Source organism: Cryptomeria japonica, chromosome 4 (assembly GCF_030272615.1).
Source record: "Cryptomeria japonica chromosome 4, Sugi_1.0, whole genome shotgun sequence".
In the NCBI taxonomy this organism is placed as follows: Eukaryota; Viridiplantae; Streptophyta; class Pinopsida; order Cupressales; family Cupressaceae; genus Cryptomeria; species Cryptomeria japonica.
This window is the reverse complement of record NC_081408.1, coordinates 764,217,237-764,289,325: the sequence shown is the minus strand read 5'-3', so window position 1 is coordinate 764,289,325 and position 72,089 is coordinate 764,217,237. Positions and strand designations below refer to the sequence as shown.

Here is a 72,089-nt window from a genome sequence, read left to right as displayed (position 1 = left end):
CTTCATGCAATCTGCTATCTATTTTCAATAGTATCTTTGGTCCTATGAAGCTCATCTCATCAATAAGGAGGTATTTTATGTGTCTCGTCTATTCTTGAAATGTTAATAGCGATTATCCCCTTACTGGTTGCATTTCTTTTATTGGAATCTAAGGGCAGAATGTATAGTTGAGGCATGTATGTTGAATGCGGCAATTCCTGTAGGAGCAACAACAAGGAGTGGGTAATAATGTTTTGATGTTAAAATCGAAAGTGCATGTGTAATGCAATGTATTAGGTAGGATTTTCCTGTCCCTGTTGTTCCTTGTATGATCATGTGCAAGGGTTGGTTGAAGGAATTTTCATTATAATTGTATGCGGGAAAAGTGGGCGAATAAAACTTAATATGTGAAAATATGTTAGAATACTAGTCCACACACACACACAGGACTTCTTGATGCAAGCTATGGAGTAACGTAGTGTTACTCAGCTTCCCAAGGAGGGTCCCATGGTTCTCTATCTCACAATGTCCCTCAAACCAACATTTTTGCTCTCAGATTACTGAGCAAAATGGTTTAGGGATGGCAAATATGAGAACGAGAGATGCTTTTGATTGATTTTAGTATGAAATAGATATGAAGCTATGTATGATGCTTAAAAATGCAATAAACTAAATGATAAGATGACAAGATTAGTATGAATACTATCCTAACATGATATATTTAATCTATGATTGAGCTAAAATGATAAAGAACTTATTCTAAACATGCATATTTAGTCTAATTTCTGATCTAAAAGAGGCTAAATGATGAGCATATATGAAATGAAAGCTTGAAAGAATTTGAGCATAAGTATAATGCTACAAATTTGAAAGATGATTGTTTTGAATGGAGGAATGAGGGCTCTATTTATAGCACAAACAGGGCAATGGATGGTCAAGATTGAATGGTTTAATCAAGGGCCAGGTTTGAAAGTTGGGGATCCATGTGCACAATTGACACCAATAAAATGATGACAAGTGTCAACATAGGATTGGGTTGAGAGAAGAGGTTGGAGGCATTAAAGGCCTGAGAAGACCTCATGGTTATCTAAAGGCTAAGGGTCAAGTCTAAGTTAGGCTTATCCACTAGATTAGGAGTTAATCCAAGGATAAACCTTTGTGCAAATGATTAAGAGATAATCATGGTCAAAGCATTAATGGCCTGATGAGACCCTTGGGTTGGATAGAGGTTGAGTCAAAACAAATGTTTTAACCATGTGGGAAGGTTTGAATTAACCATTAATGGTTATTGGAGACTTTGGGGATTAAGTGGTTGAAGATTGGAAGCCTTTAATGGTTTTCAAAGACTTTAAGGGTTTTAGTGGTTGAAGGTTGAAAACCTTCAATAGTTATCAAAGACTTTAAGGTTTTTGAGAAGTGACTTCCCTTTGCTTAGGGATGTGACAAAGTTTAGAGGAGGGTTAGGTTAATTAGAAGCGATTAGAAGATTCTAGAAGGGATTAGAAATGGGTTTGGGATTTTGCAAGTGGATGGAGAGATAATAGGATTTAATTGAATTAAATGATTTTCATTCAATTTGGTTACAATTTGGAGAAATTAAATAAATTAGATTTATTCAATTTGGGATAACTTATTTAATTAAATTTGAATTTAATTAAAAGTGGATAGGGGGTATTTAATTGAATAAAATGATTTATTCATTAAATGGATATAGTGAATTTTATTTAAATAATTTGAGTAATTTATTTAATAAAATAGAAGAATGTGGATAATTTAATTAAATTGGATTTAATCAAATAGAAAAATGAACATAAAATATTCATTTAGGAATGTGGTCATTTTTATACGTCTACAATAATGTTCTTTAATAATGGTAAGTGCAAGTTCTTATTTGGATGATAGTGGATATGGTTGATCATTGAATTGTAACGTGGTTTCTTCATCTTGTTCATACATCATGTTTATGCTTATGAAATGTTCAACAATGTCATGTAAATGTGGTGGAATAGAACATTCCCTCCATTTGTTCATATTGTCAAAGTCACATCTACCAAGCATTTCAAGGACATTTTGATTTCCAACACTACCAAGCCCCATTTGTAATAGCAACTCCCATTCATTCATATGTACAATGTTTTCTAGATTTATCTCATTGTCAGTGTCCTCATCTTGTTCATGGTTTTCCTCTATATCAACTATGCAATCGACATGCCACACATAATATTTATTTACATTCATTTGCTTCCAATTTGCAACAATGTCATCTTTGGTCAAACCTATTTCCACTGAAATGTTACAAAAATGCTTGTATAGAAGTAGGTCACTCCAACAAAATGTTTCAAATTGTTCATAATCTTCATTTGGAGTAGAATAAAATTGAGGAAAGACATTGACAATTGCGTTTTCTTTCCTTTCTTTCCATTTGCACCCTTTGCGAGTGGCAGAAAATAAAAATGATCTAGCAGAATCAATCAATGTTGTTGTTTCCATCTCAAGAGGGTGTTGTATGTAGGAGTGTAGATAGTTCAATTGTAATGCAATTTCATGTTGGTTTCTTTTGATTCGATGGAATAGTTTTCTTCCAAAATTTAGTGTCATAAATGAGTGATTGCAAACAACAAGCGGTAGTTTTTAAAGCATATTGCATGTCTCTTGTGCACTTACATCATGATCTGCAATGATTTCAACTATAAATTTGTGATATGCTACTATTGCTTTGTCCTCAATTGCTTGTTTTTTACAAATTCAAGTTAACATATCAATACAAGACTTCGATTTTCTTTCTGCCTTGGATGCATATTTCACAATATATTTAAGAATAAGTGATTTCGATACAACTGGTTGGCAATCCATATTAGCTCTCAATATTGAAATCATTTATGGGCAATGTATATTCAACCTATCATCAGTTCGTGCAGGGGTATTTTTTTTTTTTTCCTGATTCGTCACATGACAGGGAAGAGCTACAACATTCGGTCCAAGGATCTTTGTAACGATGCTTTGTAAGGTGACCTCGCTTGCGTAGGCATGTTGCCTTAGTAAATTTTGTGTGCCTTGAACACGGTTTATCAAGTCTTCATAGTCAATAAGTGTATTTCTAGAGAAGATCTCACTTGTATTTAGCAAACAAGGATTTTCTTTCGAAGATCGATGCCTTGTGTTGTTTCTATCTAATGATGCACAAGGATTGGATGCACTAACATATTTGTCAAAGAATGACTTAGCTATTTCTACAGCTACAGGGTTGTCCCAATCGATTTAGTCCATGTTTGGTGCATTGTCAAGCCAAATAAATCCATGTATATGTGCAGATACTCGGTGTTGCCATTCATATCTAAAACAATAATTTGTTGCACATAGGAGTCTCTCTATTACTTCTTCATGAAATATTGTGAACCGTTGATGCAAATATAGGGATGTTGTATGAGGGTTATTGATGATGTTGTTTGTGCAATCTTTGTTAGTTTGCAATTTGGTCGGCATGCCATTCACAAATAGTCGTTGTAAATTTGGCTATTTTATAGTTGCAGAACTTAATGTGAAGAAGAGAGTAGGGGATCCTATTTGGCTAGTCGTATTTGACAGCTCACCATGACACTTGTTCTAATATGAGCAGGTCCCTCTTAAGGAAGAACCAAAATGCATCAATTCTTCGGCTAGCTGAGTATTGGGCATTTGTTGTAAGTGGAGGTGAAGATTATCAATGGTGTTTGGTATGGAATTCTCTACATTTTGTTTGACAAAGTCCTTGGCTGCGATGTCTCATCATTAGACTGAATACAAAATATCAAAATCTCGGATGGCGTCCAAATCTATTATCATGAAACCTCATCAAGTGCAACACATAGTCATGCATATGAACTTCTATATAGTGTGGTTGCAATTGTAATGCAATACCATTTGGGAAGAGTGTGGGAAAAGCCATGTCTCGAAGGCCCTATGTATTGTATTCATTTATTGGTGAAGGGTCAAGTTGTGGCCAGTGAATAAGGTTGTCATGTTCATCTATAATTTGCATGGTGTCTTTGATGATTTGTAGTTCAAGGTGACTATTTGGTAATTTAGCCATAAATGATGTTGAGTATGTTATTTTATTTTCATGTTGATCCCCAGCAACCATATATTCAGTGTCTGTTGCTACCATTTGTTCATGTTAAAAATCAATAGTATGAAGCATGTTTGAAATGTCTATATTTGTATCTGGTAGTTGTGCTAGAGAGTCAACATCTATTTGAACATCTTTGTAGTACAGGTCATATTTGATCTTATATTGTAATGCAACCCATACTATAGCTCTACTTACATAGCAATCATAATGGTCCCCTTGTGCACACAGTCTGCGAACTATAAGGACATCTAAGTTTGTAATTCTAAGCGGGAGATATTTTTCTATTGTTTTGATATCTTGTGGGAAACTAATTGTATGACCACTATATTTGTATTGTCCTCCATGAGCATGACTTACTTGAATTGTTGTACTTACCTGTGCTATGAGCATCTCTTCAACTTGGGTTAGATTTTTTAACTCGTCTAGTTGTTTGCCTAGGTCTAAATTATTAGATGTCGAGAATCGATGTCTACCTTTCTCAAGGAAACATCTAGTACAAATTGGACCATTGTTTGTTGCATTTGTATGTGTTCCAGGCTAGCATTCACAACATATTGTGCATGTTTGCAAGTCTGATAATGCGTCTATTCTATTGCAAAATCTTGTAGAGGCTATTATAGTCATTGTTTGATTGTGGGTTGGGATGGTTTGTTGTCTTTTTTTCTTTATGTTTCATATGACGACGAATACTTATTTCTTCTTTATGGCTAGCATAGTACTCTTGACTTCTTTTACAAGTTTGCAAATTTTGTTTTTCAATTTTAGAGGATGTAGTTTGAGAATTTTGAGGGGTGCAGTTCATCATCTGTAAATGAAATTGTAAGTGTCATTATCAATGGTAAAAAAAACTAATATGTACAATTACAAATCGTTAATCTAAATGAAAAAAATAGTGTTAATTATATGCATCATGTAGTAAAAAAAAAAATTGAGGAAAGGTAGTAGACACATTATTTTCATGAAAACAACTTAAATTGTAATATATAAATAAATGTGGCATTGTCTTGACACATATTATAACAAAAAATATAAAAATTTAATATATATATATATATATATAGTTTTTAAAATATTCTTGTACATATCATAAGCAATGAAGCTTGATCTACGTATTATTATTGTGCATATCATTGATTTTGGCCAACAAGTAGGTGTTCTCTACAACAAAATCTATCTTCTCAACTTTGGTGATTGTTGTTTTCATTCGACCTTGAACACCAGTTGAATCATCTGCAAATGACATAGTGAAGATAAATTGCTTGAATAAAGATTGCTTATTTATAGCTTCAACATTGATCTCTGCTTCTCGGTTGAATTGTAGCATATATAAATCCTTTGCAGAAATTCCAAGGAGGTAGATGTTTGGTTCTTCAAAAGAAATAGCCCATAGTGTTCCTATATGATCTACTAGCTTTAGTTGAAGTATGTATCTGTAAATGCAATTTACAAATGTAGCCTTGCACTTAGAACAATTTCATGTCTTATCATCATTCTACACAGCTCTTTTTTTACATTGTTTACCATCTATCTCAAGTGGGCAAGATGGATAAAAAATTGAATTTGATTTTATGAATCGTATTGTTGCCTTTACAATGTGTTGAACGGGTTGTTTTGAATGCATAGTTTGTTCTTCAATATCAACAATTGTCTTCCTTGTAATTTGTAAGGGCACATCTATAGTTTCTGTTGATGATGAAATAACATCACCCCCATTTTGTTCAAGCCGTGATTTTAGTTGTTTTGTTTCTTCTATGCTTGGGTCTGTAAAAAGGTGGGTACTAGCCAAAGTGCTTATGACCTTTCCATTATCTTTAGTGACTCGTCCACTTTTAATTGCAAGTGCAACAACATGATGTGAGTGGTACATTTCTTGCAGTTGTGTACCTTCCTTTTGAGTGGTTGGAACCCATAAAGTAACATTAATAGTACATGGAGACATATCCATTAGCTTGATGCTTCTTCTAAGAACTTTTGTGTCATCCCTCCTTCTTATAGTGGAGCTTGGATCTACACAAATGACTATTCCAATAACATCAACAAGATAATTATTGGTCATTTGCATAATTTCATTTAGAGGTTTGAAAGAGAACTGATGTTTTGGAATGGTAAGGTCATCGTCTGATAGAGAAACCTTTGAAGCATCTTGTAGGAAAATTTCAAGTTGGCTATTAAGCTTGTTGTACAACCTATTTGTTGGCTTAACAGTTCCACCTAATATTGTATATATAGCTCCAAGTTGAATATTCATGTAATGAAGGTCTGCAACTTCATTGAAAGAAGTGATACGTATCTCAGTGTTCTCACAATCTATAATATCAAAAGAAAAGACACACCCTTGTCCCTGTGGTTTGTTGAAGTGATGCATTTCTTTTTTTATTGTAACACAACCCTTTATAAGCCACCTTGTTTGAAATAGATTCAAACTTTTAATAGGAGTAATAGTGGAGGGGAGGGATTTTTCCTGTAAGGATGGTGATATTCCAAACAATGGCCTTTGAGGAGGTAGATTTGGTACTTTGTCATCCTCAACAAGTGCTATACATGGAGTGTCTGAACTTGTTGCATGTAGTTGTAGGTCATTGTCTTTGAAAAGGTAGGCAGGTTGACCAATAATATCATGGTGCAAGCAAGTGATTTCTAGTTCTCAGACGACAATCCACCTATATCAATATATAAAAAGAAGTGTTAGAAAGTGGAATATATTCTAAATGATGGGTTTATGATTGTCAAATTTTTTGTAAGCAATTTTTCTTTTTTACTAAGTTAACTAAAGACATTGCCCACCTTGATTTGCAAATAGTTGGGCAACTATAGCCTATGAGCAACACTATAGATCCTTCAAGGATCTATTTTGATGTCATGTATTGATTATATTTTTTTGGAACTATTGCCTTCTATTTACGAACTCCATCAAAAGATCCATTTTGTATCGAGTTGTTGATTTGAGGCTATCCCCAATCTTAGCAATGCGTACGACTTGAAGATGTGGTTGTATTTAAGGGTGCCCATCATTGATTTTTTTTAGTGCATTTCGAGTCAAAGGATGCATTTTCACTTCTTGTGGTAATTTTCCCTATAAAAGTTACATAAAATTCAAAAGTATTATGTTTTGAAAGTAACCTATAATATTCGATCTAATGAAAAATATAAATTGGAAATGTATTTGAAACCACAAATAGATATTGGAGATGAAGTTGAAATGACACTATCAAACTTATTATATATATATATATATATATATATATATATATATATATATATATATATATATATATATATATATATATATATATATATATATATATATATATATATATATACATATAAACATTATACATATGTATATTTATAACAAATATTGAAGGAAAAAATGCAAATATGTGAGAGCTGTGAATATGAAATTTTATTTTGGAAATGTAATAGTATTGGATAAACTACAAAAAAAATATTTATGAAGAATAACGGGTAGTTTGTTTCTTTGGGGCTATTGGAAATAGGTTTTGTCTTGTTGAAATTGCATTGTGGACAATTCTTGTTCAAATTGCACTATGGACAATACAATCCATGAAGAAATATGTAGTGACGATTAGATGAAACCAAAGCAATTAATTTTATATGTAAGATTCATAAAATTTTAAATTAGAAGATGTAAATTAGTAGCATATTAATAAATTGTAATCTCTGTACATGTAGAAGACAACTAACTTCGTGAAAAATTAAGATCAAGAAGAAAGCTTAGCGAGAAATGAAAAAGCATAAGTATAATTGATATTTATGGGTGTAGGTTTACTTAATGCATTTCCAAGTACTTTAAAACATGCATTTAATATGAAATAAAACAAGGCTCTACCAATTTATGTGGACTTGAATTTGATTGAATTAATAGGGTGGAATAATAAAGGTGATGTTTGTAATGTAATGTTGCAGTTTGGTAAATACAAGAAAAAAAAGAAAAAATATTCTCAAACAATAAAGGATAAATATAGTGTATGCATAGGAGATTACAACACTAATCATTTTTACTGTAAACTAAATTTAAGAGATTACAACACTAATCATTTTACTATAGACTAAATTTAAGTAAACAGAGAAAATACATTTCACTTCATATTTATTTAGCAACATATAGTAATTGTGGCAATAAATGAAATCAGAGATCATATTATTTTTAAATCAAAAGGGAGATTAAAATGCATTGATGGGGGCATTGGGTTTACCTTCAAATATGGAAGAAGGATATCGAAGAATAGTAGAATGTGGAGGAGATTGAGAAATTAAATAGGAAATTCTAAGGATTAAGAGGTCACTTCAAATTATTTTTCTTTTGAAGAACCCGCTTATAGAAAACATGGTTTGCAAGGAAAATTTACAAAGTGCTACTACACCAAGTTTTTAAAAAATCAAAGGAACCAAATTCAATTTGCCTACAGTTGTTGCTTCACTCTATTCAAAGGAAACGAAAGGGGGAAGATCAAATCAGACCAAATGAAAAGAAGAACCAAAAATATTGGAGCTTTGATTTGATATGAAAATCTAAATAATAAATACAAGTCACAATATTGCTCACATATATTCCTACATTTAAATGAAAATTTGAAGAAAGACATTGTTCATATGTATGCAGTACAAAATTAGAGTAATTGTATTCTACTTTTAAAACCAATAGAAATGAACAATGCATTCTACACCAGGTTTTTAAAAAATCAAAGGAACCAAATTCAATTTGCCTACAATTATTGCTTCACTCTATTAAAAGGAAACAAAAGGGGGAAGATCAAATTAGACCAAATGAAAAGAAAAACTAAAAATATTGGAGCTTTGATTTGATGTGAAAATCTAAATAATAAATACAAGTCACAATATTGCTCACATATATTCCTACATTTAAATGGAAATTTGAAGAAATAAATTGTTCGTATGTATGCAGTACAAAATTTGAGTATTTGTATTCTACTTTTAAAACCAATATAAATGAACAATGCATTCTGTTCGGAGTAAACAAGAAGAGGTTATTTTATAAACTTATGAAGAGAAGGAGCATAATATATTTTAAAAAGTAAAGTAAATAATGTGTTTTTAAATCAGCGAATAGGTATATAAAATAGTCATCCATAGTTTGCACAACTATGCATAGATCAGAAAGCTAGAAAAGCATTATAGTGATATATATTATATACAAAATTGTGAAGTATATGTTTATTGAATATTATCCAAGTAGTTCAAAAAAGTGAAGCTTAACATGAGGTCCTTTGCTTCCAACATCATTTTAACGAGTGTGCAATAGTCGAGAAAGTTTCAAAAGGATGCATAGTTATTGAGCATCACAATACCATTGTAGTTTTATATACTTTTTACGTATCTAAAAAGTAGATCGATTACATGTTATTCAAGTAGCTCTAGAATGCAAGTTGAAGGTTAGCACCATTGCCTTGAGCATAGTACTCATCAGTGTGCATTTGTTTCAAGAAGGCACAAAAGACTGACAACTTTTCACAAGTCACATGAAATTGATCCAATGGTGCCTGCATCATTACAACAATGTAGTCTTACACATCACATAGAGTTGAACATGTTGCCTTTGCTTCTTGTATTATGTCAAGGCAATTGAATGAAATATTACTTGTAAATGCAAGGATACTATTTGATGGAAATCCATGCCAATTATTTGATGGAGATGATTGACTTGGCAGGTTAGGGAGGCTATTGCAACCTATTATCTAAATAATATTGGGAGGAGTTGCCATTCCTAAACAAAAACATTCAATAAAATATTATACATTATAGTTATATCTACAAATAAAAAATCAAACATGTAACATTGTCTATTTGTATGTTCATGTATAAAATGCTCATTTCCAAGTACCATCCAAAAAACCGATATAAAATAATAGTTTTATATATATATATATATATATAAAAGTTATCTAACTATAAACATTATTGTAACCCAAAAACAATAGAAAACATTACTTATTAAGAAACAACTTACTTTGGTTCATTGTTTTCTCCTTACACCAAGTTAAAAAAATGGACAGTATGTAGGAATAATAATGAAACACTATCACGGCAGGAAAACATCTAAAATGAGAAGAATGAAAACCAATCTCCTATGCTTCAACTTATTCAAAATACATTAGGATTGGATTGAAAAAATATCAGAAATGAAATTTGAAGATCCGACGATAAGTGTTTTTTTTTCAAACTTAAACAAAATATACAGAAAAAAAACTCTCAGGCAACGCTAAAGTATTCCGGCGTGACACAACAGACTTTAGGTAGAGGGTTCTTCACATAGAATAGACTATCTCATCCTATTTGAAAAAATAAAAAGACTATAAACAAAATACTTAAACCAGTAAAAAGACAAACAACATCAAAACTTTAGAAAGTCATGTCCTAAAGATTATTTCTCCATCTTTACTGATAAAAAAAAGATTTAATCTGACTCGCCATTCTTCAAGAAAATTAGATGTTCTATAGCTGAAATGATTTGTGCGCTATCATATTCAAAAATGTTAGTTATTTGTTGACGCAGTTCAAATTAGCATTTGTTTCATATAAAGAGAACTATGTTTAAAATACACTGTCATTCAGCACATAGGATTTTTGTTTTGGTGAATGTCTCGAAAATATTTCAACATACTTCCAGCTCTAGAAACCAACTTACCTGGTGTTTTATAATTACAATTTATGAGAGAAGATCCGTTTTATACAAAGTACATCCCAGGATTTTGCTCCCATTCTCTGATGAACGGGAGGTATATGGGCACTATTCCAACCATTTCACATAACATTTGGGTTACTCGCGCATTGATTCAATCTCACAGAAAGTTCAGTTTTGGCATACCAGTTCTAAGTCGGGAAAAAAATGGAGGTGAAGACACGGACCAGGAGGGGGTGCAAACAAGTTCAAGTAATATGGACGAACTACCAGAAGGCAGAGGGCCCTTTCTGTGTTTATGTCAATATGCACCACCTTCTTGGGCAACCCAACTTGGTTCTATTCCCTCCCATTACTATGTCCTTGGACATGTAAGTCAGTTTTTTTGCATCGAAGGAGGAAATAATTTATGCTCTCATTTTAGTTTGTTAGCATAATTGTGTTCTTGTATTGTTCACTCTACGCACTTGTTTGTTGATGTTAGAAACAGTTTCTAGGAGAACCCAATTATGTATTGTGTAATCCAAATGTTACAACGATTATCATTTTAAAAAATCAAACGGTTTCCTAGAAAGGCCTATCTATGTCTGGATAACCCAAATGGTACAATGAATTTTTGTAATCAAATGGAAGAGTCTGTCATAATGTTGAAAATTGTAAAATTAATACATACAATTTTTTTTATTATAAAAATCAGTGAAGGTAATATGATATATTATTCCTCGTTAACATTGAATCTAGATGTTATCTTTGGATTAGATTTAATGAGAAATTTGAGTGTAAGTTGATTCTTTGCAATATTTATAATTTTAATATTTTAATTTTAATCAAAATGAATTGAATGTAGACATCTACTTCACCTTGGTGCAAAGTAGTGTATTGATAACTACCACGTAGCTATTTCATTTTTTATCTTTAAACCATGACCCAACATGTTAGATCATAGTGGCAAGTCACAATTATTTTATTTATGGGGATACTAAATTAAATTAAATTATGACATCATTTACAGTTACAGATGATGTTGTCCATTTTATATACGGTTTTTAAGTAAAACACGAAACATCAACAAAGACTAAATAGCATGGCAGATTATATGATGTGAACATGAAGATGTGCGGTAGGAGACACTATATCTCATTCTCATTGCTTAGATTCTTGCAAATATATATAATATATTGTTTTTAAAGTAGTGGAGTTGAATACACTTTTTATCTTTTAAAAAAACAAGTGGAATTAATTTACATTTCAAATTTTTAAAGATAGATACCTAACCTTACATAAATGATCATTTTTGTTTTGCTAAAAAAATTAATAGAAGCTTAGGTGGAGTTAATAATAGTTAATCTTAAACCATATAATTGCAAACCTAATTGAATCATAACCCTAAATCAAATTGAAATCTAAACCAAAATGAATTGTAACACTTAACTAATGTGAAACCTAAACTTGAACCAAACCAAATGAAACCTTGACTATAACATTAAACCAAATTTTATAACCGTAACTCTAAATGAAATTTAAACACTAACCTTAAACCAAATTGACCTCTACCCCTAACACTAAGATTAAATAAACCCTAGCTATAAACCCAATTGAATTCCAAGTGCAAACCTAATTAAACCATAAACCAAATTGAAACATAACCCTTACTCTAGATAAAATTGAACCCTACAAGCATAAACCTAATTCTACACTAAACCAATTTGAAATCTACTCCTAACAGTAAAATAAACTACCAATTTGAACCTTGACCATATGCCAAATTGAACTCTAATAATTATTTTTATTAAATCAAAAAATCTCAAACCAAACTCCACCATGACTCTAACACTTAACCAAATTGAACTTTAAACTTAACATTAAAGCAAAATTAAAGCTAACTAAACAAATCATACTGAACCTGACACTAAAGTTATCCTAGAATTAGGGTTACAATTTAACAACAGCTACTATTATATTAGCACTAAAGTTTTGATAAAATTAGGATTACATTTCAATTATAATTTTGAGTTAACTTTATTTTTTATATATATTAAGATATTTCTATTAAATTTAAAATATTTTAATTATAAAACAATTTATTCTTCAAAGTTATTTAAATAATTAATTAAAAATAAATTATTAGACTTATAAATAAATGTTTATTATTTCATTTTATTTATTTGTATGCATGTTGTATCATGTCCGTTCTAATGAAGGGATTTTAACAACATACACGGCAACATCCGTTCTTCAACTCCGCCAAAACTACAAAACCTATGAGTGAAAAAAAAAGGGGGTAAATTTTTTGTTGGATTGCTTGGCTTTAGTTCATTCTAGCTAGCTCATGTTTTCCCTCTGATTGAAATAGCTTTGGTAATTTGATGTTTTCGGGCAGAAACATTACCAACAATAATCTTGATGGTAATATACCTAATTCTATTTTAGGTTTGACTGCACCGAATTCTGTGTAAGTCTAGCTAGATGATTTATCTGATTCCATTGGTTATAGTATATTTGAATTCCGAGGTAAAACAGTACACAACAATATTGGATCTATATAAACACCCACATTCAAATTTATCGAAAAAACACAATTACTAATGAAAGAAAGAAACTCTTAAATTTTTTTGTAATTGAAATTATTGAACGCAAAAAAATGGATATACATATTCTGCACACACAAGAATTTGAAAACAGATCAAAATAGATTAAAAAATAAATGTAAGCAAGAGAAGCATCGACCAAAAGGAAGTTAAAAGATGCATCGAAGGTGAAACAATCAACAACCTAGAGAAGATATTGTGCGTGGCAACTAAGAGAGAGACTTTTTCCTATCGCATTGCATAGGGGCTGCGCATAGAGGATAGGAAGAGGTGCCCAAATAAATGGACAGGGGTTGCGATGAAGAGTTAGAGAGGTGCCAAATTGAAATAAGCTGCAACATAAGGTAAGAAGGTGGGGACTGTGTGAGTGAAAAAGAAAGCCTCACAAGCATAATGAACAGTATAAGAATGAAGAGTTTGCTATACATATTCTGCTACGAAAAGTAGAGAATAGATACATAAGAGTTTGCCTGGTCTAAAAAGGACTTCATGGTCAAAGCTCATGAAAGATGGAAAACAATTACCATTGACTCAATTCTGAATGTAAAAAATGATTTTTTATAGATGAACAAAGTTAAGGAATGATTAAAAGCTCTTTTTTTCGCTTATAGAGAACAATTTAATCCCTTGGTCAAAATAAATATTCAAATAAAAAAAATAGAAATATTTCCTACCATTCATCTTCTAGTATTCTATAATAGAAACATGCTTTGTCATTGCATCTTCTAGTATTCTATAATAGAAACATGCTTTGTCATTGCTTGGAAGAGATGTGATGTTTTGGGGAAGTGATGTGGGAGCCTAAAGACCTCCAAAAAGCATTGCAGCCATAAGAAATAGCGTAGTTTGGTTCATTTTTTTCTCCTTACATTTGGTTCATTTTTTTCTCCTTACACCAAGTTAAAAAAAATGGGTAGTGTAGGAATAATAATGAAACAATGTCAGACAGGAAAACCAATTTCTTGCGCTTCAATTTATTCATAATACATTAAGATTGAATTAAAAAATATCAGAGATTGAGAACAATGAAATTCGAAGATCTGACGTAAGTTTTTTTTGCAGACTTGAACAAAATATTAAATGTATTTTCAAGTAAGCACAACTTTGTGGGATACACAAATTGTACGGAAATCAAGAAAAATCTCAAGCAACGCCAAAGTATTCTGGCGTGAGACAACAGACTTTAGGTAGAGGGTTTTTAACCTAGAATAGACTATCTCATCCTATTTGAAAAAATAAAATGACTATAAACTAATTACTTAAACCAGAAAATAGACAAACACCATCAAAACTTTAGAAAGTCATGTCCTCGTGAGATTCAAGATTATTTATCCATCTTTACTATACAAAAAGATCTGACTTGCCATTCTTAAAAAAAATCTGTTCTATGGTTGAAAGGATCTGTACGCTATCATATTAAACGAAGCCAATAAAAAAAAATGGGTTGTTTAAAGAAATAAACTAAACTAACGGGAAACCTGAAAGAAATACAATAATACCTGTATAACCTATACAGTGGAAGAAAGCTACCTTAACAAATTATAACCTAGCAAAAAATATCAACCACACAAACAATTTAACTGTCCCCTAAAAACTATATGAAAATTTAAAAAGCACAATACTAAATATAATTCTAATCTTAACCCTTTTTTTTTTAAACGTTTCCTAACACGGTACGGTAAGAGTTCGATTTGTTCCTATAGAGAAGAATTCTGAATGCATCATTCTCATTCAATATCAGAAACACTAAATGAAATGCTATTAGCTTACATCATGGCCAAGCATAATTGAAAAAAAAACTCATAATAACTAACTCGATTAAAATGAATGTATTTAAGATTATGATTATATCAAGATATTAAATAAAATTTAATTTAAAAAATATTTCCGTTATATAGAACATCAGTGGGCATGACACATACAAAATTCTCTCCACTATTCCAAAAGTTTTCAATCTTATAGATTTTTTGTTTAGACCTCTATCAAGTACTATTTCTTTTAATTAATTTTAATGAATAACGATGTACGGTTTAGCTGCTTCAAATGTGAAATTGATTGTTCGTAAACAAAAATGTATTTCTTTCAAGAGGTTTTTTTGTTTGTATGGGCTATTGAGATGTTGGTATTCAAGCATCTTATTCGTAATGCAACCAAGGTTATGTTTAGGGTTTTAAATTTGCTTAAGTGGAGAATGTTGTTTAGGGTTTTTTAGAGGACAGTAAGTGAGCAAAATTTAGGGACATAATTCCTAACCTTTATCGATTATACGTTGATCCTATGCAAATTCTGATTCTGGATCGTTTCGTACTTGGAATTGGCCTAATTTTGAAGCAATTCAGTAACATAGGTTTTTTTGGTGTTTCTTTTTGTGGTAAAAATGTATGAAATACTTAAAGAATAACCAGAAAGAATTTATGGGAAAAACTATTCCATTGCTATTTTAAATTTATTCAAAATTTGAACCTAAAGGTGTAATAAAAGAAAAGATGTGCAAGAACTTTATGAAAAACGAATTTGCGAAAAGTTAAGATAAACTAAGTTAGTATGCTAATACAAAGAAAATAATTGTAAAATTAACAATGCTAATATCATTGGACCAGATAACTTTATGCACTTTGTAAAGTTCATTAAGTTTATTCGCAGTAAAAATAGCGATGGATGTCTCCAGCAATGGATTAGGATTAAAAATATTAACATGCCATCATTAACTAAAACAATTATCTCTGACGCAATTCTAAATAGCAACAAATGTCTCCAGCAACGGATTAGGATTAAAAATATTAACATACCATCATTAACTAAAACAATTATCTCTGACGCAATTCTGACCATGGAAAATGAGTTGTAGAGCTGAAAAAAGTGCACAAATGAAAGAAACCTTTCAATAAGGATTTGATAGCTACTCACCTTGAACACCGTTGAATCTATAATGAGGTGCTAATTTGTAGTGGTTTGCATGTAGGCTTGTACAGGTATTTGTAGCATATATGTATACACTATGCAAACTATTTTATAGAGGCTGCAGGCGGTGAAGACAATGACATGGCTAGCAATAAAAACCATCAAAAAATCTATAAAAAATTCAAATATTGTCTGCAATAAATACATTTATTTGCATTTACGGACACCCTACTGGATTCCATACAAAATTAATGAGTATGCTCGCTGAATTCCACACTGTATTCATGACTGGGCTTCGCGATGATTGAAAATCTAAGAAGATTGGATTTATAGTACGTAGGCAGATAAAAACATACATATGGAAGCACCTTGCTATCTTTTCCCACGTTGTTGTCTTTTCCCAATATTTTTTTGCTTTGTTCCATTGGAATTTTCTCAGTAAACTTTAACGAAACCATTCCAACTTTTGTACTCACATGGTTTAGGGAGCACAAAAGCAGTTTGAAGGCGAGAGACGGATTTTGCTGAAAACCCCACGCTATATGCAATACCACCCAACACTTCTAAATTTTCATTAATGATTATTTTGATAAAAATTGCATCCAGCATGCTTGATAGACTTGAAGTTACACAACCATCAGTATATCCTAAGTGAAGGTTATGAATTTCCAGAGTTCGCATTTTCAATTACTTCATAGTGCAGCACATGTCTCTTTCCTTACCGAGTCTTTGCAGCTTCCTTCTTGAACTTGATGTACAATGTTCATAAGGAACTATTGTAAATAAGGTTAGTTGCATATCGTTTCAGTAAATAAAAATTGCAGACATGGTGGACATGAAGAAATACTTGACTGTTCTTGAGTTTTCTCCTTTTCTGGTTCTCTCAAGGTCAAATGTTGTTCGGTTCTCTGTTGTTTGTGTTTTCTTCCTCTCGTTAAAGCTGTGTTCTTTTTTGCTAACGTGCACTTGACAATATAAATCTGAAAACATAAGTACTAATTTTTGCTTATTTGCATCGGGCACTGCAACTTATTCAATCAGACCTTACTGTAAATAAACAAAGTTTGTGTTGATCAATTAATTTATTGAGTACTCATACCAAGTGCAAATATACTGGTCTGACGAGTCTTAGCGGCAAAAGTAGCTGTCTTCTAATTGAACAACTGTCGGATGGTGTGCTAAGAAGCAAAAATGGGGCTAGAAAGATGTCTGATGAGTTTTGATTTGTGAAATTACCAGGCAATATTTAGCATTAGACTTCAAACATCACATGGTTCTTCATTAGTGTATTAAGAAAGATCAGCATCATTACTGAGACTGCAATTTTGTGTGTTGTTGCTATAAATTATGCAACTGTTTGTTTCAATTAATAGCCATAACTGAAGCCTTTACTATGCTTCTTTCACAAATTCCATAGAGCACCAATTGCGCAAAGAATAAATGCAGAGTTACTAACAGTAATACAATAAGCTGACATAGAAGCAGCACACTTCTAAAAATTAATTACCAACAGATCTTTCAACACTCTCTCCATATATGAGGTGTTTATCCATCCTCAAAAATGTCTCAAGGCAAAATGTGTGGTCTTTTGCCAGCAAAAGAAAATACGGACATTAATATCCAAATAGTAGTTAAAATCTTGAAGCTGCTTAAGGTAGGCCTCTTTTTGGTTTCCCCAAGTTTCCAAAGAAGCCCATCTAGACAATTTTTTGTCAAAATTTAATTTCCTTCCCACCTACTTTGATTCATGTAGGAAAATCAAGGCTCCCATTTTCACAAATTATAGAGAATGGAAGTCAGAAATACTTCCACAAAAAGACATCCTACTACAATGCATTAGTGGGACAAAATGCCAGCCTGGAGAAGAAATTGTCATGCTGGAGATCGTTTGAAATTTCAATCTTATCCATGAAAGGAAGGATAAAATTCTGAATCCCAAACAGCAGTGGAAACAGAGTTCAACTTACGTTGGGATGTAATTTGAATATCAAATGCACTTTACCTTAATCCTCGTTTCTACTACCTGTTGTTTGTAATCTCAGAGATTGATCACCATTTACTCTTAAATTAGCAATACCATTCTCAACTTCTGATTCATTGCCCATACTATGCAGTGCAGTTTCAATAGTTTGAATGATCACTGTTCCTTCGTCATCCTGCTCTGGCACATCCACATGAAATGAACCCATTTTGGCAGGTGCAACAGGCTTCGCAATAGATGCTTGCTGCTTTATATAGTCATAAAGTTCCAAATGAAATTGATGATTTGGAGAAAAACAATCTATCATCTGATCATTATTACGTCTGGATGAACCAGACCCCTCCTGCCTTGAGAAATGAGGCAGAACATCATAGTCCATTACCTGCAAAGAACATTCTTGGGCATCAAGAACAATTGCTCAATTGTCATAGAAAATATAACCTCATCTAAAACTATTACAAAGCATACAGAAAAATGGATGCTTAATTTGAGAGTATTAATTCCTACCCAATTTAATTACAGTTTATTTTCCAATTTCCAAAATTTTCGGATTAATATTTATTTTTAGCATTTATTCCATTTCAAATTGTGTTCAAAACAGGCATTCCATCCTGATTTTCAATTCTGTATATAGTCAAATGGTTACCGCATAATTCATATAAATAAAGCTGCAAGCGTGATTGTAACTCCAGCATCAAATGGACTCTGTTCAATTCCAAATCATAAAAGGTACAAGTAATTGATATGTAGAGAGCAGGTAGCAATCATGCAACAATGAATGTTATGCATCAGTATACTCGCCAAAAAAATGTACAACATTATTTGTTATTTCTGGATTTGATTTTGTGCAATTTTAATCATTGTTGAAATGATTAAAATTGCACACAATCAAATCCAAAAATAACAAATAATATATGCATGGATTGTGGAAATCTGATAGCATTAAAATGTATAATTGGTTACCAACATCATAGTGATGCACTAATAAAAATTTATTGACATTCAATCGGTCAAGGAATTCTCAAAGGCGGATGATATGTTCAAATTTCAAAACCAAACAAAAAATATGAACATACTACAAAAATAGAAATCTGTTGAAATGTGAGAATTAAAATGAGACTTGGAGGGCTGCAGTCGCTAGGTGGTGGTGAGAAACGAATGACAGCAAAACAATCTTCTAACCTTAGTTATTTGTCTGCTATGCCAAAATTTCACATTCTCGAGTTGATCATTTTCCCTCCTCAACACTCAACCTAGGAAAGCCTGAGGTTTTATCACACAACTAATTTAGCCATAGTTGGTTCTTGGTTGTATTCTACTTGACTACTCTAACAAAGATAAACAACTTAATTTGTTTGATGCTGGATGGATCGCCTCTATAGAAAAACTAGCAAGAGTTGAAAGAAAATCACATGACAAATAAATAGACAACCAAATAATAGAGTATTTTTAATTTTACAGAAAACATTATCTTTTTTTATTATAACTAGAATTTATCCGTAAAACATTCAAACCATGAACTTAAAACCAGATTCCATCCATAAAGCTTAAACAGAAGGAAATCCTATTAAGTTATCACAACTGACTTATTTAGCCATCATTTGTGACTCCTATATGACTGATCTAAAAAAGACAAACAGCCCTACTTGCTTCATGTTGAGAGGTTGCCCCTATTTATATTTCATAGGCAAACCCAGAAAAAAGATCACAGGCATGCTTGTCAAACAGATAAACAGCCATGTAATACAGTATTTTACAGGAAAACTGTAACAAGGAATTTATCTAGATTCTATAAAACCTAAAACATAGACAATACCAAGTCTCCTAAAAGTGGCATTACAACTGTTCTCATAATTCCACAATTTATAGGCCAAAACATAATACAAAACTCTGTAGTATGTTCAAATCAAGATACCTTCAGTAGCTCATCCCTTCCACAACCTTGCAACACCTGTATTTTCCTCCTCGTCCTTTCTTGTAACAAGGGCTTCACAACCTGTAAATTAGCACATAAATCTAGCATCAGCATTCCGCTGCTTGAGGACAGGCTGCAAGAAATATCTATATTCTACATATCCAGATATAAGGGGCTATTACAGATTTTGATCATTTGGGGCAAATTTCTGGCTACATATTAGGATGAGCAATATAATGAAAGGGATCAATAAACCTGTATAGTCACATGAAAATTTCTCTCTAAAACAAAAAACCTACCAATTGCAGTATAAATCATATAGAAATGCTAAAAAAAAACTGGTATCAGAAGCGTTAAGTTTATGATCAGATTAGGAGAAATCAGATAGAAAATAATTCAAACAAAATTGTACACCATGTACCCTGGGAAAACCCTCCAACATGAGAGAGAAAAACCCAGCTATATATCTCGTATATGTATTGAAGTAAATGAATACAATATGGCTAATACACAGTCAGTTACGAGGCCCCACCAACAAGGCCGATCTGCAACTATAATAATAGTGCTAATTTACTATATATATATATTGGTCTCCTTGATGGAGATAATGAATTCGCCTGTGTCTGAATGTAGTGTGGAGGAGAGCTGTGTATCTTCTACTTTGAACTGCTGTAGACGAGGATCCGATCTGCTGAAGGAGTATGCAGACTGCTTTAGATAATTCGATCTGCTTGATATGTAATTTGATGCCTTGTGGAGAGGGGGAGTCAATCTATATATACCCATACATGGGTGACTCCAAGCAACACGTCTATTCCAAGAGTCGGCTCAATATCAACCAACACGTCTAACACGACTTTCATCAAGGGTGGCGGGTTTAACAAATAGTTATATTTCTTTGACAAAACGTTTTATTTAATTTGCAAATATAAATATGCAAAGTCGGCATCATATGTTTAATAAATTGGCTCATATAAATGACTAAGGTCGATAGGCCACTTAGACATTTATATCAGCTATGTCGGCCTGAAGGAATCTGACCATAGCTACCTAACATTAACAAGAAGTTCTCTTGAATGTAATATATATTTAAACCATGATTAGATAGATTCCAGTTAATCATGCCAGTACATTGCAAAATAAATATTAATAAAGAACATGAAAAGAAATCCAAACTTGTCCAATTACATTATAGTGACAGCATAAGGTTTGCTTCCTCTTCCTTTACTAGTTGTTGATTCTTCCTTGTCAATGTTTTAACCATGGTTTGCAAACTCTGCAAGTACTCTCCGAGTTGCTGAGTACTCTCTATTTTTTTTTCTGGGTGAACTTTTACAAGTTTAACTCATGTTTTTATAGAAATAGGAAAAGCACAGATAAAAATGCATTTTTTACACATTGATTTGCAATAAAAACATGCATCTTCTCTTTCAAGACATCAATTTTTAATTTAATAAATTTGTAATTGAATTTTGCAAAAAAATTCTTTAAGAAATTTTATTTTTTAGTACTTTCTAAGTTGCCAAGTTTTTGCCGGGTCAAAACTTTTGGGCTTTCCAAGTACTCTCCGAGTCTGAGTCTGCAAACTATGGTTTAACTATCCAGTGCTTAATAAACTTCATTTCACTACTTTTAACTCCTAAACATTCAACTTCTTTTCCATGCACTAAATTTTCCTACCATCTGACCGTCCAGTATTTTCTTTCCCTGATAAAAACGCACATCTGCATTCACTCTTTAAAATAAATGGAGAGTCCCCCTGCTGTCCAATGATCTGTCTGTAAACATTCCAAACATCAGAACAAAAATATCAGCCAATTCAACATACAATTGATGTGGCTATTTAGCAAAAATCAAGTGAAATGTGGCATGTGCGCATCTTGGAAAATGTAAAAACAAGGAACACAGACATCACAACTGCCTTCTTATATCTAATCTCAACTTTTCATAGTGCATGGGCAGTATAAAACAGATGCACATACTTCCAAAGTCTTAATGTTTACATGTGCCCCAACTTACATTTGTTGGTGTCAATATATTACTTTGCCCAGGATACTGTCCATCTTAAGAATAATATTGCACCAAGTTATTAAGTTTACTTAGGGTAATAGGAATGTTTAATTATTCACACCTAGGTAGCTAATAATGATGTGTTCACCTTGACTTGAGGTACACAAATGCCATCGCTGCCTCATTTATCCTTGATTGATGGCAATTAGGTGCCACTCTGTCTCAGTTAGATTAACTCAACTCACCTCCTAATTGGGGAATGATTGAGACTTAAATTAATACCTTTTGAACATGTCATCTCTTTGATTCATGGATCCAATGGGCCTGTAAGGAATGATTGAGACTTAAATTAATACCTTTTGGACATGTCATCTCTTTGATTCATGGATCCAATGGGCCTATATATTTGCGTGTTACACTCGTAATTAATGGTTCATAATATTGAATATAGAAATTATTTATTCATTTCCTGATTTTGTTATTAGGTCCTAGATTGATTCTTGTTTATGCAATATGCAAACATGGTATCAGAACCATGATGTCATAGGGCTAGTCATGTTCATAGAAGCCAATAGATCTAGACTGTCAGATAAGCTAAGATCAGCAGCTGACTTGTGTAGATCTGACAAATGGAAGCTTACCAACAGGAACAGAGATTTGCTTCTTTTTTTGCAAGAATTTTGTTTTGGAGCATCCTAGGCAAGTTTTGGCAATGCCATTGTGCTTGAGCTTCAAGAAACTTATTTCGTCTATAAATTTGACTATCTTTGTCTAAGAAAAAAAATCACCCTCCTTTGAGTGTTTGCGGGTACCATACAATGCATAGTTCAAAAGAAATTCAGTGTGCACACAGTGCCTTCTACACAGTGTGTATGTCACATGCTGTCCTGGTAGTAGTCCCAACAAACTCATACTTCACACCTAAGTCACAAGGTTTGAATTTGAATTCGTATTCGACAGCCATGAAATTCGGATGAAATCCGACAAGGGAAAAATTCGAAAATTTTTTTGGATAAAATTCGCCTTCTATGATTTTGTTTATTTTTAAATATATGTATACTTCTAGTAAATTATCACAATAGCGACCCTTGTTGGAGAAAATCCAAGGGCGACCCAGCAGTTGCAGACACCCATGACCCAATAGATACAAAGCATATACAAAGAATACACACGACCAGCTGAGTTGTGTTTAGAGGCGGATAGTAGTGCTTTATAGAGGACATTCGATTAAATTCGATTTTTTTTATAGAAGTTTGAAATTCGATTAAATTCGAACCTCATCCATGAAAATCGGCATATCCTGTGACTTAGCTTCACACTATCAACCACCAATGTACCTTGTCTGCCAACGTTTGTGTTGGATGGGCCTTCATGGTTTTGACTTTTGAGTATCTCTGCTTTGATCTTTGTCTATTTGAAAGTACTTTACAACACCTGCACATGTTGGTGCATGTTCCATATGCAGCAACTCAATTAACCTAGCATCATTTTTACTCTTTCATCGCCAGTGACCACACTAAACTCTGCACATTCATTTATATTTGCATTTCTTATATGGATATCAAGTTAAAGCACTCCCTTATCTATCAAATCAATAAGCAATTCACGGTCCGTATTTATTAAATTGGCATATAAAAATCTGGACATATTCTCTCAACCCACATGAAGTGAAAGGGCAATAATTTTTTATCTTTTTAAATTAACACACTTAACTTTCTTTTAAAAAGAGACCTTTAAAGTGGGCCCTTCCCTTAAGACTTCTAGTTAAAGTGTGTGAAAGGCTTTTTTGTTAAGGTACTAAAGAATTAGCCCTTATGTGTGAATAAGAAGATTTTTTAGCCCCCAAGTCATGTGCACAGCCCCTCAGGGCTTCTTTTGCCTATCCATGACCTCTTGGGAACATGATTACAAAAAAAGGCTTACTTTAGGTGTTAGAAAGATGGTTTTGCCTTCTTATATGTGGTGTAATTTTGTTTCTACATATGGTGTCATTTTTGCATGTTTTGAAATAGATTTCTTGGGACTTTTTTGTGCACCTCTAAATATATTTGTAAACTCAGTTGGGAGGTTTAAGGTAATCATGCATTGTAAACATGCATTGATGATAAAATGCCAAACATTGTAACTATTTGAGAAGTTTATGCGGAAAAAGAGTGATAATGTAATTAATGAACTCAGTTCAAGTTCAATTCTAGGGGATTGAAAACATGTTTTTGGGTATTACATTCGACCATTCCACTTTCAATTTAAATTCAAAAAACTACTCGTCATAGAAAGAAGGGACAAAGAATTATTACCTTTAGAAAGATTTGCTATCCTATCTCAATGGACTTATTCCTAAGCCAAATGACCAAGAACAAAAATTTGCTTAATTAACCTACAACGACATGGTCTATAGACTAACATGTCTTATAGTTTTCGTCGCTCGAGGACATCCTACATCACATAGAGCTCATTGAGTGCCTATCGCTACCGTGTCCATATCTTAAACCTTCAACAAATTGTTAAGTTCCATTAGGAAACATTGCACATGTGGATGAAACTAAAACACTAAAGATTCTCCTCTTGATGCACCATCTCCCTATTTTAGCCTCTATTGTGGACATGTTGTGGAATGTGTAGAAGTCACATGACATTAATTGTGATTCCACCACCTCCTCCTCTTGACATTAAAGAGTTTAGAGTCACTTTTCCAAGTCCACTAATTCTTCACAACAATACATATTATGGGATGTGCAATGGAGTCACATGACATACACTGAGATTCCACCTTCATATGTTGCTTACACAACATTCAAAGTTGCTTCACCAAGGGCTTCTAGTGATTCTTTGCAGCAAGACATCTCATGGGAAGTGCATGGTAGCCACACGACATGCAATGAGATTCCACGTCCATGGCACCTATTGCACATCCATTTCCACATGGTTTTAAGCAATTATCCTCTTTACCTAGGCATGTAAGTCCTAAACTAATCATGGCACCACTAAACAATAACATGGCAACAATTGCATAGCGTCCAAAGATATACAATTTGTGTTTTCTTTCCACATTCCTTTTTTAATTTTACTACGGGAAAAAAATTTGCATTCGTCTTTGGGTTTCCTTCTTCCTAAGGGAAGAAATATTGTTTAACAAGCATGGATTCTCTTTGGCATTCAAAGTTGAGCATCCACCATTGGCACAAAATGCATCAGATCTAAAGGGAGACTACCTAGTCTCTCTCTTCACATTTATCTCTCTTCCAGGGGATTTGCCTCTCCTTTTGGGGGTATATCATTATAGATGGGTACCCAACACGACCTCTTTGCCAAGATCCATTTTTTTCTCCTTCTAAGTTACACTAAAGGGGGGGCAAAGGGGGTTGGTATAAATATTTTAGTTCACCTAGGATAATGTTCATCCTAAATACAGTATTGCACCTGGTTATTTTAGTATTGGTGTAGATATTGAAGAGATATCTGATTCTCAACAAGGGTTTGGTGAGGTCAAGTTTGATCTATGTCTAGGCATGTGGGACAAGTGATTGCTCCTCAGTTGCTTTGGCAGAGCAAATGAATAAATTGAGGTGCTTTTAAGTCAATCCTTGAATTCTGTATAGAAATCAAGTGGCTTGTTCCAGTTCAGAGTTGAATTCAGTCTGTCTATATTGAAATATGGAGACCAGCAATACAAGAAGATGCACGTTTTACACCACCTTGTTACTGTGGATGATTAGAAAAACTGTGTGCCAAATCTTGTAACTTTGCTAATGCTATACTCTTTTTACGTTTCTTTGATGTACTTCAATCGTAATTATCTTCTGGAAAAAGATTGGATTGGATTGACGTTGACTGTATATAGAATTAAATTTAACAACAATTCTAAGAGATCCCACTTGTTAAAAGCCAAGAGAATAGTCTAGTTATCCTTAGGTAATCCTTTGAGACCCACTTTGACTGCTACACCTAAGGATCCTTTGATGTCTATGGATACCGAAGTAACTCTTCCTACCCCATAGGTAGCGAGTGAGCCACATCCAAGATCAAGAATCCTTCCTACTCCTAGAGTGCTTAGTATGTATGTTGTGGTTCCACCTCCAACATCCTATAAAGGACAATGAGGCAAATGCCTGACACCATTTGGAACTCCTCCTATTCCTAGAGAAAAGGAAGAAAATGAATCAGCGTTGAGTGATACCCAACCTCCTACACAAGCATTGGCATAACCATGTGAATATGATGATACCCACCATAATGCTAATGAGCAAAAAGTATTGACATATCAATTAAAATGTGGCATAAATGTGGAAAAGAATGTAGAAGTAACATCAATAATGAGGCCTTAAGATATCATGGACTCTTTATTGTTGTAGTTAAAACTCACTTGACAAACATATCACTCTCATCTAGGTATCTGATAATGATGCCTTCACCTTGACTTAAGGTACACCGGGACCACCATTGGCTCATCAATCATTGATTGATGGTTGTTAGATGCCACCTCTATTTAGTCAAGACCACCTTTGTTTTAGCTGAATTGAGTTAACTCACCTCCTAATTGGGAGTGATTGATTAGAGTTAAACTCATACCTCTTGGACACGTTATCTCTTTGAATCATGGATCTAAGAGGTGTATACTTCCATGTTATTCTTTGTAATTAATGCTTCATAACATTGAATATAGAGATTATTTATTCATTTCCTGACTTTGTGATTAACTCATAGGCATTAGGTCCTAGGTAGAAATCTTGTTCATGCAAAATTCTAACAATATCTAGTATTAACACTCACAAAATATAATAATTCCATTACAGTTGTTGGAAACCAAAGCAAAGCGGGTTCTCCATGTTCAGATTAGAATGACCAACCTTAAAAATGGAGCGGAGATCTCGAGACTGCACAATTCTCTGACAGAGGATATCAAGAATGAAAATTTCAAAGACATTATATCAGTGTACATGAGTGACCATGATAGGTCAATAGAAGTCAAAATTACAATTTTCTTCAATATGGGTTTGAATATCAAGAAAAGCCTTGAAAATCCATTGTTTGTGCATAATACATTCAAACCAAGCTGCAAAGAATTCTTGCACTATTTGGAACCTTGAAATGTCTGCTCTCCAATTGGCTTGAAATGTCCGCTCTCCAATCGGGTAGTAGCATTTGAAGCCTTAGTCAAGTGCATTGTGAGGACTGAGGTGTATTGAACAGGACAGCAATGTGTCAGATTTACATGCGGATGTGTTGTGACCATTTCACACATCGCCCCATTAGAACGGGGACCCCCTCTTTTTTGCTTTTGTTTTGCCCGCTCTTCTCTCTACTTTTTAGGATTTTGAGTGAGTGAGTCGTCTGGACTAGGGTTAAGCCTTGGGGGTTTCTGTTGGATATTTTCAAGCCGAAGTCCAATCAAATTTTGAAAGATTATTAAGCCTCCTCCCGAAGGTTGCAATTTTGAAATAGGATGAGCCTGCCAGGAAGTCAAGTGTGTCTCAGGATGGGTCCAGTCTGGATTTTGAGGGCAAATTCAAGTTAGGTCTAAGTGTTAGCATTTTAATGATTAAATTATACATTTTGCCTGGGCAAACTTTAACCAAATTTTGGAAGCAAAGTAACCGATTCCTGGACTTGAAGACGACCTAAGCCCGCATGATGAAGTGATCTAAAGACCTAAATTTTTGATATTTTGGCTTATAAGGGCAAAATCGCTCCTGTCCCTCTCTCAGGGACCAGGGTGAAAGTGATTTTTGGTACATCTTGGTTATTGACTTGTTTTAATTGTTTCGTGCAGGGTCGCCAGGAGATGCAATTGGACGTAAATTGAAGATCTTGAAGATTTTGAAGACTCAAAAATGACAAGTTTTTTAAAGTTTAAGACCAAATCGCTCCTGTCCCTCACTGAAGGACTAGGGCGAAATGGCCTACTTAGATCATTTTTGGCCTTAGTTGATCGAATTGAAGCATCAAGGATGCAATGAAGGATGAAACGAGCATAATGGAGTATCCAGACTTAGTCGTTGGCAATGAAAGGTTGAACTTTTGGCCTAGCAAGACAAGTTCGCTCCTGTCCCTCACCCAGGGACTAGAGCGATTTTCTTCGAACATACCTTCTTGGACATTTTTTGGATTTGGGCTTTTGTTCATAGCTTGCAAAATGATGGTATCTTCCCCAGCAAAAGAAATTTGAGATGAAAATTGTAAAGATTTGACCTTGTGGACGAAAAGCGCTCCTGTCCCTCACTAAAGGACCGGAGCTTGATTTTTAAAATTGCACTGTCCTTGCAGGATCAAGACGATTTTATGATTTGAAGAGACCAAGGAAAGCATGATTTATCCATTGAATACAATTTGGAAGGTTAACAAGGGACAGATAAGCTTGGATTTGCAAAATCGCTCCTGTCCCTCACTGAAGGACCGGAGCTTGAGTTCCTAAATTACATTGTCCTCACAAGATTTAAATGATTTCGCGATTTGAGGAGGTCAAGAGAAGTATGTTTTATTCGTTGAATATAACTTGAGTGGCTTATGAAGGAGAAAATCAGCCTAAGTAACTAAAGCGCTCCTGTCCCTCTCCAAGGGACCAGAGCGATTTTTAAAAGGAAGCTCCTGTCCCTCACTCAGGGACCAGAGCGATTTTCTCAAGAGACAAGTTTCTGGCCAAGGTAAAGCGCGTTTCAAGTTTGACATGAATGAGGGGAGGCATGATCAATCCATTAAAGATAATTTCGGAAAGATAGCAAAACATAAGTGAGCTCAAAGTGGCCAAGGCGCTCCTGTCCCTCACCAAGGGACCAAAGCGAAATATTCAAGTATGCCTAATTTTAAAATGCCACTTTCGTTTCCAACACTCAAGATGGAGTAAGCAGTGATGTTTTACGCCTTGAAGATAATTAGATATTGATATGATTAAGGATTTGTGCCATGGACTAAAGATCGCTCTTGTCCTTCACTGGAGGACCAGGGCGATTTCTATAGAATCAATCATTCCTTTCCAAAACCACGTCAAGGCAAGATTATGCAAAGTGAGAAATGTCTTTAGGAAGATAGTGAACAAGGAATTAACCTCAAGAATCGACAATTTTAAGCTCAAAAGCAAAAAATCGCTCCTGTCCTTCACTGAAGGACTAGGGCGAATATCCTTGGAAGAGCTCATTTTGTCTTGGAGAAGCGAGTTAGGCATGCATAGAACAAACAAGGAAGATCATTGATTGCCTTGCAACATGAATTGGCGATTGGAAAAGACAAGGACCAAGGACAAAAGGTAAAATCGCTCCTGTCCCTCTCCAAGGGACCAGGGCGAAAGTGCTTTAAGGCACACTCCTTCCAAAGGTCGCACGAATTAAACTCAAAATGCCAAGCAAGAATGCTATTTTGGACGTCCAGGAAGAGACTTTGAACGTGAAAAGCGAGAAACACAAGGCTAAAAATGCATGAGCGCTCCTGTCCCTCTCCCAGGGACCAAAGCGATGTTGTTGATGTCCCTTATTCTTCCCATACGTAGGCGCCAATATTTTTTAAATTGCATTAAAAACCAAATATTTTAATCAAATTAGCATTTAATAAGAACGCATGGGCATTTAATAATTGATTTAAGCCTTTAAAAAATCAAAATTTTTAGTTGCAAAGGCATTTAAATTAATTATTATTAAATTAAATAAAAGTGCGCTTGGGGTATTATTTTAATGTTTTTTTTTGCAAGGTCGGCCTCCTCTTTTATTAAATTTTTTTTTTTTTTTTGGCCTATTTTCCAAGTCGGCCTATGGGCAATTGCAATAATGAGCGCCTATATAAGAGAGGTATTTTGAAACATTTTAATCCATCATTCAATCATTTATTTAAATGCGATTTGGAGAAGCAATACAAGGTGCGAAATCTAGTCTAAGAAGGAGTGCGAACTTTGTTGGAGGTGGAGCAAGTCTTCCTCAAGGCGTTGAAGACCCCAAAGGGTGGTAAAGTTGATGAAGGAGGCGCATTTGCTAGAGGACTTTGATCTTCATTTTGCTTAGCGAATTTCTTAATTTTTGCGTCATTTCTTAAAGTTAGTTCTCAAGTGGAGGTATGGTGAGATTGTCCCAATCTCCCTTGTCCAAATTTTGAATTTTGAATTCCAAATTGCATCGTTATATTTAGGAAATGATAATTCAAAGATTTATCATGAATTTTCCTAAATTTAAACTTTAATCTAGTCTATATTTCTACATTGCAAAGCATGTTACTCATTATGAAATGTGGTGTAGGTGTCAAGATGGCGACCCCAAAGGCAGGAGCATCCACCAGTCGTCCAGCTCTCATGAAGGAAGATCAGAAGAATGAAGAATTGGAGACCAAGATCGTGTCAAAGTGGAGCAACATTGGAGATACCAACTTGGGAAACTTCAGTGTGAAGAAGTTTTGAGAGGTTCCTTACATTGGAAAGCCATCACCTGTCGCAAGGAGAATAATTGAAAGTGGCATTATCAAGGCGGTCGGCTTCCCTCCAGCAATCCAGCGCCATGAGCTGATGATCGAGTGTGCCCCCCATTACGACCCACAGTCAAGATCGATCGTGTCCAAGGAGGGAAACACTTTGGCTTACCTTTCAGAGGAGGCTATAAGTGAGGCTCTCCATCTTCCGGAGCACAGAGATATGATTTATAAAAGCTTAGAAGGAGCCAGGTCCATGTACGAAGATGATCCAGACACTTGCTTGAGCATCATCAACAAGAATTGGTTACTCAAGAGTCATCCTCGCCTGAGCAAGATTCCAAACACACCACATAGGATCGAATTCCAGGAGGAGTATAGAGATTTGATAACCTTGCTCAACCGAGTCACAAGGGCTCCTCAAGCCTTCTATTTTGGGAAGTGGATGTTCTAATTCATCCAAGTGATAGTTCAAGGAAAAGGAACAATTCATTGGGCTAGAATGATTAGCCATTGCTTGGACGTGCAGTTAAGAAGACTGAAGGCTACTAAGTCCTTCCACATTAGTTCATACATCATATATGCCTTGATCAGGAGTTTTGAATATGCAGGACTACCTCACAGAGGAGTGATCGGAAGAGGGCCCGGGGAAGTCAGAGTTTGTGACTCTTACGTCCATTTGCATCATCCACCTGGAAGTGACTGATACCTTCACGATGAACATCACCAGGACATTACAAGGCGGGATCCACAATCGGCTATCTCAAGACGCACAAGAGCTTGTAAAGCGGTATGGTGCTTGGTTCATCCAGTTTCAGAAATTTACTTATATTAGAGTTCATGGATGTCCTTCACCTCCCTACATGTTGCCGAGATATCCGACAGACAGGGTAGTGCTACTTGAGGTGACTAGGCAGTTGGCAGCTTATGCGAAGGCATTCAGACACAGGCATGGAAATGGAGTTCCTGTGCCTATCATACTAGGAAATTCAGTTGAGGTATGTCCTAATGCTCTAGCCATGGATGATGCAAAGAGGGAGTTGGCCTTATATTCATTTTCATTCTTTGCCTTGAGAGAGAGTTTTGATCCTTATGGGTATATAGAGGAGACAGTCGGTAGAAAGTACAAGCATGAGTTTCAGGTAGAGGACTTTTGGATGAATCTCTCAGATGATTTTGAAGTAAAAAGAAAAATGCATTCCAGATTGCCTTTAGATTTCATCAGGAAATGTAAAATTTACAGAGTGGCCGACCAAGCTCAGGACAGTGGCAGACATCTCCAATCATCTTATGACCGAGAAAGCAAAGCAGTGAGGATAGATTGGAACGAACCTGAGGTTTTGGATCTAGATGCTCTGATGGCTCCAGTTTTGTCTTGTACTCGCAGATGGGTTGATGTGCAACATCAAAAGTTGAGAGAGCAGAACATATCTATGACTTTTACTTTGGAGGAAAGGCCAGAGGAAGGAGGAGCAAGTGTAAGTGAAGGTAATCCTCATCCCAGGAGCACAAGCGAAGGCAACCTTCGAAGCGCAAGTGAAGGCAATCCTCATCATAGAGGTGCGAAGAGGAAAGAAAGACCTGAGAAAAAGGAATCCTCCAAGAAAAAGCAAGAGGCCAATCGAGATCGCTCATCCGGCACATCTTCTCGACAAGAGAAGAGGACACTTGAAATGGAGGAATCTATGGAATCAATGGTACAGAATGATAAACATGAAGAAGGACAGGCACCTCAACGTTCATCAAGTCGATCTCTCCAAGTCAATGAGATACATGAAGACAAAAATGATGACGAAGTGACATCTCCTCTCCGAGAAGAAGAAACATTGCCTAAAGAGATACAAGTTAGAGAGACGAGATCTGCTATTCCAGATTGGTTGAAGGAGAGACTAACAAGGGTGATTGTGATTGAAGACGAAGATAATGTGATTGATTTAGAAAGCCTTGTTGGAAATTCTCAGGAAGTGACAGAAAAGAGGAAGGCCACTAAGATGTCCAAGATGATCAGAGATGAGACAAGATCCAGGAAGTTGCAGATAGCTACACCAGCGATGGACAAGTATGAAGGTGAGATCCTCGCAGAGGAATATGATGTAGAAACATTTGAACTTGGTCCACTCACCGCTGAGCAAACATTGGATGAGGCAACCGATTTGTTTGAGGCACTAAAGGACAAGCTTAGGGAAGAAATGGAGAAAAATAGAAAGCTTGAGAGAGAGAGAGGTGCATGGAGAGGCTACTTTAGCCATCTCAATCAGCCTTTAGGGCGTCAGGATCCAGCAGTATCTCCTGTGCAAGCACTTCCCATTGAATCAGTTGGTGAGGCAGAGAGAGTCAAGAGTTTGGTCCAGCTTATGAGCTCTTGGATTGACAAATCCCATACAATTGTTGTTGAGTTTGCAACAAGAATGATGCAGACCATCCACCGAGCTATCCAAGTTCTTGAAATTATCCACAACCTAATGATAACGGTAGCTGCTTTCGCTCATACTAAGGATGTTATCATTCTTGTCCTGCAAGTAATCAGACAAACATCAAGGAAGATCCTAGCACAAGAAAAGATAATGGATGGAGGATCTCATAGTTTACTCCAATGGTCAACTTTACTCCAGATGAAGGAAGTTCTTTTTGAGGACATCAGTAACAAATGCAATCAAGTTGAAGAGATTATCCATTCGATCCAGGACAAGGTGTTTGAAGTATTATGTACTATTCTTGGCAGGAGGATCGAAGTTGAGACAGATGTGGATCTTCAAGAATTAGAAGAAAGAGTCAAGGTCATCTTTTGCAAAGATGAGAATGTTATTACAGATGAGCAACGGGATCAAATGTTTGCTACCATGCTCCTGATTGAGAAAATCAAAGAACTTGAACCTGGATGGGACGCGGCTCTTCTCAAGGCTTTCGATCAGGTCATCCACTTAGAGGAACGAATGAGGAATCTTCTCGAGATTCCAATTGCTAAGATTGAAGGAATCGTGTCTAGATTCATTGCATATGCTAAAAAGGAGCATTGGAAAGAGAATAAGGTTCTAGAAGAGAGGTTGTTATAGATAACATGGCACCTTAATTATCATTGGTCTATGTTTCCTAGATTTTTGTGCCAAATTAAATATTTGGCTATGCATTTAATATTGTTCAATAAAAGGGGAACTTTTGTAATAAAACCCTAATTAGGGTTTAGGTGTCATACTCTCAGTCGTTGATCTTCTTTTGATCTAGGCCGTTCATTGTAATTGAGGATGCTATATATACCCTCACTTATTTTCATTTTGTAATAGTTAGCAATAAGAAATAGTTAGAAGTTTAGAGCTTTTGGAGAAGAAAGTTATTTTGTAGCAAGATTGAGCATTGAAGAAAGAATTTCAAGCAATTGTTGTCTATTTTGGCTTTGAGATCAATAAAATATTGAAGTTATGGTGTTTTATTGCAATTCTTGTGGCTATCTTCATGGTTGTTTACTTTCTTGAATCATTCTCAGTCAAAGTAGTATTTAAGTTTGAAGGACTAAGTGTTGGGCTTGATCTTTGGTGAGATTCACGTTCCAAACCACTAGCTTCTTACTGATTGTAGGAACACCTTGTGTGGTCAACTGGAGAGACTCGAATTACTTAAACCTTCAATCGTCATTGAGCTTTGGATATGTGCCTTTGTGGTAGTGTCTATGATCCCTGATGAATTGAAAGATCATTTGTTACCTTAGAAGATCGCATCAATTTCAGTTGAGTTGTTATTTCATGGCAATATTGAAATTGGAAGAATCTTACCAAGTCTAGCCTGCATTAAGTCATTCTTAGGATTAGATTAGAATTTATCCCTTGCAAACTCTACCTTTTGATCTTTTTGAGAACTTGTTAGTTTAGGGAAATCTTGTTCCTGCAGCTCGGATGACGTAAGGCCCCTTGATGAAACAGCATTCACAACGACCACTGGTGCTTATCCACACGTAGAGACCCTACATAAAAGAACATTGGAGTCACCCTGATTGATCCTTTTTTGCAACATCTTCAGCAATCAGAGGCTTTATTCAAGAGAGGATAAGGTACCCTTGGCTATTTTATTCTGTGTATGATTGTGTACAAAATACACGTCAACAGAATGATATGAAGTTATGAACCTTAATCTTTTCTTCTAACAATTTTATATGGTTGTATATGTAGCATTAGTGAGCAACTTCATAGCTTAAGGGCAGATGCCTAATTTTTGCAGCCCACATTCACGGTTCACATCATATTGTGCTAGAATTCATTTTGGTTATCAAAGATGACACTGAGATGTAAAAGTTCCCTTTCATCAATCTCATAGGATTTATTATATATCTTAGTTTGAAAAATACAAGAATCTTTCAGCTCATTCTATTTTTTGGGATGAAAGAGCGACTCTACGAGACATAAATAATCAATATTGATAGGCAATGTCCAGTTTAAATGAAAAAATTCCGCAACAGGTACAATAAAAAAATATATGATACAAGTACAAAATCATGAACACATACAATGTGAATAAAAACATCTTTCTTTTGTAAGAGGTGGTTATTGTGGCTGTTCAACAAAAGTGAAGACAAGCCATTCCTGAAAGGACCGATGGAATTCCTGAGAAAATACAATGACGGCATGGCTAATGAAGAACCGAAGAAAGAGATGGAGAAAAAGAGCAAAGTTCGTTACCACATCAATGATGGAGACAGTTTTGCTGTTGAAGTAGTAAGATCCAGTGACAAGTTATCAGAGATTGATCCTCCCGTTGGATGGGTAGGTCTTGATCAGTTTAGTGAGAGTAGGAACTTCTAGAACAGCAGTATAATTTTGTGTTATAAACGTATATGCATTTTGTATAGCAGCAGCAACTATAGTAACAGTATCCTTTTTGTATAGTTACTGTCAAATCTAGATTTTGTATATCAGCAGCAGTAGCAGCTTTCATGGATAGTCATTGTCAATGTCTAGTCTAGTTTTTTGCTCTTTTGCTTAGTATGAGACCCAGCGCAGTCCTCTATTGTTTATGTCTGATATTTGAACTAATTTGAATAAGCTATATATGCTGACCTGAAACTCAATCATGGTTATTATCCATTGTTTTTAAACATCTTCAATATAAAAAAGAGATGGTTATTGTGTCTTGCCATAAAAAGAAAATACTTTCTAGGAACCAAATAAATATGTAACAATTTCTAGTGTTTGTAGGTGCTTCCAATTAAAAAACAACAATCGTATTTACTTGTTAGAAGTGTTCATTTGGACTGCTACTTTAACATGGAACCTCCTCAAAACACAAAATGTTGATACACATGTGCAGTTCCTCGAAAGGGATTTCTTTTAAAGGTGAGATGCCGTAACCATCTTTTACCATATAAAGATGTTCTTATTCAAATTATAAAAGTGTATGGTCTTGTACTTACACCATATTGTAATTTTGTAATTTGTTTATTTAAACAGCTGTTACCAGGTACACCCAGTTCTGTGATTGTACCCATACTGAATGTCCAGGTATGGGTCCCAGTGCAGGTTTGCCCTGGGTAGACCTCAAATTCATAGCTGAACCTGTACAGACTCGGGTACAAACCCTGGAAATACCCAAGGCGGTCCAGAGCAGATGAAAAAAATTCTACACTCAAAGAAGCATGCAAAGTCATCCAGTTCCCTGTACTATGTGATGTTGATAGTAATGCCTTAGTTTCTTTCAAATGGATTGATAGCTTTGATCTTCCTAAAGTAAAAACTAAAATTGTGTATAAATTGTTAAGTGATGACACAGGTATGACCAATTATCTCAACAACTGCTGGAGTCTCGACTTGTCTAAAAAGCAGTGGTCCAATATGTTTAAGTTTTTGTGATCTAGTGTATTAGAGCCTAAGAAGGCATATTTCAAATGGTTGCTTATTCTTCAAAAATTAGCATGTTCAATGACTGTCAGCATGGAATTATGTACTACCTGTGGGAAACCTGAATAAGCAAGCATGGAAATAAGAATCTTTTTCCTACAATTTCTTTTTCTTAAAATCACAAAGTTTTTTGAAATTATTAAATAAAATAATATATCAAATCAAAATTTCAAAATAAAAATTAAAAATAAATTGTTGTGGGCATCATACAAGTACAATCTATAGTCAGCATACAATACCTCTTGTTATGTTTTGAAAATATAGGTTATCTGACTATGTATTAGTTGCTTGTCAGCTTTCTAGTGGTTGTAAAAGTCAGTTAGTCAACAGTTGTGTCCTTCTCGGTGACCGTTGAGACCTTAATATAGATTTTTGTACCATTAAGGAAAAAGGGATGATCTAATCCAATCCAGTTTGATCCTTGGCCAACCATTTTTGGTCTACTTCTGTTATAATTTCATGTGCGAATAAATATATACTTTTACTCCTCTATCTCATATGTATCGTTAATTTTGTTCATTATTTCAATTATTCATTTTATTAGATAGGAGAGTAAATGCAGTCACCCCACATCCAGTAGTTGCCTGTTGTAAAACCCACAGCCATTGCAAGGCTCACAAGTCTATAATCTCAACTATGGCTTTCCTCTTGTGTGCTGGCCTACATGGCCAGTTCAGCCACCGAAGACCCTTATCCCAACAAAGGCCTATGTGGCCATCCAACAAATTTGTTAGTTTTCCCTACTATAGTAAACTCCTCAAAAATTGACAAATCTCTTTTATTTTGGCAACAATCACCAAATCTTGAGGGTTTCTCCCAATCTAGCAACCCTCCAAAGTTATTTGGCAATCTTCTATTTCTAATCAGCGTTCCATAGGGATGCGTCTCCCCCCCAGGCCCACGTCTTCGAGACGGGGATGTGGTGTCCCCCATCGTCCCGCCACCACTGTTGGTGCACCACTGAAGTCGCAGAGACGTCTCGGCATCTCCAAGGAGTTTTGGAGATGTCTCCGTATTTCCAAAACTCTTGTCTTGGGATGTCACAAAAAGCAAAAAATTTAAATAAAATCATGCTTTAAAATTTTTTTCAGGGAAATGCAAGTACATTTCCCCGGACCCCTTCTATTGTTGGGTTTTTCTCACATCTAACACCTTGTGCAACTTATCATTGCTACCCCTCAAACCCATTAGCATCTCCACTCCCAAATCGCCACTAGTTAGTGGGACCTACCTTAGATGCCTTCATAAGAGGGATACATGCCCCTAGTTATTGTTTTGATATTTGTTTGGAACATTTGATGTCATGGATTTCATACTCCATGAGTTTTGTCACCCTCGCCGAGTCCGAGTCTTGATTGAAGGAGTGAAAATACATAGATTGGGTGATTTTGCTATTTAACTAATTTGCCAAAGTTTCATTTGACATGTAATTCTTATACATCTTTTCATAACTAGTTTTTCAAATACTATACGTATATCAACACCCCCCCCCCCCCCCCACACCACCCCGCCGTCATCCCCAAACTCAGGCTCCTTGTCTCCTCATTCCCAAAACCCATCCCCCCATCCCAAACCTCCGTGGAACACTGTTTTAATCCTGTTTTTCGCAAGTTTCTAAGTTTGGCACATTTTGCCAAATCTGATGGAGGATTCTGAATTTGGTTGTACTGATTTAGTCATAAGATTGTATTTCCTTTGCAAGCACCTTTCACTGAAATGGGTATATCTTCTTCCCAGATTGTTAGATTTTCAATTTCTTACAGACATCAAAAAGCTTCCTCTAAACGCTACAATCTGATTTTGATGAGATTTGTTGTAATTCGCACTTCCACTCTCCTTATTGTTCACAAAATTGTAAAAGAACCAACCCTTATAATTGTCAAGAGGGTTTGTGCTAATTTACTGGTTCGAGGTCAAGCTCAAGGGTTTGGTTCCCAGGTTTGAAAAAGAAAATTGGGATTGGATTCATATTGGGTTCGTCCATCTAAAAATCAGAAATATATACATATTTGCATCAATTAAGTTCAAAATACAAGACATAGCATCATATAATGTAATAAACAAAACCACCATAAAAATAAAAAATATCCATGTCAATTACTCAAACTCGAATGTTAAGATATATATATATATTATGTATTAAAATATAAAATATACAATTAATAATGTCAAAAGTATCATCACCATCCATATTATCAAAACATTATTATAGGCATTGTACACTGACTACGTAAGAAAAAGCAAGCAAGCATTAAGCAATATTTGGGAAGATTGCCCAATTTGATGACGATATTGTAGGGAAAACCTATAGGTAGACTCGGAAGCATCATTTGCAAAATCAGATTTGGAGAGTAGTTGTCTTATCAAATGAGTTTAGTAGGGGTCTCAAGGTATTGCTCCTCATAGAGGTCTGGAAGCAATGCCCTCGTCAGGCTAAAAGAGCTAACCTTTAAAACCACATGGACCTTCATGGTGCACATCATTTTGCATTCACAATAAAAGAAATATTTTAGATGTTTTGAATCCATGTTTTAGGATTTGGGTGTAATGTCCCCATTTTATGCGATATGTTTTGTGAGCTTTTGGCCAATTTTGGAGTTTTCTGTAAGCTTCTTGGTCTGTTGGGAAGAATTCCAAACTTCTTGGAGGATCCAAGTTTAGTTTTTATTGATATCTAAGTATGGCATTGATCTTGGTTGGCATTTTGGATCGTAGTGACACTTTCAGGAGTGTTTCTGGCCTCTTATTGTGTTCTCCAAACTTCTTGGAAAGCATGTCTATTTTTAGTTAAGTCACCCAATTCGCTTCAATCGCCATCCTACATCTTTAATATCATCCCAATTTTATCAGAATTTGATTCCAATTCGGTTTTGGTGATTTCCAAGTGTTCAAAATATACATCTCAACTAATAAACTATAGATCTCATCTTATTCAAAATTTTGGGATATAACAACATGCAGGATTCTTTATCTATTATATGGGGAGATAAGTATCGTATAGATGACCTTTGTATAAACATCTCAGATACTTTTCGGCTTCAGTATGGGCTTAATTCAACTATTTAATCACTGCCCCACTCCCTTAGTGAGATCCTCTTTTAGGAAACCATGTGATGATAAGGAATAGTCGCAAAACCATATGGCACTGAATATGGTTGTCTGCACATTGATTTCTCTTGGAGGTATATATATATATATAATATATATAACCTTCTCTTTTCCTGCTCAACTTATGGGAATTGAGTATATCAAAGCAATATTTGGTTAGATTTATTAAAACCAGACTTATTTGTTTCCATTAAATGTCAGTTCTTGACTCTTGGGGCACAGGATCATTTTTTGCCCAATTTTTTAAAAGGCAAGCTATCTGTGTGATTCTATTGTTCACTGATGCAATTATAATGTTGGTTTGTGCAGAGTTATTAGATTCATTTCTAAAACCAAATAGAAAACATGATGTATCAATCAGTTAGCTCACTGAGATCATTTTGTATAGCATTATATTTGTATCCTTGGTGATGGAAATAACTAATTCAGCATGCCAAATATTACAAAATATACAACTTGTGAAATGAGAAGATGTTTTTTAATTTTCCCAACCTATTTATACAGGTAGTTGTTTCAGATTATCTTAAAAGCAAGTGATGAGAATACCTTCTAACATACAGAAAAGCATTGTGTTAACAGTATAATATGTCTCTGTCTTTCCTGGATAATTATCAGGTTTGTTTGTATAAAGATATTAGATTCCTTTTTAAAAGCTAATTGGAGACACCATGCATCAATCAGATTGCTCACTAAGATTATTTCATACAGCTCATGATCATACTTGTTTCTGTGCTGATGTATATGATTGTTTCAACATGCCAAATATTACCAAATATACAACTTTTAAATGATATGATACTAACAAATTTTCTCAACCTTTACATGCAGCTAGTTCTTTCGGATTATTATACAAGCAAATGAGGAGAATACCTTCCAACAGGCTGAAAAGACATATGGAGCATTAACAATATAGTATGTCTCTGTCTTTTCTGGATAATTAAGATCGTCAATTGTGGATATCATAGTCAATATCTGCAACCATAAAATTAGCAAGCTGCATGAAAGGCAAAACTGAAAAAAGGCTAAAATCTACATGCATGTACATTTCAAAGCCACATCATGTCTTTACAAATTACTAGATTCAACATAACCTACAAGTTTGTTAATGGTGTTGAACGACAAAAACAGCCATGACTGCAAGAACTACAAGCAAGTAGAAATAGGGACAAATTTAAAGAAAATCAACTATGAATTGTTACTATAATCAAAGTAACTTACATGAAACTAAATATCAATTTAATTATTCAAACAATGAAATATAAATTTAATCTTCTCATTTTACTCACATAATGAATGTTCATGCAAGTTTGAATTGTTGGTTCGTAAAGCATGTTGTCCCATAATTAAATTCCTTTGGCATTCACAAAGTTTTCATCTTAAGGCCTCATTATTGATAAGTACTGGATAGTTTACAAGGCAGGGGAAAATCCAGAGGCTGTGATAAGAGATGGCTCTTATTCCTCTTCACAATACTTCAAAAGAATGCATGAATGAGATTTATTTAATACCCTCAAGTTTACCAATAGTAGGTCAATGATGTTAGTGGAGGAACAATGAAGCACTGAGCCTATGGGAGTATAACTCAAAGAAAGAAAATAAAGCTTTAAGCAATCAGCAAATAGATTGATAGAGATAGGAAAAAATGTTATGAGATTGGCAATGAGAAAGATGGTACGAATAGGATGATGAGATTGAGAATCTGTAGGAAAACTCAACTCAAGGTGGCAAGAATGCTCTACCAAGTGGAAATGAGAAGTGCTAAATATCTTTGAAGAGTTCAACTAACTCTCTAAATGACACATAGCCACATAAGGTGGCAAGAAGAATATTAAAAACTATAAAATGATAATTTTATTCTAATACACCCATTTAAAATCAGCTTACACAGGCACAAAGATGGATGGGTCCCCACTACCCATGTACAAATATATCTCTCATAAAGCGGAGTAAGAAAGAAAACCCAATGGGAAAAAACTTTCCTCCAAAAGGGAGACGATACAAAATATGCAAGAAATGTCCGTAACATAGGAGAGAGAACAAAGATATTATGTAGCCCCCTCTACAGATGATGCTCAAATGCTCCAAGTGCTATCCTGCTGGAAAAAAACTAAGTTACCGGTTCTTGTGGTTTTGGCTTGGGTCCGGGTCCTGGTTCGTGCCCGGTCCTAGTCCGGCCCGAGTTCAACCTGGGTTCCACCTGGTTCCTTCCCAAGTGGCTGGGTTCCCTGTGGGTCTTGTCGCAGGACCCACAGGGAACCCGGGCACCTGGGAAGGACTCGAGTGAACCCAGGCTCGTGGGTTCCCAAAAATGGGGCTCATGGGTCAAAAAACAATAAAAAATTATTTTTGTATGGATTGTATATATTGAAAATATATATAATAAATGTGTATATATATAAATTTATAATTAATATATGTATATATGTACAGATGAACCCGTACCTGTACCCAAGAAAAAAAAAATTGTCGAACCCACGAATCCGTTCCCAAATCCGAACCCGAACCGGTAACTTAGGAAAAAAACCTCTAGATACTCTTGGTGAAGCATCTCTGAATTTTGAAGCAAACAATTGATGGTGGAGATAAGCAATCTATGCTTAAAGTTATGAGTCATGACCCTTAGATTTATCCATTGCCTTAGAAGATTCTAAACTTGATGAAGACTATGCTAGATTCAGAATCCCCATGTTGCTCAAGAAGATGTGTTAGGTGATGAATCCTTTTCTCCATACATTTGTTCTCATATGTTGTGATTTCTTCCAAAAGGCACATTACACTTTTTTGTCGTGGTAGAATTCTTATTTTCCTTATCTCGTTGATAGTTTTGTTTCTCCCCTTTATTTAAAGCCTTTTGATTACCTTTTCCTACAATAAGGGCTTGAAGTTTAGTGGTCTTCAAGGTGCCCATCTAGATTAACTTATCTTACTCCTTTATTAAGTCTGCAATGAAATTATCCAAAATTGGCATTTTCCATGTGGCTATAGAAGCTCTCTTAGTGGAATAAAACATGGATAAAAAAACAACAGAATATTCAAGACTTAGCCTTGAAAGAATGGAAAGCATTAGCTGATCATCTTTCTTGTCTATGCCACAATCTTTGAGTTGCAACCTTAGTGAAATAGTCATCTAAAGAGTCGAAGTCAAAGTCTCTTGGACTTAAAACTTAAAAGTTCATTTTCTAAATCATGACTCCTTAATTGGGTTTTTTCAAAGTCAAAGTCCTGAAGAGTTGTCCAAGGGCTAACCAAACTTCATTGGGTGTTTTTGAGGCCTCTACATAGAATGGAAAATCTGGAGATAGATTTAGACATAGTAATCCAAAGGCTTGATCGCATTTATTAAACCACTTTTCCTTATCTTTTGCTACATTGGGCTCTTTTTTTACCCATAGTTACCCTAAATAACTTTTGACTTTTCAACATAATGGAAACGACCAATTTCCATTCATGATAGTTGAAGGGTGTTAAAGGCTTAATGGTTTGTTGAATTGGATGCTTAGTAGATTTAGTTGCAAAATTGATGTGCATAAAGAAATGCTGGAAGGGAAATGTGGAAATATTCAATGTCACAGCTCACGGAAGTGCACAATGGCACAACACAAGACACCCCACCCCTTGATGCAATATTTTGATGACAACTTGAGTCTAGGAATTTCAATGGAGCAAAATAGAGGCACTATACAATTTAGCAAGTTATAGTTTCCAATGAATCAAACTTCGAATAATTTATTCACTTATAAAAATGACACTTGCTTTCATCTAGTTAATCAAAAGATATAATAAATTTCTATTTCAGCCTATTCTTGCACTTTGAAACTTAAAAGCATGCCTTTTACATGAAGATAAATGAGGTAAAAAGAATGTCCCCCTCGCCTCTCTACAATCACTTCAAACTTTGATAGTTCACCTAAACATTAACCAACCACAATTGATTTGCATTGATTGTATAATCTTGTGCAATATTACATGGTTATCAAATGGCAACACTAAATGCAAAGCAATTATGGGAAGGAAAGAGACCTGTTCAGAAAAATCCCTTGGTCAAAGTGCCAAATGGTTGGGTCTTCGCCAAGTGGATAGCTAAAATTCCTTAGTGAATTATAATGCAATTAAAACACAAACTACTACATTATTTTACAACTACATAGAGAAAAAAGCAAGTGTTGATTTCAAACAAGGAACCCTTTGGCATTGAGATGTCAATAACTAGAAACCATTGCTTGAATGAAGGATGCACAAAAACAAAGAACTACTATTGTGAGGCTGACAAATCTAGTACACACAAAACGTAAATATGCCACACCTTTGAAAGTTGTATTATCGACTATAATATCCCCTTCCTAATTTGTCCTAGAATTTGCCCTAGAATCACAATTGCAACAAATTAAGGTTAGGGTTACATGCATGCATGCATGCATACATGCATATACATGCATACATACATCCATGCATGCATGCATACATGAATACACTGATACATGCATCCATACATACATGCATGCATACATACATACATACATGCATGCATACATACATACATACATGCATGCATGCATTCATGCATGCATCATACATACATCCATGCATGCAATACATCCATACCTACATACATGCATACATCCATACATGCATACATGCATGCATGCATACGTACGTACATACATACAAATGTACATGCATACATACATACATACATGGGTTAGACAAGATCACATCATATTCATACATTATTAATAATATTATACAAGTGCATTAGGGTTTGAAGAAGTTATGGAGTGGGCATGGAAATCGTTGGAAAATGCGGAACAAACTGATGAGCAGAAAAATATACTTTTTGTAATCTTCAAACAGGGGAAGGCTTTGTTAACAGATATAGAGGGTAAGGTAGTGTGGTGTGGAGCCACAAATGGAAAGTATTCGATGAAGGTTGGCCAGCAATTGCTAGATAGAAGAGATGGGGAGGAAGGATTGCCTTCTCGGCTATGCTGGGGAAAAGAATGTCTTCCAAAAGTATTGGATTTATGGGACCTTTGAAATGTGGGACCTTCTCGGCTATTTTGACAAGAGAAAGAAGCAAAACAATTGGATTTATGGGACCTTTGAAATGTGTGATGTGTGAGAAGGAGGAGACAGTTGATCATTTATTACTACATTGTGAGATAGCTACAAAATGTCGGAGGATGGTCATGCAGACATTGGAATGGCAAGGGCCTTTTCTAGAAATCTTAAAACAATTACTCCTTGGTTGGCCAGAAGGGGGTAGAAAAGTGACTTTCTAATGTATATGGATGATTTGCCCATCTGCAATTCTCTAGGAGATATGGAAGGAAAGGAATAGACGTATTTTTCAAGACAAAAAAGGGTCTAGAGAGAGGGTTTGTCATAGGATCAATAATTTGATTGAGGAAACAGTTGGTGCAATGATTTCCCAGTTTTATAGATCCCATGTCCCTTTTACAAGTGAGGACAAAAGAGTTCAAATGGAATGGCCAAGCATTAAACTTCAGCTTGTTAATGTGCATGGTCGGGTGCATCCAAAAACTAGTCTCTCAAAGGAGGTAACACAGCTTAAACCGATGGAGGGATGGTTTAAAATCAATTTCGATGGAGCATCAAAGGGCAATCCGAGTGCTTCGGGAGCAAAATTCGTGGTGCAGGATTGGCAAGGGAATATCATCGCTTTGGGGGCTAAGCAGCTAAATGATGGGAGAAATAATGTTGCAAAGGCTATGGCAACTCTTCATGTCGTCGAACTTGGAAGACATTTGGGCCTCTCAAAACTTCATTTGGAGGGCGACTCTTTGATCATTGGCAATGCGATTAAATCAGGCGAAGTGCAAGCTTGGCATTTACAAAAGTACATCTATACAATCAAGCAAGAATTGGCAACTTTTGATGGTTCCAAATTTCTCGCGTACACCATGCGAGTAATGAGGTGGCAGATGTTTTATCAAAGTGGATGTTAACTCTAAATGATGAAGGTGCGATGAGTATTAAAGATTTTCGAAATCTCACATTCGATCTCTGCCATCTTTGGCACATCGTCACACGAATGGAGCATTAATGAGAGTTTAAGGGAAGGTGGTTGATGGGACAAGGGTCTCTCTCTGGGTGGTTATAAAAGGTGGCAGAGGGTGGTTTTATTCCTCAGATAGAAGTGACGAGTGCTCTATTGAGAAAGGGTGATGGAGGCAACATTCACGTTGATCACAACTAGGCAGCAAGCAGCTTTCTTGGGGATGGTCTCTGTGAAGAGACTTAAAAGCCTCTCCAAATTTGGTGATGTGGAGTTTTTGCAGGTAATTGAATTGTTGTTGGGGGATGTTTTTCTACAAACCAAGCACTGATACTGGACCAACATGGTCATTATTGTTAGTTTTTCATGATCAGATTATCCACAATAAACAGAAAACTAAAGTTGCACAGTAAAGCATACAAATAGAGAATCACACAACACAAGACTACCCTGGGAAAACCTCCCTCTATGAGGAAAAACCCAGCAACTACAGATCCTCAGATCTGATCATGTTATATTGAATTTGTAAGTACAATAACAAACCAGCTAGGGCACAATTGGAGCAAACTTATCTGAGACTTAAGTTCTGATCTGAACTTGATGAATTTCCAAAATGATGAAGAGCAGACCCCTAGTTCATGTTCACAGTCTGCAGGAGCAGATTTAGGCAAATATCTTCTACACAAATGTTAGCCCAGCATGAGGAGAGATTCGCTGTCCTTTAGGAAGAATTCGCTGTCTTCTGAAGTGCAGATCAGAATTCGCATCTAGCAGAGGATGATTGCATGAATACACAATATCTGTTTAAGCCTTGCAAGTGGCTGGTATAATATATGAGGTTCATCCTTTAATTTATCTCTAAGTCGGCCCATTTAACCTTGGGCGCTAAAACCTTTTACATATTACAATGATGGATAGGTCCACACATTTGGAAGCATGAGTCGGCCCTATAATGATGGATAGGTCCACATGTTTTACATAGACTTAACTTCGCACAAATATAGGGTCGGCCCTATAAGGAAGCATGAGTTCTTTTATGTTTGGCGTGAGGATATAGAGGGGCCAGCCCTATTTGTTTTACACATAAATATAATACAATAGATAGGGCCCTGCCCTATAAGGATTCAGATGATGCCTTAAGGCAATCCGAATCCTATTTAATTTTCTAACCTAGTTACAAAATCAACAATTATTGCCATGGTGGTAGCGTGGAGCTTGGCCCTAGGAGAAAGGGCAGAGACTATTAAATGGGTCATGAAGAAAACTATGGAGAATTGGATTTACAAGCTGGAGTCTGTGATGTAATGTGCTATTCCTGGAACGGGTTTTAATATTAGAGAAGACATTGATCATTTGGATGTTGCGAAGGTGCATGAGCTAATCTCATTCATTCACTAGTCGATTGGGTGTAACATAGATGAAAGAAGAACCGAAGCCTTGATTGGGTGGGAATCTCTAAAGGCATATCTCTAGCAAAAAGAGGCTTAAGGCGAATAATGTTGTTGCGACAATTGAAATGGGAGCCAAGGAGAAGAGGAAGCGGACAGTGAATAAGAAGATGTTGGCGGCGTCCAAGAAAATTAGAGCAGAGGTGGACTAAGCGGGTAAAGAATGAGGGAAGCCCCTCCTTTTGCATTCTTGATGTACTGTAATTTTTTGTAATTTCTGTTAAAATTCATGAAGAAAATGGTATGGGGGTTGGTTCTAGTTTGTGGCGGAAACGGATTTTGTTTTTGTATACCCCTATAATGGTGGTATGCCAGTATGGTGATTGCCAAGCAAGTAAAGTAGGGTTATGCATGGAGGTCTGTTATAGGTGGCAAACTATGTTTCTGCATTTTGAATGACAAAGTGACGTAAAGGGTATATAGGGGAGCGTGGACATAATCTTTTGATGGACAATTTTGATATATATACTTTTTTAGACTATTAATAAAAATATCTATTACCGACCAAAACAAAAAGTGTCCATATATCCAGATGACTTCCTCTGAACCTCCACAAAGTCACCTTAAATATCCATGATGGTCGTATACAAATAAATATATGCATTCAACTGTATACTGCACTGCAAAATTAACTCACAGACAGACAGAGTTGTGTGTGCACGTGCGCGTGTGTACATATATATATAACATATGCATCACATACAGCAAACAGCATCCACAGATTGAGTTCTAGCAGTCTTTCTACAAGTAAAATCAAAGACAGCAATGTAACAGACATAATCTAGGGAACTCGTAAACTTGCAAAATACAAACCTTGATGCGGCTTAAAGCAGAAAGTTTGAGCCCTGTCATATCCAAAACTTTCAAGCATGGTCCAATGTATCTCCCATGTTTCTTAGTTGAATTTGGCTGAAACATTAATAAAGAAAATTCAAATTCTATACTAAAATAACATTTAACACCCAAGAACATTTCCATACAAAATCCAGTGCATGCACAACTTACCAAAAGAACTTGATCTCGATATTCATTCATCTGTATATGTGACTGCACATATTTGTCTGGCTGCATGAACAGAACAAAACTGGGCATTAATTTGCAATCAAAAATAAATAAAACACGAAAAAAGACGAGGAAGAATATATGCATGTTTTCACAGCATGGGTTCACTTTGTATATCAAGTTATTAAAAAAAAACACGGAAGGAAGGGGCAAAGGAGGCAGTTTACTTAAAAAGCAGAACCTGCTTCTCAAGTGCATAACCATAATTAAAAAAAAGGTAGCATATGTAAAGCATATAGAGATCATTGAAGGAAAACATAAGATAAATGTTCCATGCGGAAGAGCACTAGTCTTACAGATGCTTTATCATATCCGCTGAGCCCCACACCAATAGCAAAAACAGGCCGGCCCTGCAAATGAGCGTAGTGCAAAATTATAAACAGTTGCATAAATTAAGAACCGCACTGCATGGCCCATAAACTATAATTATAAACAGTTCCATAGATTAGGAATGGCACTGCATGACCCAACATTCAGCTGTGGAACAATACAGCTAAGATTACTAACAATCAATGCACCAAATCTGAGTAAACTAGTTGGAATACTGAAACACAATACCACCCATGATAGCTGTCATTGAGTACTTCTGCACATATTATGAATTCCAGAGACTTTGCAGTGGATGTCTCAGTCAATGCATCAATTATAGATTGGTAGAAAATAGTGAATCCCAGCTCCTGAAATAATTGTACAATTGTTTTTCTCTTCCTTTCACATAAGTTTTTCTCTAAAATAATTCGACAACTGAGCTCCATTTTTTGATTTTGAGTATTTCTCTAACTGATAATTTTAATTTATGCAGATCAGACTTGTCAGAAATTATTGAATATCTTTTGTGTTTAAAAAATAAACTGCAGGTTGAATTAAAGTCTCAACAAATTAGAATATATTTTAGATTTTGTCTATGCCCAGAATGTCTAAAAGAAACAATTATGTAAACCACTGAATTCAGAAATAAATTTATGGAACTTCTGATCTATTGCCAAAAGTAACCCACTCAGCTTTTCTAGAAAACAATTATATTCTCTGGAAGACTTCTGATCACTATTGAAAAAGTTTAAATATTCATTTCTTGTCTGCTCCATGACAAGTTTTTTGGTGTGAAAAAATTAGTAATATACATACATACATACATATCTTTATATATAAATGTATGTACAGTATGTATGTATATAAATATGTATGTATGTATGCATGTCTTTACCCACGAACCAGGTTCTCATACCTGAACCCAAACCGGGTAACTTAGGTATTTGCCCTGTTTCGCAAATGACAATGTTGATTCAAAGTAATTTACCTATAGGCATGTTAACTTCTTTCCTAACTTGATACCTAAGTACCAATTCCGGTTCAGGTACGAGAACCCAGTTCATGAGTACAGGCATATATATATGTGTGTGTGTGTGTGTGTGTGTGTGTGTGTGTGTGTGTGTGTGTGTGTGTGTGTGTACATATATACACATACAATATACGTGTGTGTGTATATGTAACTGGGCAGTTTTGGGGGTTGGGTTCGCCCGGGTTTGTGTCCGGGTGCGCCCCAAGGGCCCTGGATTCGTTGTGGGTCCAGGTGTGCAGACCCACAGTGAACCCAGGGCCCCTGGGGCACACCCAGGAGAACCTACATGCAAACCCAGTCCGGGTGCACTGTCCTCCATATATGAACCCAGTAACACAGCTTAATGCCCCATCCTCCCACACCCCCCCAAAACCACACAGTAGAACTCCACAATAAGCATAATTATTCACTGCAAGAAGCTTTTCCAAAGAAATTGGAAAAGGCATTTCACTGCTTGAAAAGGCTAAAATTACCAAAGAAGTTATGAATTTGGATGCATGGGACGAGCCCAGTAGTTTAGAATACCAGCAAGGACAAATATTGCCATAATTTATCAGCAGTCAATCCAGTCCACTCAGGCTATTGCAGTTCCAAACAATCATCCCTTTTTAACTAATCCTTACAGTATATATTCTCCTAATGGGAAACTTCATAGACTTAATCTACATTAGCTAAATAGACTCTTGGTACATTTTTCATAGTAGACAGTGAAAGCAAATTTCTAGAAGAGAGAAGAAAGGTTGTATCTCCATTAGATATGAAAGTTGGAAGACAAAGCTACATACAGAATCAAATGCAATTCTCAGTTTCTGGTATTTATCTTGTTCATATACATTTGCATCAAAAGAAATGCTAAATAAATGTAGAGATTTATTTACTACCTTCATAATAAAATGAAATTTGCTACAATTATGCCAAGTAAAGCATAAAGATTTTCATAAGCATGAATATGTTGGATAATTTGAATATTCATGAAATTTGATACTCTAATATTTAAGAATGGACTTAAGTACCATATCAAACAAGTACAGCATAGGTGATAGCTATTCTTAAAAAAATCTCTGGAATTCAAAGTTAGGTACCTTCTTTGCTCATTCCTGCAACTAGAATATATAGGCAAAAAATAAAAAATTGAGTAAGAAAACTATGCATGAAAAGAAAAAGAAAACTTGCAATTTGCACTTCTCCAATAAATACAACACCATTTTACTCTTACCTTTTTGCAATATCCTGTCATTCCAATAAGTTGAGATTCTCGAACATCATTATAAACTTCCCTTGGTTGAATAGGTTTCTGCAAGTTGTACATAAGAAGGACAGCTTTCTGTCAGTTTGAATTTCAAGATCGCTGGCTCAAAACTCAACTGTGATAATATGATGCATTATGCCTCACTTAAATCTTTCGAGCTTTATCTATTATTGCAGATGCATAACACTGCCTCTGTCTGAAGCTGTCAGTTCCATAATTTCACTCATGCTGTCATTAACTTGCAAAAGTACAATAACAAATTCAGCTTTATCCTTGTGCTGCAACAAGATTCACTTACTTAACATTTTAAAAATTGATCTCTTGATAAGTGATTGAGTTTTGAGCTAATACTTGCGTACTCTAAATTAGTTATTGGGAAGATTTAAAGCTGCTAAATCTGTGTACCTCATGTCCAGAAAAGAGGACATTGGGAGCCTAATGTGACTGAAAATATTGATCAATTGAAATTTAAGATGCTAGATACAGTACACTTTTGATTCATCAACATTAACAATGAATTGATTATTAGTGAAGAGGTTGCTACTAAATGCACTAAATTACAGATCTGCTCATGGCAACATTAGTTAAAAAAGAAATTAAAATGCCTTAGATTATATGGAAACCACAGTTCCAACCAGAATTATAAGTTTTTTTTCCAAAAGCTATATCGAAGATTAGATTAAATGGTATTGCTTAAGCATTACTGATCACAATTAGTTCAATTGCAAAAACATTATTACTTATAGAAGCTTCAACAGTAGTGTTGTCAAAGAAAAGAGAACTAGCTTTATACCGCTAAGATGTTATCGATTTCATTTTGAACTCTCCAATATAAGCAATCTAGTAGCTGCAGGAAAAATAAAATGTATCAACACCTGAATTGTATGGTAACAAATCTCTCAAAGGCCTTAAACATACATTTAGTGACTTGAACTGCAAATTGAAAATGGTATGACTTTATTGATTGTTTTCACCATTTTGTTTGCTTTAGCAACATTTCCTTCCCGAGCCCTAAGGAATCTTTCTAAATTTTGATGAACATATCCTTGATGCATTATCTGTATTCATATGACACATAATCTTGAAGTTAGTTAATCAAAAATTTACTCAGCCTTAAATCCATTAGTAGATGCAGGCTAGATGAAATTTTCTCAACACGAAATCCAACTTGCAATAGGCAAATGCATAAAAATACACAATAAAAATTGTCATAGGCTTGCCTTTTTCCAGGAAAGTATAGATTGAATTTTTTTTACAATTTACTGTACTGCAATGAAGAGCATGACATATAGTTTCTTGTATCTTCAGCCAACAGCAATAAAATAATGAGAGACAACACAGCACCAAATCCTGAAAGTTGAAGCTGATACATTTGGCTAGCTAAAACATCACTTTCAGCAGAGATCTTGTAATTTGAAATCGAAATATATATCATTTTGAACTAATGTCCATAACAGGTAATAGGATCGAAAGAGAAGTTCTTCACATACAAGTTATTATCTGTTCTAGTTTTATTTGGAGACTTTCAATGCAAAGACAGAGTAGGTAAACTGTTTTGACAAAGTTGCGAACATTAATTAAAATAGAGCTGAGTGAGCATTATTTTTATTTGTCATAATGAAATACAAGTTTCATAGCCCCAATTATGCTCCCATTCTCAAATGTTCACTTTCAGATATTAGAGATACCAAGTTGGGAAATGTGAGTCTTTCGGATTTTTGGAAATCGATGGAAAGGAAAGATAAGACTTTGACAGCTCAGAGGTTATTAGACAGTGGATTAGCTCATGCAGCAGGATACCCCACATCAGTGCAATGTCCGGAAATAGTTTTGGAATGCATGAAAGCATTTAATCCAGATACGAAAGAAATCAGGACAGCAGAAGGTAATGCGGTTGCCAAACTTGATCCAGTCTCTATTGCCATAATTTTCAGATTACCTTTCAAAGACCAATTCACAGAGGTAGACAGGGAATATGCCGAAAATTATTTTATAAATAATGAAGCTCAGTGTTTGAATAACATAGCCAAGAAATGGTTAGCAAAACCAAGGAAAGGAAAAACACAGCTTCCTAAAATAATTCACAAGTCCCTGCTGATGGAAGATATCGCTAATATGGTTATTTTCTTGAACCGGGTCATGGGAAATGAGGACTCAAATGACTTGGAGGGGTGGATGTTCTTGTTCATTAATATCATCTGTGAGGGCATACAATTTATTAATTGGGCCGAGATTATTAGCAATAATCTTTGCGATCAGCTACTCAAACTGAAGAACAATTATAACTTCCACATTACATCATAGTATCATACCTCTTTTATGCCATTGTTGGGATGAAGAAATGGCCAAGATTGAATACTGAAGGCATTTATGATGATGCAACTCAAATTTACAATTATCATCCGCAATTGCAGTTGGAGGAAAGTTATCATCACTTCAGGCGGGTTAATGATGCCTTCACGATGTTGACAGTAAGAGAACTACAGGGTAATATTGGACTCAGAATATCCTTAGAAGCAGCAGTATTGATTCAGAAATATGGTAGTTACTTTATACAGTTTCCGAAGTTCACATACATTCGGATAGGAGGTTATGATGGCTGCCCTCTCACGTTGCCAAGGTCTGTTGAAGATAAGTTGATCCTCATTGAGATATGCCGGCACATTGCACAAGTCAACAAGATTTGCCGGAACAAAAGGAAAAGTATTAATCCTTTTCCCATTGGAGTTGGTTATTATAGCTGTGAGAGCTATTCAGATGCCCAAAGTATTGAGAGATCAATAGCAAAAATTCACCTATATCCTTATGATATGAGGTTTCCCTTCGATAGCAAAGGATATGCCGCAGGGGAGTTAGAACTCGGTGCCAGATTTGAGCACTTTCCTGATATAGAAGATTTTTGGCAAGACTATGAAGATGATTTTGAGGTGCGGAAAAGGGACTGAATGAGATTTTCTATTATGCATATAATTGACTATAGAATAGAAATAAATGTGAATGGCATTGAGGATGATGAATCTGATTTGATTGATGGTTTTTACTTCAAGAGGATTCAACTTCTTCCACTCCCACCTATTAATTGGTAAATTTCAGAATTAAGAAGTGTTCAAGAAAGATCAGCTTACGTGGTTCGAAGGACGCTTGAATGGGTTAAGAGTAAGAGGATTGAGTCTATGGCAACTAGGCCTTCATATAAAGCTAATTCCTCAAAGGATAGAAGTGGAGCACAAGGAAGTTCTTCCATTCCAGCTAATTCGCAAAGATCAAACCTTGTGATGAGTCCACACCAAAATATTTCTAAAGGAGGTGATGATGGAGAAGATCCAAAAAAAGAGAAGGATCTTGCAAAGGCATGTGAAGTTAGCACTGTCACTAAAAAAAAGAGATTAAAGACAAAAGGAAAAACAATGAATCTTGCCCAAGAACTTGAAGATGAGTTGGAAAGTGTTTCACCTCAACACCCTCCCAATGTTGAAAGTCAGCAAATTCCTTCCGTCTCACCTTCTATCATTATTTCATCTCCCCAACATGATGATTTTACCAAATAAATGATGCTCATGCTGAAATCCAATCTCCGCTTTTCCCAAATAGTTTAACATCTTTAACCTCTGCATATGTGAGCAATCAAGAATCATTGTTATCATCTTCATCATTTTGGTTACAGCAGAGTTTGCAGAATAAGAAGAGGATTGTTCAGCTGATAACTCCTAGTTTCAATGCAGTTGCAAATGTACTTCACAGGATAGCCAAACCCAAAAAAACCAAAGTTGCATCGAGATTGGGAATTAATACTGAATTAGCAGATGTACAAGTGTCAAATGCTAATAGAATGAAGAGACTCAATGTTGTTTCAGTTGCCTTGGATGCTTGTGACATGCCTTCATATTATCAGGATTTGGTTAACATTCAGGATGGCCAAGCTACTCCCAAATTAAAAATGGATAATGTGATCATTCCCAAGTACAAGTTCATGATAGACGCACTCAAAGCATACAAGTCATTCAAGGCCAAAACACCAATTCAGCAAAGATAAATAATCAGCTAGTGTGCTCTTTCATGATTTCGGAAAGTAACACCATGTTCATATCTTTGTATATTTTCTTTTCTCGTGCGTTGCTTAGTTAGTCTTTGTTTAAATTTGGTTTCATTGTATAAGTTGTGATTTTCTATCTCATAGAGTCAAGGTTAATAGGTTGACTTTTTCCACGCATAAATATGCCAGTTATTAACTCGTTGTAATTTGCGCAGAAATGAGTTAATTTTTAACTCGGAATCAAAGTTGGTTATGAGGTAGTTATTTTGAGAGGCTATAAATATTAGAAAGATAGATGGTAGAAGGACTTTTTAGATTTTGTGAGTTTGGGACAGCTAAAAATTTTAAATTGTATAATTTCATCATTTAGAATACAAGGCAGATTGGGAGTGCTTCCATGATTGTCAAGTGTTCACTTGCTCGATGTTATGTAATTATCGTGTGATATTGAAATAACAAGCTTACAAATTACTTTCCCAGTTTCATGAAGACAATGGTCATATAACGTCATAGATTTCTTTGGTATCTTTGAAGTATATAGACGTTACGCAAACTTAATGTTTTGTTTCACTCTCTTCTCATGCGTAGTCTAGAGTTGATAGTGATAAGTTTAATAGTCGATGGAATCTAAGTGGCAATCGTATGTTTGTTGTGTAGATTTCCTTAAACTCCATTCATAGTCATTGTTCATTTTCTTTTCCAAGATTAATTATACGTGAAAATACAAATACCCCTATCATACAAGGGAGCTGCCCCTCTCAAACGCAGAGGAAGATCGTGTCTCAGCGAACGATCTATCCAACTGTTGGGAACTTTTTGTCACTCCTCCATTGCGCACATAGTAGAATCTGTTTACCAACATTGATCAATCAAAATCAGTGAACTATCAATCAGCACTTTAGTTCCAAATCTCACCTCATCTCACCTGAAAATCTATAAAAGCAAGGCTTATTTCTCAATTTCAATCTAGAATCACAATCTTTGAAATAATTGTGTCTATCATATGTAGGAATCCCAGTGCAACACCTAAGAGCCACCTATCACACAATTTGGAGAAGAGCGATGGAAGCTTATTTGGATCAATTGAGGGAGTTTCATTATGTTATTTTTGATATTCAATTGATTTGATGCATTTCATTGTCATTTAGGAGTTGGTTTTAATTAGATTAGAAATGTGATTTGCTCTCATATATCTGATTAATTATGACTGATTTTTACCCCTGAAACAATATATATATATATATTGGATATTAAGAGTGCATAAGACTATTTGTCCTAAATATGACCAATTACAAACATATTATTCTCTCAAACATTGTCCAAACTAAGTCCATCTCCCACTATACAAAAAATGCATGCCCACATTCCCTACAATCCCTATTCCATAAACTTGGTCTAACATAGTTCATATTCCTTGTCCATTCTTACATTAAAAAATTGTTATTTCTTTTGGTCTCTTACCTTTATATATTGGTGTTCTTTCTGCTCGCAGATTTCATTATTTGTTTATCCTATACCTAAGAAATCTCAAATAAACTCTCTTCTCTCTTTCTTGAGGCTTGTGAGAAATCATGCATCTCCTCATTTGGATGGAAAATCATATGCTAATTATATAAGCTACCTCTATGAATTTGAAAAAAACAAAACAAGCAAATTAACAACATTGAAAATTTTCATTTAACAATGATTATCTAAAGAATAAAAGCACAAAATAGTAGTAACAATAAGGACATATGGGCTACCATGCCTTTCTTACACATGATTTTGTATTCATGTTTGTAATAATATTTTTTTATCGATGAAATATGTTTTTATATTATTAGTATTTCAAAAATATAAAGTATACAAAATTGAGTCTGTTGACCACTGAACTAACGTAAATACAATGCATACTGTCCTTAATTTGTTTTTATTGTCTTCTTTGCTTATTCCTCCTAGTAGTCTCCTCTATTGAATTTTAGCCTTTTCCTTGTCGATGCCTACCCAAAATTCTCCTCTGCTCTTTGTTCTTTCACCCAATCCCTCAGGTACTCCTTAACAAAGCTCCACCCTAGTTGTGCTGCTTCTCACTTGTCTTCCTCATCACAACTAGCACTCCATAGTAGGAAGGGGCGCAAAGGAGTGTACTTTGCCACATGGAGCCATTCTCCACCACAGGAATGTAGATGGCAATAAACGCCTCCAAACCCTTTTAGGCAACCTAAGGGCAAGTGTATGGGAACGAGGAGACTCTCTCGAATGCCCCTCAACCTACCCCCCCCCCCCCCGCGCAGCACATTGCAGCCTATTACGACTTATGCATTCGATCTAGCAACCATGTGATGTGGTAATAGAGGCCTAGGAGGACCAAACCCACATATGTGGTTTTATCTGCCGTTGACACCTACCTCTCTAATAGTGGACCTTCATTGTTGAGTTCGTTATCCATTGCATATCATCTTTCCCACCAAACTCCAAACACCATGCCAAAAACAAAGAGGCAATATCAACGTTTGTTCTCTATCTATATGTTACAGCCATATACTCCTCTCCCAACATCATTTTGATAGCTTCGGAGAACATCGAGTCATCAAATTTAAAAATATTCTTCAAACGATCATCTATAATTCTGCCCAAAAATCCAAACTATTGTTTCTTTGTTCTTAAAACGAAATTGGCCTCCATCTAGACTCTACAAAAACCAAACTACCACTACCCATCTCAACTAAAATGACATCTTTCTTCATCAATTTTGCCTCTATAAAACATCTCTCACACACATCAAAGGCCTTGGAAATCTCATTGCATTCAATGCTTTTCAATTACTACGTCCTATTGATGTGTTTTTATGCACTATGCAGCAAAAAAATAAAATACTAAGTATCTTATCCTATCTTGAACAAAATCCCTCAAATGATGAGCTAAGTGATCACTTGAGGTGACTCCAAGGTTCCAAATGTAAGGTCTTGACGTGTTGATAAGCTCAATGGTTTGATGTGATATTGTTGGAATCACAAAGGGTACTTCCATTGATACTTGAACTCCTACTTGAATATTGTTGGAATGTGGAAGTTAACTTAACTTTAAAACAAAAGGCAAAAGAAATAGGGTTGAGAAAGCAAATGTAATCCTAAGAATGTAAGAGACTGTGAATGACTTAGTGCCATGCAAAGCAACAACTCCACAAAGTTTAGTGCGATCTTCTAAGGAGAGCAAAATGATGTTCAAATTACTACCAACGGCATAAACACCATCAATGCAATGCATATCAATGAGTAGCAATCAAAGTTTAGCTCATGAAGAGAGTTCAATTGACCATGCAAGATACTTCACAATTAGTGAAATGCTAGTAGTATGAACATGCGAACTTCACCATTAATCATCCACAATAGCTTCCATCCATCTAATCAACACCATCTAACATGAGGATATAACAAGAAACCATACAATTTTTGCCTTCTCCTCCTATTCTACTCCCGATGCTATCTAATTATTGTCTGCTACTAAACTATAAACCTTTACAAATGAGGAGAGCAAGCCTTATATAGTGCTCTCTATACAATGAGTGGCTCAGATTGATTCACAATCAATGGCCAAGATTACAAGACGAAAACCCTAATTAGGGTTTGTTACACCCATTACATAGCATTTAGCACTTGACCAATGATAAAATTTCAATAAATAGGACATGTCATTCCTTGAATGTTGACCAATGAATGATGAGGTTAGTTACATCAAAGTTTGTGCTCACATGTGGTAGTTATCTGCCTCATTGGATGAGTTAGGTGTATTGAATCTAGATGCCTTGAATTGGAATGATGTGTGAAGGTGAGTTGGTGATGAGTAGGTGCTACCTCAACTTGCTCATCTTGTAACTAATCACAAATGTAGGTGATTGAGGCAATATCTCGTCATACTCAATATTTTCAAGCGCTTGCACTGATTAAGGTAGTGGTGGGAGATATTCACAAATTGCATCATCTCTTTGACTAGATCACATTCACTTGAAGCCTTCATCTTGGATTACTCTTTTGCTATACTGGCAGCAATTCTCGGATTTCCAATGGAAATTCAAGTTTGCCTTAAAATCTTCCCGATCATCAATATGATGTCTTTAAATATCTTAGCACTTGATCTTGCATGCCCTTCCCTGTCCTCTTCATCTTTCATCCAACAATGTCCTTTAAGGTGTTGATCATTGCATATGCACAGCATGAGGTCATGATGCCTCTCTTGCCTTGAAAATGCTGATAACCCTTTCCTTCTTGTGTGATCTTGTGAAATATTTTCCTTCAAGCAGCTTCTTGTATCCTTCTACCCATTGGTAAATCCTTCTATGTATGTCTTGTCTCATGTTATAGATGGAATGCACTAATGTATCTTTGTGCTAATTATGTCCTTTTGCATTTGTTATCATCGTTATGTTGATCTTGAAATCTTTCTTCATTCTCTCATCTACAAAATGAACAAAGACGGTATCAAACAAATTTTTCACATTTCAAGGTCTGATTTTGTAATGTTTTAGTCTGATTTTATGTTTCAAGTCCAATTCACTGATATTTTTCTGATTTGAATTGTTTCAAGGTCTGATCTTTTCACCATTCTGCTCTTGGGCGTGGATTTGAGGGGTCTTTGGAAATATTTCCAAGGTGGCCAGGCTTTTGACCTCCTACTGGAAGTGCTACATGCTTGGTCGAGCTTTTGGGCTCCTATTGAAAGTGAAGATGAGGCAAGGCCAGGCTTTTGGAGCCAAACTAGAAGTGATACATGCATGGTCGCCAATTTCATCAGCAAGTAGAAGTGGTCATCAAGTAGGTTGTGGTTTTGAGGTGCTACTAGAAATCAGCAAGGTGATCGAACCTTTTAAGGGTCACTGGCAGTGTCTTAGAGCAGGTCAAGGTTTTGGGGTGCCACTGGCAGTGACCACAAAGTGGTCGTGAATTTGGGGTGTTATTGGCAGTGACCACAAGGTGGTCAAGGATTTTGAGCCCTACTGGAAGTAACTTCTTCCTCCCTTAACCCTTTGCATCCCTTCATCTATTTGATCACTTGTTTTGCTTAAACATTGAAATCATTCTCATCTTAGAAGCACAAATATATCTTTATGTCCTTCGATGGGGTTTTGAGTGCTAAGTGGAAGTGACAAGAGTTGGTCATGGATTTCACCGTATTGTGACCTAATCACACATCACCCCATTCCAATCAGGGACCCCCTACATTTTTGTCCCCTTGGTCTTTAGGTTGTGAGTTTTTTGGATAGTTTGGCTGCAATTTCCTCGATCTCCTCAGGTCCCCAAGCATTTTGGTGAATTTTGGCCAAGTCTGGAAGCAAGTATTGTCTATTTTAGGGTTTTTATCCTCTAGACTTAGAAAAGAAGCCAACAATCTAGGGCATAGTGAAATTTGAGCTAAGTGTTGAAAAGGAAATCTTTCAAGAAAGCTACCACTGAAATTTGACTGTTTTCAAGAGATTTACTATTTTTTTAGTAAGTTTCATTGTGGCCCTGATTGGCCTAATTTCATGTTTGGAAGAACTTACTATTTTTATTAAGTCTATTTTTTGAAAGTTTATCCTTGGCAACAAGTGAGCACTAACTATAGAAAGAACTAGAGCATCTAATTCTAAATCCGGAAAAGCAATGAGCAATCATGTGATCAATTTTTTGATTGTCTGGAAATCATCCTCAGAAGGACTAAGCATAAAGAAATCTATTCTTGAGTGCAATTCCCAAGAAGAGGAATTAGCCTTCATTCCGAAACTCCTCCTTTAGGCTCCCAGTGCACCCAATCAACCTCCTTGGGTCCAAATCCCAAGCAGAGAAGGATTATTCCATTTGTGCAAAAATCCTTCAACACACACAAAGTGTGCCTAAATCCTCTTTTAGGCTTCCCAGTGCACCCAATCAACCTCCTTGGTTCCAAATCCTAGCAGAGAAGGATTATTCCATTTGTGCAAAAATCCTTCAACTCACCCAAAGTGTGCCTAGACTCCCTCCTTGAGTGCAAATCCCACGGCAAGGAGGAATTCTCCCTTTGTGCAAAAATTCTTCTTCGAGCCTTAGGTGTGCCCAAGATGACTTGGTGGGCACAAATTCGTAGGCAGGAAGGATTATTCCTTGTGTGAGGTCCTCCTCCAAGCCCAAAATGCACCCTAACATGCATACAAATTTGGAAACGATGAAAAAATGGCAGTGCGTGGAGAATTTCATCCTTCACCTCTAGAATGTGCCCAGGTTTGCATAAAATCATGGAAATGAACAAATTTGGCAAAAGCATGGAAAAGTCCTTCAACTCCCCCCAAATGCGCCCAAGCACTCTCAGGGCATAGAAATGATAGAATTTTACAGAGTATGGAAATTCCTACTTCACCTTTGGAATGCGCTTAATCTCATGAAGGGGGGAAATGATAAAATTGGTTGTGTTTGAAGAAATCCTCCCTGCCATCTCATATGCGCCCAAGCTAGAGGAATCTCCTACCACATAGAATTGGCACCAAACATTGAAAAACCCTCCTTCCTATCTAGAATGCACCTAGGATAGCAAAAAACGTGTGGAAGGCAAGTTTGAAGCATGCAAAATGGAATATTCCTCACTAATGGGGCATAATAACCCAAGACATGATGGAAGTTCCTATTTTTGAAGTCAAGTATGACGAGCGGGGTCCACCCAAATGACAAGTCATCTCCCTCTTACAATGGAAATATGAGATGTAATTGGGAAAGAATTAATGCAGTTGCTAAATTTATCTAAGTGCCAACTTGGCAACTTGGTGGGCGAATTTCCTATTCAAACAAGACATGAGGTTTCATTCTTCACAACGTATTTGGGAGAATTCAAGCAAGAAGCAAGGCGTGAAAAATAGCTAAGGCGTGGTTTTTCTTCATCCAAACGTTCTAATCTTCCAAGGAAATTAAATGGCAGAGACAAGCAAGGTGGCAAACACTTCCAAGTAGACGCAAATCAAAAATGAACAAAAGGGATTCCTCCTTGAGTCAAAGATCATTTCAAAGTGGAGGGAGGTCAATGACACCAACTTAGGAACATTAAAGTTGAAAGAATTCAAGAGAAGAATATTTGGTCACGATGGACATCCTCTATCAGTTGTCACCAAGAGGATAGTTAGAAATGGAATTGTGGCGGCTATCAATTTCCCTCCTGCCATCCAATGCAGGAAGCTGATCATTGAGTGTGCAAAACACTACAACACTGAAAGAAGAGCAATTGTGGCACTTGATGGCAAACTCTTGACATATCTCACCACTAAGGCAATTAGTGAGGCTTTTGGAATCCCCACGTTCCAGTCCATGATGTTCAAGACTAAGAAGAGGGCGACCATGCTCTATGGCTCTGGAATAGAGGGATGCATTGGAATCATCAACAAAAAGTGGATGCAAAAGCCAAAGCCTCACCAATCCAAAATGCCCAAGCAGCTCACCAGCTTGGACTTCAAGCAAGAGTACGGTGATCTTGTGTTGATGATGAGTCAAATTATGGGATGTCTAAAGGCATTCATCTTCGAGCCATGAATGTTTTACTTCATTGAGGAAGTGATGGATGCCAAAAAGATGGTGGATTGGACAAAGATGATTAGTAACAACCTGGACAAACAACTGAAGAATTTGAAGCAGTCCCAATCCTCTTACATGAGCTCCTACATTGTTTATATGTTGGCAAGAATGGCAAGTTCAACGGGTTATCAAGCAAGGAGCATGGGATGCGATCCAAGTCAATTAAAAGTCCACAAAAGCTATCCATAGATACACCTATACAGCACTACTTATTTCAAGACAACAAAAGACACCTTCACTCAAACATATTACAAACATATTATTCTCTCAAACATTGTCCAAGCTAAGTTTGCTTCCTAGCCTCTTCTTAAAAGTATTCTTGTGCTCGCTTTGCATCTCCAATGACATAGGATAATTCTACCTAAAGCTAAGAGAGATATCCATACTAGGTTGTCTCCTTAACTCCCCAAGAACAACATGTTAAAACATCATGACTACTATGATTCTCTAATATGATGGATTTTCCATGGACCATATCCCTCCATTCAACCTCTTTAAAGGCCCCTAATATCCTATGATAAAGGGGTCGATTAATAAAGCTATAAGGGAGAACATATGCTAATAATATATTATGGTCACTTGAATTTCCCTACTCCAACCTCTTCGTCATAAGATGCCTTTCCGTGCCAAGCATTCACCACAAATTGTTGGAGGAATTGTTATCCATCTTGTCTACATTAAACATCCGTAGAATCTTAACCTCAAAATTTCTCTTGATCAACTACAAGTGTTTTCATTCATTACAAATTAAATATGGATGCATATTTCCCCTAAGTGAGAGGATTTGTTGCCTTTACTCTCTTACAAAATATAGAAGACAGGGACTTATTTTAAGATGTCATATTCATTATGAAGTTGATATATTATTGCTTGTCCACTTATTCAACAAGGTGACTTCTTTTGCTTTCATCCTACTAACCAATATGCTTACCTACTTATCACTGGGGAATAATAGAAGTCAACTTTTGTGAGGTGATATCAAGATAGCAAATTATGTACCTCCTCACCTATTCTAATTGTTTTAGTCATTAGGGGTCTCCTTTGGATACTTCACTTTCCCAACCATAAAAATACATAGGTGATACCATGTCCCTCTACACTATTCTTTGGAATTGAGGTCAGCCACCTATGTTTCCTTATTATTAATTAGGTTGTGACATCAAGAAGCATGTGAGACTGTGCCACATACTGTTTGCAATGTTCAATTACTAATGTTCACTCATGCCCATCACTTAGTAGTGTACAGCTTTATTAAAGGTTATGGCCCCTACATGTGGCTTCTCAACCTGCAGCAATGATCCTATGTCTGCCAGAATTTTACCTGCCATAATATTTGCATTATTTGGTCAGAAGAGAAAAGATGCATTGTTGGCATTAAACACTCACATGAGAAGCAACAAAAAGACTTTTTTTTAGGAGAAACCATTGTTCTTACAATCAAGTACTCTTCTAGTACTTAGGAATCTAAAATCAATATACAAGCTACAAGCTTCACACTTCAATTTCTATAAAAACATAGTTGATCAAAACCTTTAAGAATGCCAGTCTTTAAAAAGACAAAACATCAGATAAGCTTACTCATTTTCACTGGCACAAATGAACTACACAAAGCAACCAACCTTTGAGTTTCAAGTACTATCACAGCTCAGGCCTATCCACAGTATGTAGTTAAACAGATGTAAAACCAAACATAGTTTGCTGCACACATCTGTCATAGTCTATGAATCAAAATGCAGCAGTCATACCCAATAATTGCTCAACAAAATAATAATCCCCCATCACAAACAAGAAGCCCCTGAAGAAACTATAAGAATCTATTTCAGTAGTGATCAGTAGTGAGCATTCTAACAGATCTTGGCTAATAATTTCAACACTACAGCAACAAAGAGTTAATTATGAATAGTCACTTAGACATAAAGATCACCGTTTCCACATGAGACAACCACAAATCTGAGAGTGCAATGAATGCAACAAGAAGTAATTGAAACTAACTTAGTTGCTGAAATTATATAAATATAATACTAGATATATTTTGAATTATCATGAGAAAGTATAATGTCCCCTTTCTGGATCACCTTATATTTTGCCCACTGCCTGTAATACATAGCAAACTCTGATATGATCTTATGGCCTGATTTCTGCTATTAATCTCCTCTTTGTATGCACTAGGAACTGATCCAGTTCGCTCTTGATCAATTTAACTATCAGATCTGCAATTGATTCTTTAATGTATGCACAAGAATCTGAAATACAATCTGCTCTCTTTCTGCTCTGAGTCTACTTAAATAGGAATTATATTCCCTGACTTCTTGCCTGTTTTTACCCAAAATAACCTCTATTTATACTTTGCAAAAACAACTCTTCATCCAAGGGGTGCGCCTCTCCAAATAGGTTGGCCCAACTGTATTAAATGTGAAAACAACAAAAAACAAGGTGCCAAACATCTGCAGGTTGGCCTACAAAGAGAAATAATGTTCTGACTTGATTTATTTATAATTCTTTATGTAAGTTGACTATTCAAGGAAGGGGGACGGCGAAGCATAGGGTGTGCATTTCATTTCATTGTATATTTCATAAATTGAGTCGGCCCATAATTATTTAGTGATAATCTTTGTTGTTTGCCCTTAAACCCTAGGTAGGCCCTAAACCTTTCAGGTGTTTATTTTATTATTATTATAATTTCTTGTCTCTGAGTCAACCCTGACCCTCAATTTTATTTTATTTAGTGCTAAGATTTGTACTTATAAAACCCTAACCTCAGGTGGGGCATGATAGTCTGCACTTCCCAAAATTGCTTCTACTCAAGCAATGTCAATTTTATCCAAATCTTTTCAATGTGAGGGTCCCTAACTAACCCTTGGAGATTTGTAATCTTTAGATCCTCCATGGGATATGATTAACTTCTGCTGTGTAACTTCAATACTATTTCAAGGCATATGTCTTCGTCCTGAGCTCAAATGTGAGATATCACAACCAATGTTTGTAAATTTAAGACAATTTTTTTCTCATCCATTATGATTGTAAGAACTATTTTGGTTGGTCCTATAAAAATCTCTTCGAGACAAAGCAAGGGTGAACTTCCCAGATATTGAGAAGAAGTTTAGAAGCATGATGACACACATTTATGACCTTAAATGCAATGTTCTCTCCTAAAAAAATCCATACTTCTTTTTGGTTCACTCTTGTTATTCTCATATTCTAGATCAACCCAAAGCAATAAACATAGAGATTCACGGAATACACATATTGGAAACACATCAGGCATGAAATAAACATGGAGTGTACACATAAGAGCATACACATGAATACATGGAGACACAGTGAATAGACAAATTACAATAAACATTATGACTAGCTAATTAACCTACAACCAATCATTGCTTAGTTCAATAGGAAACTCAAAAGGACGTTGATAAACTACCCAAACCCAACTAAGCCCGAGAGAACGCAACATCCAAGTCATGGCTATTTACATCACATCCCACAAGCGGCTGAAACATCCAAACAAGACCAAATCCATCCTTTGCGGTAATCAATTCATCACTTAGCCCACAAGACGCAAGAACATCCAACCAGGACCAGATCCATCCCTTGGGGTAATCAATTCATCAATTAGCCCACAAGAGGCAAGAACATCCAACCAGGACCAGATCCATCCCTTGGGGTAATCAATTCATCACTTAGCCCACAAAAGGCAGGAATGTCCAACCAAGACCAAATCCATCTCTTAGGGTAATCAATTCATCACTTAGCCCAAAAGAGGCAGGAACGTCCAACCAAGACAAGATCCATCTCTTGGGGTCATCAATTCATCATTTGGCCCACAAGAGGCAGGACCGTCCAACTAGGACCAGATCCATCTCTCAGGGTAATCAATTAATCACTTAGCCCACACGAGGCCGGAACGTCCAACCAAGACCAGAGCCATCTCTTAGGATAATCAATTCATCATTTGGCCTACTGTCTCTGTGCACAAGACAAAAGACTTTTATCACTTTGTTATTTACACATTCCCCATGGCTTTAAATAGACTGTTATCTATTAAACTTTTATCACGGTTGTTCCTTGGCACTGTGTTCTCATATTTCCATCGTTTTCCTTCTACCACAGAGACTGTCATATTCTTTTCTAGTATGTCACTGTCCATATCATTAACAACACATTTATGACTAAATGGCTTTATTTGTTAACTAGAATGCATTATTTTAGCTTTACCCTGCAGGCTGCAGGATCAAAGCTCTGAGACCACTTGTAATGTCACCTTTCTGAATCGCCTTATATTTTGCCCACTGCATATAATAAATATGCAAACTCTGACGTGATCTTATGGCCTGATTGCTGCTATTAATCTGCTCTTTGTATGCACTCGGACCCGATCCAGTTCACTCTTGATCAAATTAACTATCAGATCTGCAATTGATTCTTTAATTTATGCACAATAATATGCTCTCTTTCTGCTCCGAGTCTTCTTAAATAGAAAATATATTCCCTAACTTCTTGCCTGTCTTTCCCCAAAATAACCTCTATTTATACTATGCAAAAATGCCTCTTCATCCAAGGGGTGCACCTATCAAATAGGTCGGCCCAACTTTATTAAATACATTTATATTTTATTTTCATATTCTGAAAACAACAAAATAAGGCGCCAAACATCTGTAGGTAGGCCTACGATGAGAAATAATGTTCTGATTTGATTTATTTATAATTCTTTATCGAAGGCGTCTATTCAAGGAAGGAGGTCAGCCAAGCATAGGGTGTGCATTTTATTTAATTTTATATTTTTCATAAAAGGAGTCGCCCATAATTTAGTGATAATCTTTATTGTTTGCCCTTAAACACTAGGTCGGCCCTAAACCTTCAGGTATTTTTTATTATTAGTATTATTATTGTTTCTTGCCTCTGAGTCGGCCCTAACCCTCAGCTGTTTATTTTATTTAGTGCTGAGATCCGTACTTACAAAGCCCTAAACTCAGGTGGGGCATGACAGAAAGTTGTGCAAATGATCATTTTCATATGCAGCACAAAAAAGTAAAAACGGATTATACGCATGATAGCAAGACCCTAAAGTAGACCTTGTGTATTCCAAACAAGAATGACAGCATTCATGAATCCTAATGTAATTATAGTGTCTTGTTCTACTAATTTATGAATGGTGGCACCTGCCAGCCAGTGATCTGAACATCAAAGCCTAAGTAAAGTAAGTATTTCCTTAAATATTGAGTATAAACCACAAAATGCACAATAAGGCATTCACACCAAGTTCTCCACATTGAGCTCAACTTATGCCTACTTGATCAACACTGGAATTGATTCTGCTCTCCTAAAGGCCAGCTGGCTTTCACAATTCAAGCAACTACTTGTTCAACTGGAAACAAGAAATCTAATCAACAATCCCCTCATAGATCTTTATATAAATGTGTATCTCGAATAGATCAGCACTACAAACAGTCCTTGAAACATATCAACCAGCTAAAAGCCTTTTACCTGAAACTTCACATTGATCTCTTACTAGTAGGAGTTTATTTGTGAATGATTCAAATTGTAACAGCAGTATTTAATTACCTGAAAGCTTTTCTTCAAAGGCTCGTCAACTGTTGCCACATCCATGCAAAGTCAAGGTCCAACCAGTAATATGCAACCAAGCAAAACAATAAGACCTTCAGAATAGAAATTTAAGCTATGGCGCTCAGAAATTCAGAATAATTAAAATTAACCAACGCATTACATCCAAATAATGCAGGTGCTGTGGAAATGTACGGTAATATAAATTTCAACTATGGAGCTCAAAATGATTTTCATTAATAATTAACTAACACTTTACATCGAAATAAAAATGATGCTGCGGAGATGCCCATCAAATATACATTTCAGATGGCACTAAGAACAATTGAAATAAACCGAAAATGCGCAAAAGCATAAAATTCAATAATGACGCTCAAAATAATTGAATTTAAGAAGAAGATTTGGTTAATATAACCCGGACTCTTCGAAAATGTACGGTACACAAATTAGAGCAAAGGCGCTCAATATAATTACAGTTAACAAACAGATTCTACCAAAATAGCGTAGATGTTGAGAAAATGAACGGTAACATAAATTTCAGTAATGGAGCTGGCAATAATTAAATTTAACCAACAGATTCCATCAACAGATTCTACCAAAATAGCGTAGATGTTGAGAAAATGAACGGTAACATAAATTTCAGTAATGGAGCTGGCAATAATTAAATTTAACCATCAGATTCCATCAACATAATGTAAATGCTGCACGAACGGACAGTCATCAACAAAGAGTCCGAATTTAGACACAAAAACCCCAAATCTGATATTGTATCTTAACAGAAACCACCTACCTTTCTCGACAAATGCATTCATCTGCTTGATGGCCTCCGAGATTTCGCCAGCCATCGCGAACCAGCCAAACCGAGCCAAAACGCCTTATTCTCCCGTCAATTGACGCTCTCAGCGCTAGAGTAAACGGCAGCGAATTTCTCTCGCGTACCGGAGCGCTGAGATCCGGGAAAAACTAAAGCAATTTAAAACAACTTTTAAAGTCCGTCGGCGAGAGCAGACAAACACATGCCACCTGTTAAACAACAAATTGAGGAATCTTATTCGCTGCCCTGCCATTACGGCACATGATGTTATCATTGTGACGATTCATTTTCGCACTTATAAAAAGGCGATGGAAAGTAAAGAAGAACAGTAGGGGAAAATAACCTGAATCTAAGTTAACAAGTAGTAAACAAAAGTACCTGTAACCTACTAAGCACCACCGACATTTCACTTCGAACTAGTGGACCGTAAAATTTGAGCAAAGCAGAGATCGAACCTGCAATGTGCTGGCCGCTCAACTTCTGCAGACAGACGTACACTTTCAAATAACTTCTGACTCGCCTGTTCGAAATATAATCTGCACTAACTTTAGCGGCGCTTCTCTTTTAGCGCAAACGACTACAAATTTGGAGGCAAATGAATGAATCCCCGCCAGATCCAGCAGATCTAACAGCAAAACAAAAGAAACACGATAAAAATGAGATTCCGAGTTCGATTTCTGTAGGCTCTCATGCTTTTGAGGTATTATATTCAGTTTCAGTCCTGCATTCCCGGCGGTCGGGAAAGTTCCAGCATGCCGCCGGCAGTTCCCGGTAAATCAGGTACTGGAAAGCCTAGGGCCGAGGCTCTCGTCTCTAGCAATCGCACGCCGAATGGGAAAACGCGTGAGCCATTTTGGGCCGTCCGATTGGATGATTAGCGTGGGCGTTAGCAACAGCTAGGGTTGCACCGTGCACGAATGCAGTCCACGCAGGAAGGTGTGCTTATTTATAATATTTTTTATTGAAAAGGTCATTGTATTAAAAGGCGTTTTTGCAGTACGAAAACGATAGTCGTAGTTTATTTCTTTAAATACAATTTTTTAATTGGACATAAGTTTTCATGTACGGTCTAGAATTTGACCGTCCAGAGCCTGTTTCTGACGTGTCAGACTATTTACAGCAGATTAGACTTTTAATGCGTCATAGATTTGACGATAATTTTGTTCGGAGTCAAATATTCGATTGATGCCATCGATATAAATGAAATTGATGCCATCGATTGCGGACAATGAGTTCCGAGTTTCCGATTAATTGATCTTTCCAATTCAGGGTAAGAATTGAAGTTTTTCATTATTTTTTTTTTATTTTAAAAAGAATTTGTTATTTTGTGCGAGCTTATAGGAATTGGAAATATTATATTAGAAATTATTAAAGACTCGATATAAAAGAATTCTTAGTGTAAATATACGTAAGTTGTTTGATTAATTTTTAATTTTATTTAGTTATTATTTAAATGTATGTGTTTTTTCATTGAGTGGATTTGAAATTGTAAAGTATTTATTATCATTTGTTAAATAAATAGGGGAGAGAATGTATGTAGTCGTGTGTCACATTTTTTAAGAAACATGATCTCATCTCCTTTGTTTATCCAAAGCTAAAATTTCAATCCTTAAATTATAGGAACACCACCATTACAGGAGAGGATTCTCAACCATCCCTTGTATTAATTTAAAAATTTACATGGAACCACTTATATAGTGGAAACTTAAGCAACAAATTTAACTAAGCGGTCTAGACATACGACCCCTTTGTCACCTCTAGATCACACAAAAATATTTAATTAATGTTTTTTTAAAGTGGGTCTTGTTTTTATAATGAGTCAAACTATGTGATGTAGGATTCAATTTTATATTTTTTTTTAGGTAATCTCATTAACCCATATTTCATGAGTAGGGGAAGAGCACCAATAGCTGTCATAACTAATTTCGTGCACCTACAGATCCTAAACAGTACATCGGATTTTAATTTATTTTTTTGGTTGTCTTCGTATGCAACTTAACTGCTTAAAGTTATTGATCTGGCTTTTGGATAGTAATGATCTGATCTCTATGGGTCGTTATGCATCGAAAGGTCAAAAAGTGGTCATTTCGAAGTGATGACTGATACTTGACCTCTTTTGCGCCAATACCCGCACACTAAAATGCCAATATATGTTTATAAAATACCTAATAACTAATTTATTTGTCATCTATTTAAAATAAATATTTAACCTAATTATATTTATTCTAACATTTTTAAAAATCACTTTTCCATATTTTAAAATTTAAAACGGGTGATAAAAAACAAGTTTGCCCACCCTTAACTGTCATGGTGGGTTTGAGGGAGGGCCCCACGTGGGTCAGTTTACTACCATCTACGTTGCCCTAAAAACTTAGTGAAATGAAGATTTTTTGGGCATTTCCATTGTTCGCGATGCTTCTTCTCCAACATTCCTTTGTCATGCTCTAGAAACACGTCATTTCTCTGTCATGCTCTGCAAAAACGCCATTTTTCCTTTGCGTCCATTCCTGGTAACACCTAGCATTGCATCCCTGCAATATTGGATGTCCAAAGATGGTTTAGCTCTTTTGTAAGTTCATTATGCTTTGTCTATTGATGATTTTTGTGTATGTGATTTAGGGTTTCATAATTATTCGAAAGCCCTTCTTTATTTATCATTTTATTTTATGGGTGGGTTGTTAAATGGTTCTCTTTGTTTATAATGCCAAAATAATTACAGAGAATGCAAAAAAAAATGATTATTGTTCATAATTATTCGAAACCCTGTCACAACTCAAATTAGACCTCAATTAGATTTATTTATTATGTCAGATACCTATATTGCTGACCTTTTTCGCATACGGTCATTTGATTAACTTTTAATAACGACGGATGATATTGTGTGGTTTAGTGACAATGATGATGGTTAGTTATTTTATGATGATGTTTTAATGCTATTTTACTATTATGATTAATAATACTTAATAATGATGTTTTGTTGATATGATGTCGTTATTTAATGATGATGAATAATATTATGATATTTAATGATATTAATATTTTGCTAGATTTTTATGTAATGCAATCTGACAAATTTTTGTCAAGTATAAGTTGCAGGGTGACCGTCGAAGGCGGACATATGTCCGAGGAGGGGTTTTTCTAGTTCACTAGTAGCAACCTAAGTATTGGAACCCTGTGCAAAGTACCCAATTAGATAAGCAATTAGTGAATTAAACTAGGGAGTCTAGTATAAATTGATAAAATAAAAAGAAAATAATAATAAGGATAAATTATTAAATATACAAGTATTTAATATTACAATCAAGCTAGAAATAAATTATAATATAATTATTTAAAAGAGAGTAAATAAATTAATTAGTTGAGTAATTAAAAATAAAATTATTTGATAATTAAATTATAAAATATATAAAAGCTATTTAAGATATAATATCTTATAAATACTAAAGTTAGAGGACTAATTAAAATAAATAAAGAGATTAATTCAAGAAATTAATTAAAATATTA

General features: G+C 35.5%; 2 protein-coding genes across 4 annotated transcripts; both read right to left on the bottom strand.

The window, feature by feature from the left end:
- Nucleotides 1–5,579: 5,579 nt before the first annotated feature.
- Nucleotides 5,580–6,452, bottom strand: LOC131875378 (replication protein A 70 kDa DNA-binding subunit A-like). The gene has a single exon (XM_059219489.1). The coding sequence runs from the start codon at nucleotides 6,450–6,452 to the stop codon at nucleotides 5,580–5,582; it is 873 nt and encodes a 290-aa protein (XP_059075472.1).
- An 11,237-nt stretch (nucleotides 6,453–17,689) lies between these two features.
- LOC131061627 (phosphatidylinositol/phosphatidylcholine transfer protein SFH3) lies at nucleotides 17,690–69,513 on the bottom strand. 3 transcript variants are annotated; one of them, XM_057995410.2, is made up of 12 exons: nucleotides 68,964–69,511; nucleotides 68,562–68,794; nucleotides 67,772–67,800; nucleotides 51,604–51,687; nucleotides 51,423–51,476; nucleotides 50,597–50,674; nucleotides 48,338–48,391; nucleotides 47,985–48,044; nucleotides 47,793–47,888; nucleotides 40,386–40,487; nucleotides 20,134–20,214; nucleotides 17,690–18,600 (listed from the first exon to the last, which is right to left on the bottom strand). In XM_057995410.2, the coding sequence occupies exons 2-12, from the start codon at nucleotides 68,614–68,616 to the stop codon at nucleotides 18,241–18,243; spliced, it is 1,053 nt and encodes a 350-aa protein (XP_057851393.2). In that variant the 5' UTR covers nucleotides 68,617–68,794; nucleotides 68,964–69,511; the 3' UTR covers nucleotides 17,690–18,240. The 3 variants fall into 3 exon arrangements, with proteins under 3 accessions (XP_057851393.2, XP_057851395.2, XP_057851396.2); XM_057995412.2 differs by having other exon boundaries at nucleotides 69,041–69,511; XM_057995413.2 differs by lacking the exons at nucleotides 51,423–51,476; nucleotides 51,604–51,687 and having other exon boundaries at nucleotides 68,964–69,513.
- Nucleotides 69,514–72,089: the final 2,576 nt, after the last annotated feature.

Excerpts from the sequence above, each read along its gene's own strand:
- LOC131875378 (XM_059219489.1), bottom strand. The coding sequence starts at position 6,452 with ATGCATCACTTCAACAAACCACAGGGACAAGGGTGTGTCTTTTCTTTT.
- LOC131061627 (XM_057995410.2), bottom strand. The coding sequence starts at position 68,616 with ATGGCTGGCGAAATCTCGGAGGCCATCAAGCAGATGAATGCATTTGTC. Across the intron at positions 48,392-50,596 it reads TGACAGGATATTGCAAAAAG|GGCCGGCCTGTTTTTGCTAT; the intron begins GTAAGAGTAAAA and ends GCTCATTTGCAG. Across the intron at positions 48,045-48,337 it reads GCGGATATGATAAAGCATCT|CCAGACAAATATGTGCAGTC; the intron begins GTAAGACTAGTG and ends CTGTTCATGCAG.